The 72,089-nt window shown below is 40.3% G+C and overlaps 1 long non-coding RNA gene, 1 other non-coding gene and 1 pseudogene across 2 annotated transcripts; 2 read left to right on the top strand and 1 right to left on the bottom strand.

Annotated features, from left to right (window-relative positions):
- The first annotated feature begins 4,380 nt into the window (after window positions 1-4,380).
- On the top strand, window positions 4,381-4,486 carry LOC114307067 (small nucleolar RNA R71). Its single transcript, XR_003644925.2, has one exon. It is a non-coding gene; the product is annotated as a small nucleolar RNA R71 (small nucleolar RNA).
- A 13,687-nt stretch (window positions 4,487-18,173) lies between these two features.
- Window positions 18,174-18,859, bottom strand: LOC145813741 (uncharacterized). Its single transcript, XR_014356984.1, has 2 exons — window positions 18,552-18,859; window positions 18,174-18,460 (listed from the first exon to the last, which is right to left on the bottom strand). It is a non-coding gene; the product is annotated as an uncharacterized LOC145813741 (long non-coding RNA).
- Window positions 18,860-28,012: 9,153 nt separating this feature from the next.
- Window positions 28,013-70,070, top strand: LOC114307060 (nuclear poly(A) polymerase 3-like; annotated as a pseudogene).
- Window positions 70,071-72,089: the final 2,019 nt, after the last annotated feature.

Here is a 72,089-nt window from a genome sequence, read left to right as displayed (position 1 = left end):
TCCTTTGGTTTGTTTACTGGCTTAATTGCTCCATTATTTTAGCTTGCTTTTGTAAATGTTTTTACCTTAATTTCAGTGTTGTTTTAGCCTATTTTAGGACTGTTTTAAGTTGTTCATGTCATTTATGCTTTGTATTGCATGCCTGTAATGTAACGGTCCTCCATAGGTTTGGTGTTTTAGGCATTAGACACCAACCTATTTGAGTTGATAGCATTTATTTCAAGCTTTCCATACTTGTGTTCATCTCTAATCATCTCTATACTTCTCTCATTTCTTAGCTTCTTCTTTGCTTTGAGAGTCGTTTCAAACTGATTGTTTGTTTAAACTTGAGATAGAGATTGTTGTGCTTAATGGTTTAACCTCTTTGGAGGTTCATTACCAACGGCATGACATCTCCCTCATGCCCAAAACAACCCTTTGTTTGACACTTATTTCCATTAGTGGACTTAATCTTCATTATTGGACTAAAAGGCTTAAGGAATGGAAAGGTAATTAAAAGAGGTATTAAAATTGAAATAAAATGGAGCAAGATAATAAAATGTTTTGGGTTCAATCGGACGTTAATTGAACCCACTGAGTCTTGAGTCATTTCGTACTTGTTAGTGATGAAAATGGTTCAAGAGTCAATGTCAACCATTTCCCTTGATCAATATCATGATAGAGAGGAGGTTCGTGGGTCTTTCATTGTGCATTTATTGAGATTGTATCCCTTGGTTCATAAGTCATCACGTAACGAATTTTCGTCAATTGATGGCTTGCGAATCAAGCCTACCCCTTATTTGAGCTATTTGGTGATAAGAAGAGACAGGGTGGACAGACATTCCCTAAAAATGCTCTGTTTGTGCTCGGCTTGTTATCTGTTGCAGCAAGGCAATACCACAAATTAGTGGCCGGCCGGCCACTTTTTTTGTACAGCCGTCCACCACTTCTGGCCAACTAGCCACCTTTTTCAGCCAGGCAGTGTCCATTTTTCCTATAGAACAGAGCAGAGGATGGAGTGAAAACAGTGCAATTTTTTTACTACAAAACAAAAGCACTTTGGCAGCCAAACAGATGCCATTTTCGAGTGAAAAATCCACATTCATGCATGAACAATTCTTTATTCCTTGTGGCTCGTTAATTTATGTTTAATAGTAGTATGTTGTAATTCCTCTGAACTTGTAATACCTTAGTTAATTAATTTTGTGTTGTAATTAATTAGTTAGCTCAATTCTAATTTGTAATAATTAGTTAGTGTAGTTAATTTTTTTCACTTGGTTTGTAATAGTTAGTTAATTCATAGTAATTAGCTAAGACATTTATTCGGACCCTCTTATGTGAGAGCAAAATGTAATAATGTGTATGTCTTATCCCCATTTCTTTCTCCATTTTATTTACTTGCTTATGATGGATAATATAAAACATCATGTTTCTTTTAGCATTTTTCATAATTTGCATCCATTTGTCTCGCATACATAATGTTCGATTCATCATTCTTACACCATTGTCATTTATTACTTTCTTGAATACGTGCTTCACCGCATGCTATTAAAGTGATTCACATGACATATTAGGAAACCATACCTACTAGCTGCATTTTTGCATGTGTTACATTAGCCATCTTGTATCGTTAGGATCCTGCATTTTTTCTATCTCTTTTGTTTCCTTTGGCTTGCCTTGGAGTACGAGGTGTGCATTTATTGCTTTAGCATATCGCATACGTGTGATTGTTGCCACGTCAAGCATGAATACCATGAGGCTAAGTGCTTAATTGATATAACTATTTGAATGCCTGTGGATGAAGGCTAATTGCTTAAATTGGGATAATTTGCTTAATTTACATATGAGATCACTTTTTCAAGTAGTATGTATTCAAACAATTTTCAAACAAACATGAAATCAAAGTGTTCCAATTTTTGCAAATTACTCTATACATGTGTGCATCACATAGTAATGCTAGCCTAAATTATCGAAACAAGAGCATATAATGTAAATAAGAATCACATCATGATTAGTAGAGGCCGATCTTTGATTAGGTGAGTGGGGTGCTCAATTCATAACCTTCCCCACTTGTACCTAAGTTTCGAGCCGAGACACTTTGGTGATGATGAATAAGTGGCCTTTGTCACGAGTCTCGGGTTTCTTACATTTCCCAAAAATATTTAGGTGGCGACTCTATATCTAGCAAAATAGTCCATTTTTGGCATTTTGATTCAAAATTAATTTTTCAAAAGATTTGTCGGATTTGGACTTATTTGTGTTTATCTATTTCACATTGCACTTCTGAAATCAGATTCAAAACCATGGGAGTCTGAACTCTAGGTCTATCGCATCCAAAAGGAGCACGAAAAGCGAGCTACACTTGAGTATAGCCAGAAGCAGTTTTAACTCAAGTTTGGGTAGCTTTTCAATGGATGAACGGGCCAGTGTGCTAGAAAGGGTAGGAAAGGGTTCGAATCCCATTCAATGTGGTGGGTAATCGAAAGGTGGAGCGGAGTCAAATAAAGCATTGATCTCCTCAATTGAGTGATCAATGTCAAAGCCCTGAAAACCAAAGTGAGCAAGACATGTCTTTAGAGGATCTTCAACAAGGACGGAAAGTAAGGCACCCTTGACTAACTCATCGACAATGTCGACCATGAAACACTTATCTCCATGTAAAGGATGATAGGAAGCACTAAAGATATTAAGCTTGACTTGCATGTTCCCAAACAGCACCTGCTTAACCCCCGTCTGATAATTAATGGTTACATTGGTCGTGGCCAAGAAAGGTTGACTAAGGATGACAGGGATCTTCCTCTTTAGAGTAACTAGGAGTTTCATGTCAAGGACAAGGAAATCGATAGAAAAATAGAATTTGTCGACATTGACAAGGATATCCTCAATTATGCCTTGTGGCACCTTGAGGGAACGATCGGCTAACTGAAGAGTGACCGTCATCGATTTTAACTCCCCCAACCCAAACTCCTCATAAATAGAATATGGAAGAAGGCTCACACTAGAACCTAAGTTAATGAGGGCTTTATATATGAAATGATCACCAATAGTGCAAGAGATAGTGGAGGCACCAGGGTCCTTAAGCTTTAGGCAGTGTCTTGTGTAACAAGATGGAGCTGACTTGCTCAATAAGAAGGACCTTTTCAGATACATGGGTTTTGACTTTGCATTTTTTGGTGCAACGGTCCTTCAAAAACTTAGCATATGAGGGCACTTGTTTGATGGCCTCCAACAAATGGAGGTTAATTTTGACTTGCTTAAAGATTTCCATCATTGCCTCCGTAGATGCCCCATTTTTCCCGAAAGGTGAGGGCAACGCTAAGCATTGTAAGAAAAGAGACTTAGGCACAAATGGTGTTAGTGACTCACTCAAATATGGGAAGGGTGGATCATCCCTCTTTGTTGTGCGACTATCCTCACTCTTAACTCTCAACACAGGTTACCACGCTTTCCTTTACTTCATTGGTCACCTCAAGGCGAGTATCTATCTCTCGCTCATTTCTAAGAGTTATCACAGCCTGAACTTGCTTGTGGTATGGACCACTCACATTGGAACTCTCAACCCCGTACTGGCCCTTAGGATTAGTTATCGCTTGGCTAGGTAACTTACCATTCCCTCCCGTGTAAGTGTATTATCTAATTGGCCAAGTTGGGTCTCAAGCTTGAAGATGGACTGTAAGTGCGAGTGAACCAATTGAGGCACCCCCTAAAGTGATTGGAGAACTTGCAGGACCTTCTCCTCAAAAGCGGACTATCGGGAAGGTAAGGGAGGTGGTTGTTAGTAAGATGGTTGTTGTGGAAGTGGGTGTTAAGGAGGTGGGTTAGCAAAATTATTGAAATTCTGCCTAGGTAGTGGTGGTAGTGGGGCAAAAGAATTGCCCTGAGGTGGTGGTTGCCAAAAGAAATTAGGATGATTGCGCTACCCCAAGTTATAGGTATTGGAATATTGATCATTACCTGGTTTGGTAAATCCTTGAGTCGCAACAACATGTTCTTCAACTAACTCAAGGAACTGTGAAGCCATGGGACATTCAGTAACATAATGAGTGGTGTGAGAACAAATAAGGCACGCCTCCTGATATTGAGGTTGTGAGGGTTGCGCAAAAAATTGCCCTACTGAGAGAAGTTGGTGAAGTTTACAAGATAGGGTGGCTACTTGTTCAGAGACATCAACAGCATGCCCAACTTCATAGACACCCCCCTCGCTTTGGGGTACTAAAAGAGGGTTGTCTCTCGAATCTAAAGGTAGATGCATATTAGAGAATTCTCAAAAAGATTTGTAATTAAGGTCCATGCTTCACGTCATTCTTAGTCATGAATGTCCCACCACAAGAGGCATCTATTGTTTGGCAATTGCGATCAGTTAAAACGTCATAGAAAGTCTGGGCTAATTGTTACTTGGGTACTTAGTGATAGGGACATTGCCTAAGTAAATCTTTAAATCGTTCCCAAGTCTCATGAAATTGCTCACCATTAAGCTAGGAAAAATTAGTGATGGTTCACCTAATCTAATTAGTTTTATCTATGGGAAAGTACTTCTCCGAAAATTTATGTTGAAGTTGGGCCTAAGTCGTGATGGAATTTGGCTCTAAAGAATTCAACCAATGTTTGGTCATATCCTTGAGTGAAAAAGGGAATAATCTTAACCTTAGGGCCTTATCTGTGAATTATTGGAGTTTCACAGTGGAACAGATCTCCAAAAACTCATCTAAATGGCAGTATAGGTCATCATAACCAAGGCCGTGAAAAGATGGGAGCATTTGAATGGTGCTAGGCTTGATTTCATTATGGGCTGCTGTAATGATTGGTGGCCTAATACAACATGGTGAAGCATATGCTGTGGAAGTGAAGTGTTCACTTAATTGTACGGTCTGAGCATGATTCTCTATTGGATCCATGAGTAAAGCAAGGTCGATTATTCTATTAGACTCGGAAGTTTGTTAGAGAGTTTGAAGTGTGTGCTCAATCTCAAGGTCAAGTGGAGCTAATAAGGAAGACAAGACCAACGCCCAAACACAAACTGTCACTAGATAACTTACAGTGGTAGCCAATATATTACAAACAGTTATTAGAAAAACTCACATATCTATAACGACAATGCTTTACTTATCAGCTGGTTAACACAAGGGTGCGCAAGTAGTCGAGATTAGCTTGTTGATTTAGCAGAGCGGATTACTTTTTGTAATTTTTTTTTTTATTTTTAAGCACTTGTGGGTTGTACACTATCCGTGTAGACAAGCGAAACCCTACACAAGTAAACACCAGCAAGAGAGAATAGTAAACCAAGAATTAAATCCTAAATTATAAATAAAAATAAAAATCACTATTGAATTAAACAACCATGCCAAAGTCCCCAGCAACGACGCCAAAAATTGATCAGTCGTTTTTCAATCAAAAATAAAGAACGAAACAAAACACTAATTCAGCAGAACAGTGGATTGTCCAAAAATTCATCGATTGTTCTTCTATAAAAAAATAAAGAACTAAGCAAAACACTAATTTAGTAGAACAATGGGTTGTTTAGGTATCATACCATGAGGACCTTGAGATGATTGTATGAACTCAATTGGTAATTTTTAATTTAATTTGAAGAAGAGATGAGGATTGATTTTTACTAATGAGAATTTAATTAAAACTAAAGTAATTAACAAAGAGAGATGTCTGAATATGGAGAGAGACTTAGGGTTCATTTGGTTTAGTTTTAGAATTATGATTTGAGCGTGGAGTTGTGTTTTGAGTTTTGAGTTTTAAGTTTTTTAATCATGATCTGAAAAGATTTGCTTAGTTATGAGTTTTGAAAATAGTTTTGGGATTATTTGTAATTTTTTTCAATTTTTTTTTATTGATTGATGTATAGAATGTGAGAGAATGTGAAAGGAGAGAGGAGAGATAAGAGACAAAAAGTATTTGATTGATTAATTAATAATAATAAAATAAATTAAAAAAAGAAGAGAGGGGTTTTGAAATTAATTTTGAGTTGTATTTTAAAAATATGTTTGGTTAACATGTTGTATCCAAATCATGATTTAAAACTAGAGTTGAATTTTGAAAAGTAAACCAAACGCTACCTTAGGATTTCGAATCCACCACTAATCACATATCATGTAATTAAAATATTCAATTCTAGTAAATCAATGGCTCAGATAATAATGATGTATTGTGGCTACAAGCCATGATATCATTGTCGCAAAGATGAGTATATTCAACACGCAGGAACAAATTATCTTCGATCGGCATGAATCGTCCACATCCACACTAACTATGATTGCGGCACTACTTGTCCCCCCAAAACATGACTCATCTCACACTTTGTACATACAAAAAGTAAATCTGTTATATGATTATGCATTCTCAATCACATAAATTGAATGAAAAGATTGTTTGAATAAAAGATCTAAAAACGATCATACAATGATTATCCAATACCAAAGAAAAACTAGAATTAAAATACAAAATTACAGGATACTTTATTAGAGTTTCATCTTAATCCTAAGAAGACATCTTAGCCACTCATGGAGAGATTGAATACTTCGAATATTGAAGAGAACACCATGGATTGATGATTGTTCTCCTTCTCTAGCTTCTAGCCGTTGTCTCTAGGGTTTTGGATCCCAAAACAAGTGCGCAAAACCTCTTTTTATCACCTCCAGTCAATCCTGAGTCAAAAACACGTGCATACAAAACGAGGCAAATTCTCTAGTGTAGTTTAAATATGCCAATCGAGCGAATCAACTCATAGGCGAAACATGATTCAAGGAAATCTGCTCGTGCAGAATGTGAATTCCGCTTGAGTGGATCTACTCAGTCGTGGATTTTTACTCTTTTTTCCTCTTTTTGTGATCTTTTCATCTTTGAAGTGATATTAACCTGAAGAGGAAGAAAAACACTTTCTTGTATCAAATATCATAAGTTAAAAGACTAAAAATATAAGCTAGGAAGCCTCAAAATGTAACATTTTTGCTCAGATCAACCAACATGAACTTCATCCAAACCACATCTACCAAAGTAGGGCTAACTATCTCGGTACTTGGCATCACCAAGACGCAAGCAAGCAAGAAAATAGATAGAGAAATCCGCCTACATTGCTGGAACTTCCAATCTCACCTACAAGTGAACTTATCAATCAATGTGATGATTGACAACTCACCATTTTGGATGCAAGCCTTGGATTCACCCAAAAGCAACCTACAGATATCTCCAAGCAACTTGGGATAGCCTACCAAGGAAGTCGGCTGCACCAAATCAACCTGTAGAGAGCATTCTAGCATAGTTTTTGAAAATCCTAAGTGATTCATGATTAGATCAAGATTTAAATATTCCAACTTCCAATCATTCAAAACACACAATCTAAATCATCAAGCACTTACGAAAGTGATTTAGATTGTTGTTTTCAAAATAAACAATAAATTGACACAAACAATTTTTACGTGGAAAAACCACAATTGAAGCACCTTCAATTGTGATAAAAAAACCAGGGGTGAAATGCCACTAATCAATCCACTACTAAAGAAAGAAAGATTACAAAGATAACTAACAAATTACCAACTCCAATTTGTCTTCAAACCTTCTGTAAATCTTTCACTAAGCTTTCGTCTCGGAATTAATTAACCTGAAGTTGAATCCAAAACTTCACTTGTCGAATCAACGACTACGCATAGTGTCAAACTCGTTTGAAACTCCACGTTTGAATCTCCGAAATCCAACGAAGAAGAATACTCTTGAATAGAACCAATCAACCTCCTTGATATGAGCTTATCAATACATGAGTCTAATACTAACTCAAATTATCAAGGAAAACTCACAAACACATTACAAAAGAAAACCTCAGAAAACCTTAAAGTATATCTCAAAACGTAATCCTAGTTTTAGACTAAAACTAGTACTTATAGAAATCTGGAACAGCGAAGCTCGCTCGAGCGAAGACTCTCTCGCAAGAGCGAGAAACTTATCATGTGTGTTTTCCATAAGTGGCTTAGCTCGAGCCACGCTACCTGCGCTCAAGCATACATTCATCCTTCTAAAGTTTTTTACAGACGCACTCTTCGCTCGAGCGAGCAACTCAAAACAAAAAGGAAATTTACCACTCAATAACTAGAGTTTGTTCATGGGATTGACAAGACTAAGGGACCTAACAATCTCCCCCTTTGTCAATTCCCGAACAAAACTTTCTAACATAATTTCCTAACATTCTAACACAATTTCCTAGAGAACAAATGTACTAACTAAACACACCAACTCAAAGAAAAACAACTACCAAACCAATCTTGATGGAAAGCTGCAAAACTGAAAATGTAGAGAATTGATATTCAATATCAGAACCCATCAAGACATAATAAACTAATACTCCAAAAAGAAAATATCCCATACAAAACTAGTCCAATGCTGCCTGCAAAAGCCACCATAAGTATGCAAAAACAACATATATCCCATATATTCCCCATCAAAATATATACCCCCCAAAAAGTAACCAAAAGTAACCAATACTCCCCCTTTTTGTCCAGGAGTGACAAAAGACACAAGTAGATATAAACCAAAAAAAAAACTGTCCAAAAACCACATAGGCCAAATACTGTCAAGAACTAGGAGTCTGATGGAGGGGGCTGTTGCATCTGGAGTAATGAAAGAATCTGGGCGAGCATCGTGATCTGCTGATCGAGACGACCATCAAATGTATCCATCCGAGCATCCAACTGATCAAGCCAGTGCGTGACTGACTGCTCAAACTGTTACAGCTGGCCACGAAATAAACGCAGACGCATCTCAGGCATCTCAGGTGCATCAGCAGAGGCTGCATCAAACTCCGCCTCCTCAGCAAGGGGATCATCACCTGTATCAGACACTCCAGATACCCCGACTCCCGACACACACCCCGGACATGAGCCTGACTCTGTGAGACCGTCAACTTAGTAATGGGTTTAATAGGAGAAGCAAACTCATCGTCATCATAGGTAGGAACTCCAAGAGAAGTAAGAAAGCGAGTGAGAAAACACCCATAAAGAAGGCCTAAGGACTTACGTCCTTCAAAAATAGAGATCATTTTTGTGACAATCATTGCGGGTAAGTCAATGGGTAGACGATGATCAATGCAATATAACACATACCCTTGATCTTGGGTAATGTGGAAGGAATGAGTGGTCACATGAATATTAGCACAAACAATGAGGTTGGGAAAATGAAAACAAGGTAGAAGCTCATTTTGTTGAATGAGCGCCCCGGCAATCCAAGTCCAGGAAAAACCATAAAGTTCAGTGGCAACTCGGTCAAAATCGACACCAGTACGAGTAAGAAGAGAAAAATGAAAATTTGGGACTTCTAGAAGACTAAGAAACAATCGAAAAACATCGCCTGTGATGTCTAAAGATTGCTTCCTAACCCAAGTGCTAAATGATGAAGGAATTTCTTTGCGAATAGAGTGCATGTTACAATAGAACTCACGAATAAGACTAAGATTTTGAGGCCTTAAGAACTTCAACACCTGATCACCCCGTAAGGAATCAAACAATGGACGAATTGGTAGCAACTCAAATGCACTAGGGAGGACATTTCTTTCAAGATGGACTTTCCTAGTGGCATAAAATTCCCTAAACAGTTTGGATTTCTGTTTGGATTCAAACTTGTCAGTGTTGAAATTGGGATGGGTAACGATAGTCTTACGACGTTTGGAAGGCTCACCCATGACTGACCACTGAAGAAGTGATGACATCCACACGAAGCCACACAACCAACCACAACACAAGGTAGCCAATGACAATATTAGAAACCCCCCCCCCCTTAAAAAAAAAAAAAAAAAACAAAAACAAAACAAAACAAAACAAAACAAAACAAAAGTAACCATTAAAACACCATTAGTCCAATATTGTTAGAAAATGAAACACAAAACTGTAGCAGAATATCAATGTTATGAAAAACAGAACCAGGGTAAAGGTCAATAGAAACAGATGTACCAATAAGAGAATAAACATTAATTCAATGTACTAAGACCACATTAACATATGAAGCATAGGACAATATATATAAACAAATAAAATAAATCCCCAATTTAAACCCTAGCAAAAATGTTCCAAACCACTAAACCAAGATGCAAGAGAGGGACACAAAAACATCATGAGACAACCAAAATCAACAATGAAGAACCCTAGACATTATGGATAAACCATAGCAAACACTAAGACACACTAAGGACGAGAAGAAAAAACAAGAGAAAAAAAAAAGAAATCTTACCTGATAAATGATAATGCAAGATGGATGAAGATATATGCCCCAAAAAACGAGTGAAACCCAAGGGATGAACAACAATGGAAGTGAAATTGCCCAACAATCAAAACAAAAGGGGCAAATCTGAAGTGAAGAGACGCAATAGCAGTATTTAAACCACGACAGGTCGCTCGAGCGAATACTCTCTCGCTCGAGCGAAGACACTTATGCGCACGAGGTCGCTCGAGCTAAGATTTTGTCACTCGAGCCAAAAAAATACGCTCTCAGGTCAAAGCCAATAGCAAACGCACGCTCGAGTGAACACTCCCTCACTCGACCGAAGAAGAAACAAAAGAAAAAAGAAGAAAAAAACTTTTTGAGCAAAAATCAAATACTCACCCTATGAAGTGAAACTTGAAAACAAAGGAAGTGAGTATAATAGCATGAAGGTGACACTAAGATGAAATAATCTACAAACCATGAAAACCACAAACTTGTAATTTTGTCAATATGAAGCAAATAATCATGAGCAAATCAGATAAAATATAATCAATGATCATAAGCTACATGAGAATGTACAACTCAGAAACCAACATGAGAGCTCACAAAATGAAAGTGTGTGTGTGCAATCCATGAGACGCCACAGAGCTAGAGTTAATCCTTGTAGTGATCGGATGGCTGGACCTCCGGCAAGAGTAACTAAACAGCACAGAGAAAAGTCAAACCATTAGGAATCACGGGATATTTGTTGAGTATTTGCGAAGGCTCCCCTCAATCAATGATTCCTTTTATTTTTTTTCTTTTTTTCTTTTTTTAAACTTTTCTTTCTTGTGGGCACTCACTGGTGGAATGCACGCTCAAGAGTATGGAGACCAAACCAGAGAAGAATGAAATCAAAAAGGATGGCCTGGTTGGTGCCTCTGAGGTAGCCTTTTCCTAATGCTCGGACTTCAATGAACTGAGAGAGAAACCGTAGAAGTAAAAAAAGATGGTAGATGGTTAAGAGACTCAACAACACCTATGATATACTAGTATAGGTCAATTTCTCTGATAAAGTACAAGAAACACTGTTAGTGGTCCATAGAGAACTTTGATCACTTGTGCGGAAACCCCTACAACAGTTTATGTCAAGGATGTGTACAGAATGAGATCATGAAGTTAATGAGTATGGGCATTCAGAATGAGCTGTGAATAAAGAAGAATGAGATCTTGTAAGCAGCATGAGCAGTGTTCATATAAATTTTGATACAAAGATAACAGGAATCAATGACTATGAGATTATAGCATCCAAGCACACATAAAGTAATCACTCACTCCCCCTCAAGTAACAGGTAACACCCTAGTGACTGAGCACGACACCCAAGGTCTTTCTAAGGAACTCAAACTGGAGAAGATCAAGGGGTTTTGTAAAAATATCAACTTTTTGATGCTCAGTCGGTACATGTTCAAGAACAACAAGACCTTCTTCCACTAAGTCTTGAATAAAATGGTGACGAATGTCAATGTGTTTGGTGCGAGAGTGTTGGACAGGATTTTTTGAAATGTTTATGGCACTTGTGTTATCATAGAAAAGAGTGAGAGTGTTCTGATCTATCCCATAATCATGAAGTATTTGCTTCATCCACAACATTTGTGCACAACAACTCCCTGCAGCAATGTACTCAGCATCAGCAGTCAAAAGAGAGATGGCATTTTGTTTTTTACTATGCCATGAAACCAAATTATTCCTAAGGTAAAAACACCCCCCATATGTACTCTTCCTATCATCAGCACACCTTGCCCAATCGGTATCAGAAAAACCAGTAATTTCAACTGTAGTATCAGTAGTAAACCAAACCCCATACCCAATATCCCATTAACATATTTAATGATGCGTTTGACCACAAGAATATGAGACTCTTTAGGACTGGCTTGGTAACGGGCACAAACACCTACACTGAATATCAGGATGACTGGCTATGAGGTAAAGAAGACTCCCTATCATACTCCTATAAAGGGTAGGATCAACATCCATACCACAGGAATCTTTGGACAGGTGAAGACTGGTGCTCATGGGAGTGCGTGCATGTTTGGCAAACTCAAGACCAAACTTCGACACAAGATTTTTGGCATACTTAGTCTGAGAAACAAACATACCCAAAGGAGACTATTTAATTTGAAGACCTAAGAAATAAGACAACTCTCCCATCATGCTCATCTCAAACTCATGTGTCATGCAATCCAAAAAATATTTCACAAGATGATCAACAGTGGATCCAAACACAATGTCATCAACATAAATTTGAGCAACAAGAAAATGAGACTTAGTATGTTTCACAAATAAAGTCTTATCAACACTACCCCTCTGAAATTCATTATCAAGAAGAAAGGTAGTAAGTCTATCATACCAAGCCCAAGGGGCTTGTTTCAACCCATACAAAGCCTTGTCTAACTTGTAGACATGGTTTGGACATTTAGGGTCTTCAAACCCTTTTGGTTTCTCCACATAAGCCTCTTCTTTCAAGTACCCATTCAGAAAGGCACTTTTTACATCCATTTGATACAATTTGAAACCAAGAAAACATGCAACACCAAGTAAAATACGAATAGATTCGAGACGTGAAATTGGGGCAAACGTCTCATCATAGGCAACACCCTCTACTTGTGTGCAGCCTTGAGCAACCAACCTGGCTTTATTTCTAACCACAACACCATTCTCATCAGATTTATTTTTAAAGATCCACTTGGTACCTATCACATTCATGTCTCTAGGTCTGGGAACTAAAGTCCAAACATTGTTACGTTCAAATTGACCTAATTCTTCACGCATAGCATTGACCCAACTATCACCTAGTAAGACCTCTTTAATATTCTTAGGTTGAATTAATGAAACATAACACATATGAGATACCTCATCCTGAATCTGTCTTCGGGTTTTCATTCGATCCGATACATTTCCAATCACCTGTTGAGCTGGATGATTCAGTTTCACCCTTGCTGATGGTTTGAACTCAGGACTTGCGGTGACAGAAGCATCAGGAGTGGTGTCTCTCTGTGCACTCTTTGGACTCTGACTTACTTATGAGGATGGTGCTGTCTGAACTTCTTGTGCTTGGACCTCAGCTTCTCTTTGACTTTGTGGTTCAGTATCCAGGATTAGAGACTCACTATTGTCATCCTCATTTGTCAATGGAGTAGGGGAATCTGTGTCATCTATAACCACATTGATTGATTCCAATAAAGAAGAAGTTCGTAGGTTATAGACTCGAAAAGCCCTACTAGTGGTTGAATACCCTAGAAAAATACCTTCATCACTTCGGGAGTCAAATTTGCCCAAAGGCTCTCTATCTTTGAAAATGTAACACTTACTCCCAAAAGTTTTGAGGTATTTTACATTAGGTTTCAGTCCCTTCCACAATTCATATGGTGTTTGTAAAGTGTCGGGCCTTAAATACACGCGATTCATGACATAAACAGTAGTATTTAGGGCTTCAGCCCAAAACTTTGAAGGAAGTTTCTTATTAAGGAACATGACCCTAGCCAGTTCTTGAAAAACTCTGTTCTTCCTCTCAACCACTCCATTTTGTTGTGGAGTAATAGGTGTAGAAAATTCATGCTTAATTCCATGCATATCACAAAAATCCGAAAACAAACTATTTTCAAACTCACGACCATGATTAGTTCGGATTCTTATGATACGCCCAATGGAAACACCCTGTTCATTTTGGATTTTAAGGACTAAGGCATGGAAAGCATCAAACGTATCATATTTTTCCCTTAAATAATTTACCCATGAAAATCGAGTAAAATCATCAACAGTTAAAAAAATATATCTTTTACCTCTAATGCTTTTAGTGCGAGTAGGTCCCATTAAGTCCATGTGAACCAATTTAAAAGGACATTTGGTTGGAAAGCTGTTCACCTTTTTATGAGGGGCACGGGTTTGCTTCCCAAGTTGACATGGTCCACACACATGATTCAGATTCTTACACAGTTTAGGTACTCCTCTCACAAGCTCTTTGTTGGCTATCTTAGTTAGGTCTTTCAAATTCATGTGACCTAATCTTTGATGCCACAAATCAATGTTACTTATGATGGCTGAGTGACATGTGAGATCATTAGTAGTAACAATCCCATAGCAGTTATCAGATGTGCAAACCCTATGCAAGACAGTATTTCCCTTTTTATCCAAAATTTCACATTTACTTTTTGAAAACAATACTTCATGGTGGGAATCACACATTTGACTGATGCTCAAAAGATTTGCTTTAAGACCATCAACAAGTAACGCATTTTCAAGCTTGGGAAGACCAGCAACACTTATAGAGCCCTTACCAATGACTCTAGAAGTGCCACCATCTCCAAAGGTAACAATTCCACCTTCATATTTTTTAAGAGAGGTGAAGTAGGATTTGTCACCTGACATGTGACAAGAGCACCCACTATCAACATACCACATGTGTGAGTCACTTGCTTTTAGAGCAGTGTGAACAACTAAACAAGTCAAATTATCTTTTCTCACCCAAATCTTTTTGGTCTTAACAAAATCAGGTCTGGCGATCATGGTAAATATCTTGGCGTTGTGAACACCCTCATGAATCTTGGTATTCTGCCTAGACATGTAAGGTTGTCTCCTAACCCAAAAAATAATCGAATTTCTACCCTTTTGAGACACCTTACCAAACAATTCAAAGCAATAAGGACGAATGTGGCTATACCTACCACAATGATGACAAATAAAAACAGGTTTTACCTCCCTTTTGTTGATCTTACCCCCTATAGGTAGATGAAGAGAGGGATCACCCTGGTCTACCTTCAGCTTTCCTTTTGCATGAGTCTTCAGGTCATGTGATGTAGAGGCTTGTCCCTTGTGAGCTGTCACACCATAGCCTAGCCCACTTTGTCACCACCCATTTGTTGAGACCCGAGGATGTCTTCTAATGATTTGGAACCTTTGTTCCACATGGCAATTGTGGCTCTAGCAATTTGGAGTTCTTCATCTTTATGACAAACCATCTGTTCCAATGTAGCTTGTGACATCTCAAGGCTTTCAAGCTTCTCTTCATATGTGGAGTACACTTTCAGGAATTCATTCCTTTCAGTTTCACATGATAGAAGTTTCCCACATAGGTCTTGCCTGTCACTAGAGATCTTGATGACATTCTGCTTTGCTATTACAAGTTCTCCTTTTAGCTTGACATTCTCGCTTTCACATGCTTTGAGCTTGAGAGTAAGTTTGTCATTGATCTTGGACAAATTCAGAGATTCATCGTAAAGCTTTTCGTAAGCTTATTGTAGATCATCACCATTAATCTCATCATTGTCTTCGGATGTTTCATCATCTTCTTTTTGCTCCTCATTCTCCTTGGCCTCATCTAGTCGAGCAACTAAGGCAGGAAAGGTGATTGATGGTGGTGAAGATGAATCTCCTCTTTCATGGTATTGGCTCAGAATGTCCCATGCATCTTTAGCTTTTGTGCAGTGAGCAACCCATTGTTGTTCTTCATCAGAAATTGCTCCACGAATAGTAATCAGAACTCTCGGATTGCTCAGATTGTCAGCACTTTCAACATCCTATTCAATGGCTTGCCAGCCTTCTGGGTCAAAAGCTCTTAGAAACGCCCTCATTCTGATCTTCCAATACAAGTAATTACTCCCATCGAAGGTGGAAGCATGATGCAGATTCTGACCATGAGCAAATTCTACTGGCTTCGGAAGAGGTTGTGTGAAAGTGGACCAAAATGCCATAAAAGCACTATCCCCGTCTTTACCAAATTCAATTTCTTCGGGTTGTTACTCCGGCCCGCTTTCATCATCCCAAGTCACTGTGTAGACTTTCTTCTGATTCTTTTTCGAAGGACATTCAAGGGCAATATCTCCAAACCCTTGACATTCATAACACTTGACCCCTTGCCCCTTTACAATCTTCTTTTCAGTTTTTGGAGCAAGTTTTGGTGGAAAAGTTTTGGGTTTATCATTATTCTTGCCTTTTGAAATAGGGTCTCTGAAATTAGGCTTCTTTTTCTTTAAATTTTTTTTGAACTGTTTAGTAAACATAGCTGTCATCTCAAACTCTAAGTCAAACTCAGTCTCAGGAGTTTTTGCAGTCTCATGGGCACTAGTGAAAGCCACACTATCTTTTATTTTTTCTTAGAAATCTGGTGGGCTTCATAAGTCTACAAGTTTCCAACCAACTGATCAAGCTTAAGGGTATCAACATTCTGAGCCTCCTCAATGGCTATCACTTTTGATTGCAACCTCTCAGGTAATGACCTCTAAATTTTTCCGACAACTTTAGCTTCAGGGATTTTTTCACCGAGTGTGAAACAGGAATTCGCGATGTCACTAAGCTTAGCATAGAAATCATCAAACGTCTCATCATCACGTATAAAAAGGGTTTCAAAGGCAGAGGTGAGACGTTGAAGTTTTGACATTTTGACAGAAGTAGTACCTTCATGAATTGTTTCAAGAATGTCTCAAGCCTCTTTTGCTACCTCACACGTGGAGATATGACGAAACTCTTCAGGTGTGACAAAGCAAAAAAAGGAATTGAGAGCCTTACTGTTCCAACTCGAGTTTTGATAATCGGTTGTGTCCCATTTGTGTAGGGGTTTGGGAATATCAATACCATCAATGGTGACAATAGGTTCACTCCACCCATAGATCACGCAGTGCCAAACTTTCTCATCGATGGATTTTAAAAACACTCTCATACGAGCTTTCCAATAAGAATAGTTTGTACAATCAAGTAATGGAGGTCTATGGGTCGAGTTACCTTCACGAATTCAATCTATATCACCAATCACACAAAATCACACTCCTATAGTTTTGATAAAAACAAAGAGTGACCTGCTCTGATACCAATTGAAAATCCTAAGTGATTCGTGATTAGATCAAGATTTAAATATTCCAACTTCCAATCATTCAAAACACACAATCTAAATCATCAACACTTACGAAAGTGATTTAGATTGTTGTTTTCGAAATAAACAATAAATCGATACAAACGATTTTTACGTAGAAAAGCCACAATTGAAGAACCTTCAATTGTGATAAAAAAAACCACGGGCGAAACACCACTAATCAACCCACTATTGAAGAAAGAAAGATTACAAAGATGACAAACAAATTACCAACCACATCCAATTTGTCTTCAAACCTTTTGTAAATCTTTCACCAAGCCTTCATCTCAGAATTGATTAACCTGAAGTTGAATCCATAACTTCACTTGTCGAATCAACGACTACACACAGTGTCAAACTCCTTTGAAACTCCACGTTTGAATCTCCGGAATCCACCGAAGAAGAATACTCTTGAATATAACCAATCAACCTCCTTAATACGTGCTTATCAATACATTAGTTTAATACTAACTCAAATTATCAAGGAAAACTTACGAAAACACTACAAAAGAAAATCTTAGAAAACCTTAAAGTAGATCTCAAAACGTAATCCTAGTTTTGGACTAAAACTAGTACTTATAGAAATCTAGAACAACAAAGCTCGCTCGAGCAAAGACTCTCTCGCTCGAGCGAGAAACTTAACACGTGTTTTTTCCATAAGTGGCTTTGCTCGAGCCACGCTACCTGCGCTCTAGCGCACATTCATCCTTCTCAGGTTTTTTACAGACGCACTCTTCACTCGAGCGAGGACTCCTTCGCTCGAGCGAGCAACTCAAAACAGAAAGGAAATTTACAACTCAATAACTCAAGTTTGTTCGTGGGATTGACAAGACTAAGGGACCTAACAGTTTTGAATTCCTCAAAAGTAAGGCAAAGTTCTTATCGGAATGCATGAATGCTTGGCCTGGCAATTTGGCAGTTTAAGCCTAGTAACAACACAGTGTTTTGAGAGCAATGGGGCATTCCAATATCAATTTTAGAGCCTTGCTTTTCAATTTAGTTGGTTATGATGTTTGTATAGCTTTTTCAAGTTGTAAGTTTCACTTCTCTTTTTTGAATTTATAAAGAGTCATTGTCAGATTCAATAGTAAAGTGCATGTTTAATGAAAAGGAATTGGAAAATTGGACAAAAAGATAGATTTTTTTCCATACATTATGAATTCTGAACTGTACAAAAGTTTTACAAAAATATGAGGACATCCCCCAAAGCATATATAACGGTTTATCAAAATGGAAGAAAAATACAAAAGTGAAAAGAAAAAATCCTAAGGCAATAGGAAGTGGAACCCTAACAAAACCCGGGGGATCATCATCGTCGTCATCCTAGCTACTACTGGCAGACTCATAGTCATCATCTAAACTGCCTCTCCTAGTCGCATGGGATGTAGATGCACAGACAGGCTGGCACCCTGCAAAAAAAAAAAAAAAAAAAAAAGAACTCGGAATTTGCCAGGATTACAGAATGGTTGGAATCATCAAATAGAATGAAGAGTAAGTTACTTGAATCAGGCCATGGACATCTGTAACATACTCTCGGATCAGCACCATCATGCCTGATAGTGTCCTATAGCTGCTTTCGAAATGCTCACAAGAGACCTGTATTAGAAATGGGGATCAGGATCAATACAGTTACCAGGCAAAGACAAGATACAAAGATAGAAAAGATAAAATGGAGAAAGTACCTGCTTTACTCCAATAGATATATGGAAAAGTACTATGGTCGGCATAGGAGTGGCCATTGCCACTATGTTACCAGCTGGCACCATCATTGAAAAAAGATGGTTATCACTGGCAAGCACTTCTTAAGTTAGCACACGTATGGCCCTCATTCCTTGCACGTGTGGCAAACCATTTTACCCGCGAGTGACCTCCCAAGGCATTGACACATCCAAAACTCAAGCTCAAGCATCAGTACACCTTTTAAGGCACATCATTATATAAGAAATTCAATTCCATGTCACTGCATCACACTAGCCCATGAATCACATGGCATTAATAAATTTTGGCAAACACTTGACACCACCCTGGTAAATTTTGGCATACACTTGGCACCACTTGGTAAATCTTGTCATGTGGTAAATCTTGGTAAATACTTGGCGCCACACGATACATTTTGGCAAACACTTTGCAAACTTGGCACCACACGACAAACTTTGGCATACACTTGGCACCATTTAATACGTTTTGGCAAAATATTTCGCATCACTTAGTACATCTTGGAAATTTTGGAACCACTTGGCACCTGATAAACCCCACACCTTGCCGATGCGAGTGTGGAATTGCGACACCCCAAATTTTGATAATATAATACAACGATACACCGGGGTTTAACTAGTGGATACATATCATTTTTAAGCACAAAATATAAATAATTACACTAAAAAAATATTAATAATAGTTACAGATAAAATTCCTTAAGTCTTTAAATACAGTTCAGTTCCATGATATAAAAAGATTATCCAAAATACAAGAAATATAAAATCTAATCTCTAAGGCAACCATGGTTCCGCAAAGCGTTTAGGGGTTTCATTCTCGGTGTAAAACTTGCCTTCACCTGGCATAAAACACCATGAGTTTGGAATACCCAGTAAACACACACACCCCGACCCTTTTCCCATTCCAAATACACAAGTAACGTAACGGCACGATCATAACATACAGCGAAAGCAATAATTAAGCAGAGCTTATAATTAAATTTCAGTTCTCATGAATATTAGTCAATTTTAGTTAGTTCTAGGCAACTCCCCAGGGAATGTCATTCCTACCCTACCACTGACACTGGCCATGGGCAATTTTGACTCCCCCTTGCTTAATATAATACCAATGTGTCGCTTACTGCATAACCACCAGTGCATCGCTTATCACACAATTACCAGTGATGCCCACGCACCTAGGTTATATACCCCAGTGGTGACATCACAGTTTACCCAAAGGGAACGGGCTTCCAAGGATAGTCTCTCTGTGTGAGACCCTCACTGCCACCCTTATGCCTCCCATTTAAGCAGCTAGAATACCTCCCATGCCATGTTAGGGTTCGAAAACACACTTGTACAAGACTTCACAGAAATGGAACACATTTCACTATATCATACTCTTAAATCCATCGTTCATTATCTCATAAAATTTAATACAATGGTCGCAACCCATTACCATCCCATTTGATTTCCCCTTTATTAAGTGCATTATGTTCTCAGTTATAGCAAAACAAGGTTAGTATAATTATGAATCCAAACTAAACAACAAGTAATTTATTCATGGTAAGGCAAATTCAAAATTTATCATAGATTACATATCGAGACTAAAACATTCAAGAAACATAGAATATAAGAGTTGCAAATCAAATAAGAGCATATTAACACAAATTTCCAGATTTCCAAATTTGAACCAGTTTGAAAATAATTATGAAAAAAATACTTCTATTAGTCATAAGTACCTGGCCTCATGTGAGTTTGTAGATAAATAAGTCTAGTTTCAAACTCAATTTACGAAAGTAGGATAGGTATTTTAGATTTTAAGATAATTTAGAATTACCAAGATCTATCCAGATTCGTTGACCGTTACGTAAATCGGTTTTTCTCTCAAACCCCTCACTCTCTTGAGTTAAAACAAATTTTAGTTAAAATATAACACCAAGATTAAGATTTTGACATAAAACTGGACTCAAGATTATTTTTTTGGAATTTTATAAAAATAGAGAAAGTTGACTATTTTTCTAGTTCAGTGAGTAACAAATTAGAAAAATTGTTTAGGTTATAAAATATATCCTTAGGTTCTACCAAAATTATCACATACTGTAAACATACCAAATATTACACCATAAAATAGATTTTGAGTTTATAGAGTTTTGATAGGAAAATAAATTCAAGAGAGTGAAAGGATTTGCTGTTGGAAATTTAAGAAAGAAAAAGAAGCATATCATTTTTTGATTAATACACATTTACACAAGAGCGTAGGCCTAGACTACAACATATATATATATATATATAAAGACCATGTATTAGGAAGGGAAAAACAAGTGGTAAAAGAACTTGAGAGAATAGATGATGTAGGTTTACCTTTGTTGTACAAGACTCAACACAATTCTTCTTCTTTTTTCTTCTCTTCTCTCTCTCTCTCTCTCCCTCTCTCTTTTTTTTTTCCAAGATCACTCTCTCTCACTCCTCTAGTGCATGGGTAAAAAATGTGTAAAATAAGGGGGGAGAAGTGTGCATATATATATAGAAGGATTGGGAGGTTTCTTAGGGACCAAGTTATGTAAGTGTAATTTGTCAAAGTTGCCATCAAGGCCCTTTCATCCATCACATGGCCAACAATTTGGGCTCCAAGAAATATATATATATATATATATATAAGATATTTTTATTTATAAACATAAAATAATAGGCATAAGTAAATTAATTAAGAAAGTACTACAATTAAGGTTTGGAATGAAATAAAATAGAAGTATATAGGGACCAAGTCTAAATTTATGAAACATTGATATTTATTATACAATATACTAACATTAGAAAATAGTTAAAATAATAAATTTGGGTCCCACTAAATTAAAGCGGAAACAAAGGCGAGAAACCGAGCAAAAGTGGCATTACCGAGAATTAAGATTTTAAAGTGATTAATCTATAATTATAGGGTCTAATAATTAATAATAGGATTTAAAAGATGATTATTAATCTACAGGATCGATTAGGGTTTACTCGAATTAATCCGCAATGTTTCCCAATTCTAGGGTTTAAAACGCTATTAAGCGAAAATTCAAGGGCTTTATTGAAACAAACTCAAGGTTAGGGATTTAATGGTAATTACAAAAATTAGGGTCTCTTCAACCTATCCCCCTTAAAGAAATTTCGTCCTCGAAATTTTAAGCCATCGAAAAGTTATGGATAATTTACCCGCATTGCCTCATTGTGCTTCCAGGTAGATTCAATCAACGTATTTTAATCATTTTTTTTCCGCAAAAATTATAAACTACTCATTGTATTGGTAATGATCTCGTTGCTTCATTGTGAAAACCCTTGTTGCCAATTTCTAATGTGGTAGTCCACGTACTCACTATGAATGTATCATGATGATCATTCTCTAGGTTTTTGGTGTCATTACACTCATTGATTTGTGGTAACTAGGGAAGTTGGTCTATCCCCCTTAAACAATAAAAGCGTCCTAATGAATGTGTAACTCATCTCATTCTTTTGGTTGGCACCGATCACGATTGGTGTACAAATGATCAATCTGTGTCCAAGATTATTTTAGAGTTGGACCTATTCATGCCTTGGAGATTGAAAATCAAAAGCACAAACAATTCTTAAAGGTTTGCATCCACATAGCAGATACGAAAGAATACGATGAATAAAGCATGTACTCAAGAGTTCTAAAACTATATTAACAAAACGAAATTTACATCGTCTATACTCATTTTACAAAAGGTCATCCAAAAGAGTTATAACTAATATCCTAGTTACGTTTTTCCTGAGTTAGCCATGGCTCGTATTGCGGTTCCTTGGGTTCATATGTGGTGTACTGCTCTTCTTCAAGATACTGCTTAGTGAGATGTTCCTTTTCCTCTCTTTGAAGGCAAATATTCTGCCTATTGCCCTTTGATTGGTAAATGGTCCAGATTTCTGATTGCTCTCTGCCTTGTAATTTTGTTGCCTAGTAGCTCCCGACTTAGTTACCCATGGTTACTGTCTGCCAATAACATGCGAATTTGTTCCCGAGTGCTCTTCTCGATTTTTGGCCAGTTGGGTGCATTCAAACCACCTGTGTCCCATCTGTTGACAATGCTAGCACTGGATCAACCCAGCTGGTCCTGTCTGAAAACACTCCTTCAGATTTTGCAACTGCGATTGTTGGGGTTGTTAGGGTTCCCTCGAATACGGCTTTTGTGCTGCATGCCTTCGAATATTTCTTTCCAGTCCCACAATGGATTGATTGTTTTCTTTCCTTAAACTCTAAATCCTCTTGGAATTTGCCACCTCCCGTTCTGAATCAGGTGCTGTGTCAACCACATCTGCAAAAGTGGGAAGTCGCATGGGAAAAACTCTTCCTCGAATTGTAGGGTCTAAACCGCATTCAAATTTCTGTGTTTTGTCTTCATCGTTTGCTACGTATCGAGTCGCATAACGCGCCAACTCCTCAAACTTTGCCACGTATTGGGTCACCGTCATTGTGCCTTGTTCTAGGTTCTGAAATTCACGAATTCTTTCTTGTTTGACTGTGTTAAGAAAGTACTTCCTCAAAAATAACTCCTTAAACTACGCCCATGTCATTGCGTTGATGTCCTTGGATTCCCGAATCAGGGCCCACCAATGATCTGCTTCCCTTTCTAGTTGGTAAACTGCTAGAGTAATCCTATCAATGTGTTCAGTTATTTCCATCGTGTTGAACATCTTTTTAATTTGTCGGATCCAGTTTTCAGTAATTTTAGGATCAGGTTCGCCAGTGAAGATCGGCGGTCTCTGTTTGCGAAACTCGGAGAATAGATATGTCCTCTCATTCTGACGTGTTCTCCTCAGCCTTCCAAATTCTTCCAAAATTTGATTTCTGACATTCCTGGGTAAGTAGGCAGCAGATGTAGGCGCGTGATTGTGATTGTTGATCCCGGGTGCCCTATTCCTATTTATATTGGCATCATCGTCATGATTGGTGACGTTGTTGTTGCCTATGTATTTGTTTACTCTTGTATGGTTCACCATCTGCCAAATGCGCAGTTAAGTGCAGGTTAGGGTTTTGTTAATGTGGTTAGTCAAGGAAATTACTAAAGTGAAATGCTCTACTCGAAACACAATACAAGTAACACTTAATAAGCACCTAAGGTAGTCTTACTCAACCATCGACACCATCACCACTCTTGGTCGCTCTGGGGCAACTACATGTTTCGGTTCGCTGATTAAACCTAACCTTTCCTTTCTTTATTATGAAATTCTAGTTCCACTGCCCTTATCTAAAAGGCTTTGTTCAGCACCTGGTACCAATACTAGAATCGTCGGCTCACGACTATATACTTTCACGAATCAACATTGCCATGCCCAAAATTCGAATAAACGTCCTAGGGTTGGTCGGGAAAATTTTAATTTTTGACATCTTCTAGTTTCTAGACTAAGTAGTGTTATCATAATGTAATATAGTTGATGGCAATGTTGTTTCTAATTGCAAGTCGAAATGCGTGGATAAGGGCTGAACCTAAGCTCTGATACCAAGTTGTGACACCCCAAATTTTGATAATATAATAAAACGATACACCGAGGTTTAACTAGCGGATACACATCATTTTTAAGCACAAAATACAAATAATTACACTAAAAAAATATTAATAATAGTTACAGATAAAATTCTTGAAGTCTTTAAATACAGATCAGTTCCTTGCTACAAAAAGATTATCCAAAATATAAGAAATATAAAATCTACTCTCTAAGGAAACCATGGTTCCGCAAAGCATTTAGGGGTTCCGTTCTCGGTGTAAAACTTGCCTTCACCTGGCATAAAACGCCATGAGCTTGGAATGCCTAGTAAACACACACACACCGACCCTTTTCCCGTTCCAAATACACAAGCAACGTAACGACACAATCATAACATATAGCGAAAGCAATAATTAAGCAGAGCTTATAATTAAATTTCAGTTCTCATCAAATATTATTTAATTTTAGTTAGTTCTGGACAGCTCCCCACGGAATGTCGTTCCTACCCAACCACTAACACAAGCCACCGACAATTCTGACTCCCCCTTGGTTAATACAATACCAATGCGTCGCTTACCGCATAACCACCAGTGATGCCCACGCACCTAGGTTGCATACCCGAGTGGTGACATCACGGTTTGCCCCAAGGGAACGGGCTTCCAGGGATACTCTCCCTGCGTGAAACCCTCACTGCCACCCTTATGCCTCTCATTTCCGTTAAGTAGCCAGAATACCTCCCGTGCCATGTTAGGGTTCGAAAACACACTTGCGCAAGACTTCACAAAAATGGAACACATTCCACTATATCATACTCTTGAATCCGTCGTTCATTATCTCATAAAATTTAATACAATGGTCGCAACTCATTACCATCCCATTTGATTTCCGCTTTATTAAGTGCATTATGTTCTTAATTATCGCAAAGCATGGTCAGTATAATCACGTATCCAAAATAAACAACAAGTAATTTATTCATGGTAAAGCAAATTCACAATTTATTATAGATTACATATAGAGACTAAAACATTCAAGAAACATAGAATATAAGAGTGGCAAACCAAATAAGAGCATAATAACACAAATTTCCAAATTTCTTGATTTGAACCAGTTTGAAAATAATTATGAAAAAAATACTTTTACTGGTCGTAAGTACCTGGCCTCATGTGAGTTTTTAGATAAATAAGTCTAGTTTCAAACTCAATTTACGAAAGTAGATAGGTATTTTAGATTTTAAGATAATTCAGAATTACCAAGATCTATCCAGATTCGTTGATTGTTACACAAATCGATTTTTCTCTCAAACCCCTCACTCTCTTGAGTTCAAACAAATTTTAGTTAAAGTATAACACCAAGATTAAGATTTTGACATAAAACTAGACTGAAGATTATTTTTCAGAAATTTTATAAAAATAGAGAAAGTTGACTGTTTTTCTAGTTCTGTGAGTAACAAACTTAGAAAAATTGTTTAGGTTATAAAAATATATCCTTAGGTCCTACCAAAATTATCACATACTCTAGACATACCAAATATTCACCATAAAAATTGATTTTGAGTTTATAGAGTTTTGATAGGAAAATAAATTCAAGAGAGTGAAAGGATTTGCTGCTGAAAATTTAAGAAAGAAAGAGAAGCATACCATTTCTTGATTAATACACATTTATACAAGAGTGTAGGCCTAGACTACAACATATATATATATATATATATATATAAAGAGCATGTATTAGGAGGGGCAAAACAAGTGGTAAAAGAACTTGAGAGAAGAGGTGATGTAGGTTTACCTTTGTTGTACAAGACTCAACACAATTCTTCTTTTTTTTCTTCTCTTCTCTCTGTCTCTCTCCCTCTCTCTTTTTTTTCCAAGATCACTCTCTCTCACTCCTCTAGTGCATGGCTGAAAAACGTGTAAAATGAGGGGGGAGAAGTGTGCATATATATATAAAAGGGTTGAGAGGTTTCCAAGGGACCAAGTTATGTAAGTGTAATTTGTCAAAATTGCCATCAAGGCCCTTTCATCCATCGCATGGCCAACAACTTGGGCTCCAAGAAATATATATATGTACACTACAGGAAATTAGGGATTTAACGGTGTTTAATTAATGACGTTTTGTTAAACGTCACTTTTTCTAATAATTAATGGCGTTTTTTAAACGTCGCATTTGATATGAATTAAAACGGCCCCGTTTTATGAATAGAAGACGCTTTGAAACGCCTCCAAATCCTGTCTCCCCACAAACCCTATTTTGTCTCTCCAAACCTTTATTTTCAAAACCCACCACCATCTAGTTCAAATCTATCACTCACTTAAATCTCTCACTCTCTTGCTCTCTCTTGATTATTTCTTTAGAGCGATTGCGATTTCAAAATTTCTCAGAGCCAACCTATCTGCATCAGTATGGCTTCAATCTCGTAGTTTCTCAAAGCAATTGCGATTTCGAAGTTCAATTTTCAGCACTGTCGTCTACAATCTGAGAAGAACCAATCGCATCCTTCAAAATCTGCTTCAGCTCCGTGATTTATCTCAGAATGACATCTCGGCGATTTCGATTTTGATTTTGAAGAGCTCTCTGTCTCTTGATTTTGAAGGTCTCTCTCTTTCTCTTTCTCTCTCTCCCTCGATTTCGATAGTCTCTCTTTTGATTTGGATGCCGATTTTTGTTTGTGCAGATCAAGGCATTGCATATGCAGAGAGGCATTAAGAGAAGGCAGAAAGGTTCGGATCTACCCCTTTCTCTCTCTCTCTCTCTCTATATATATATATATATATATAACTATCGTAAATCTGATTTAGTGATTCTGTTTTGTTTGTGTTGGTTGTTGATTTCTTTTTTTTTTGTGGTGGTTCAGTGATTATATATATATATACATATATACTATAACCCTCTTTTGTTTTGTTGATTTGGTTGTTGCCAAGTTTTGATTCTATAATGCAATAGTATTGCTCTATTTCAGTGATTGAGGTTTTGTTTGTGTGAAATGTTTTGATGTTCTTGGTGCTGCTAGTTGACTTGGTTTATCACGAATTTTCTATGTTCAATGATCCACTAATCTAGTTATAGTTGGCGGTCAATAGTGTTCAATCAGTTTTGTAATTTGAGTTATTCAAACTTGAAATCCTGATTTCCAGCTTAATCCTGAGTTACCTGTGAACATATTGGTGATTTTGAAATACATTTGAATTAACAGCGTATATATATTTCCCATTGTGATGTCTTTAGCTTCCATTGTTGTTGGTGAGTTGGACTCTTGAAGAAGCTCAGTACAAGGAAGAGAGTAAGAAAGAGAGAAGAAAATTCTTCTCTGTTTTCTTGGGAAAATAATGTGAAGGAAACCTTTTTCAAGACTACTCTCTCCCTGTTGTTCACACACACACACACACACACACACACATATATTGGGGGCTTGAAGGGGAAGAATAAGATTCTATCAAAAGGATTTACACACGAAGTGTGAACATAGATTGGTTAGAGGTAAATGTCAACGTGAATTGGTGTGAAAGTGTTATGAACTCTTATGTATAGCTATCTTTCTTTCATTTAATTTGTAAAAAAAAAAAAAAAGTTTTTTTTCTCTTTCTTTTGTTTCCTTATTTTTCTGTTGTCAGGAATAGATGGGAAGGGGGAATTCATGATACTATGTTTCACTTATTAACAGCTTGCAAGTAGCTAAATGACTAGAATTGACATGTAAATGAAGAGAAACATTTTCATTTTGTAAATTTTATTTATTTTTTTTTTATTTTTTTACTACGACTCAATCTAGCTACAATCATTGGAAGATAAAAGATGACTGATCTGGTATGTACTTTTCTTATCTAATATTTTCTTGGTGTTTAATAGGTTTGCAATGAGTAGTTGTAAGTTTCCTCATACATAGGGGTTCTGTTCCAGGGAGAAATCTAAATGGCATTAGCAGGAAAATCTACATCCAAATGTTCACTAAACTCTTATCACTTACTAGGCTGGCAATTGAAAATGGTTTTATTTTTTTTTTAACATATAAAGGGTTCCTCTTAGAGGAAAAGCCTAAATACAGCTGGTGGAAACAATGCAACTGGAAATTTTGGAAAAATAAATTTACACATCCTTCTTCTCACCTAATTTTTAAATTTTTTTTGGGTTCTTTTCAGGTTCATAATTCAGAGTCAGATATTGATCCTTTATGTGTTGGCCCTTGCTTCACGACTTTGGCAGTAACCTTTTTACTTCATATATGATATTGTGTAGGTAGTATCTCTTGACTTGTTATCTTGTGAACCATGCAGGAGGATTTTTTTGTTATTCTACACAACAAGCTTACAAGCAGATCAAAAGTATCTGAGGTCCACTGCGTCAAGGATGCAAAAGTTCCTCTAATGTAGTTTAAACGTAATGGGATTTCAATTGATCTTTCATATTGTAGACCACCCGAACTTCCTCTGCACGCCCCCCTTTCGGAGAGGGCGCGAATTTGGGTTCATAGCTACTACAGTTCAGACTCTTGATAAATCACCAAAGAGTCCAAATCTGGTAAATCATTTTGGAAAATCAATTTTAATCAAGAAGTGCCAAACATGGACTACTTTGCCAGATTACAGAGTTGCCACCTCAATGTTTTGTTTTTTGAGAAATTTAAGAAACCCTGACTCGTGCCTAGGCCATGTGTCCGTCATCACCAAAGTTGCCTCGGCTCAAGAACTTGGGTACGAGGGGGGAAGTCATGAAATGAGCACCCACGCTCGCCCGATCAAAGGATCGGCCTCTACTAATCATGATATGTCGTTTTGAAAACACATGTGTTCTTATTCCGGTTATTTAGCTAACTTACTACGTGATGCGCATAGCATACAAGTATAGACTAGATCGCCTAAATTGGAACAAAACAATTCCATGTTTGTTTTCAAAAATGGTTTGAATTTGCCACCCTCAAATGGGCTTAGAAATGCGGATTCGCCACCAAACAAGGTGGGCTTAAAACATGATGATTTACCACTCCAAGTGGGCTCAAAACTCACATTTTGATGAATTATTCCAATTCAAGTAATGAAGCCTTCATCCACAGGCATTCATACAGTTATAGCAATTAAGCAAATAGCCTCATGCCAAACATGCTATCATAGCAACACTCACACACATGCAAGTATGTTAAAGCGTAAACACTTACAGTGTACTCCAAGCCAAAACAGAGAACTAGTTAGAAATCATGCATGATCCTAGCTATGTTAAAATGCCTAATGCAACACATGCAAAAATGAAACTAAATAGGCTCGGCCATCTAAGATGGCATATGAATGTAATGATTTGATGCATGTATTCGAATAGGTAATGAAAGTCAATGCAGTTTGAATGATGCGCCGAGCCCGGTGCATGCAAGACAAATGAATGATACAAATATGCAAGCATAAGGTATGCTAATTGAAAATGACCCTAAACTAACCATCGAAAGTGGTTAAGTAAAAGGTAGAAAGACGTGGGGTTGGAAGGCATTCACACACACGTGCACACTTATTACAACATTTTCCCTCTCGACGGAGGGTTCGAATGAATTAGCTAAGCTAACTAACCAATCTAATTAAGCCAATTAGATTAATTATTACACAACAAAACGAATAACTAGTAAACTACTCATTAATTATTACAACTAGTAAACAATTTTGACCAACATGAAAGTCAGGTTGTGAGCACTGAAAATTTTTCCTTTTTTGGGTCCAAGAAATGGTCCAGTTTTTGGAAAAATGGAATAATTTTCGAGAGAATTAGTCAACCTCATTAAAAATCCTCAAAAACTGTTTTTGCGAATGGCCACTACTCGACCAAAATGGAATCTACTCTCAAGATGCACAACCTCAGATCTGAATTTGATTTGTCTTGCAGCTGAATCTTCTAACGGAATAGGACAATCCGATTTTGAACGAAGACAAGCCAATCATGGATAAGATGGCCGAGTTGAACAATGATAAACCAATCAACACAGATGAGCCAAGCAGGCTGAAAAAAAAATTGGGCCCGAACTTCAGGATGAAGTTGCCTACGTATCCCAAACACAGGAATCAGGCTTGATGTAGTTCCGGGTTAAGGTGCACTCGAGTAATGACGCTCTCCTTTGCGCTCTAACTTTTGCCAAGGTTTCCCTTCCAGGTTTTCAACCTTGCGAGCTCTATTTTTCTTTTCTTTTCATTTCTTCACTTCTTTTCTTTTCTTTTCTTCTTTTCATTAATTTCTTCTTTTTCTTTTTTCATTTTCTTCATTTTTTCATTTTTTTCTTTTTCTTCTTTTTTCTCTGCTCTAACTTTTGCCTGGGTCGCCCTTCTGGGTTTTCAGCCCAACGAGCCTCTCAACGGTAAAAGTTTAACTTGTCCATGTTGATCAGTTTGAGATCTCGAAGCCATCTGAATCCAGTAGAATGGCTGTTGTTTGTTGATGATGTAGGAGTCCATCCAATGGGGGCAGAAGTTGACCCTAGTGTTGCGAATAGGAACTCGATTCTCCTTCAACAATAAATTTTCTTCTTCCAGCTGCTGGAATTTGGCTTTCTTGCCAGTCTTCACTAGTTTGAGAAATGACTCATCTTTGACTCTTTGAGCACATCTGACATTTTTGCCCCTAGTTCGAGGGCTACTTCTGATCTAGTTTTGCTAGCTTCCTTTGATGACATCTGATCTTCTTGATCTGACTTTCTTGCCCCTAGTTCACGCGCTACTTCAAATATGGCCTGGCGGGCCTCCTTTGATGTCATACGACCTTATTGCCCCTAGTTCATAGGCTGCTTCTAATCTGGCCACACGAGCCTCACATTGTGGTTGATCGTTGAACATTCTGAATCCAAGTTCAACGTTTGAAAGCAAAAGGGGACGAGTCTCGAGGTCGAGAGTGATCCTATGCTGCACAATCTCAAGAGCGATTCTACGCATGTCTTCGCAGGACCACGCAAAACATTTTTTGAAATCTTTTAAGAAATCGACTAGTCGCTCGTGCTGAAGACAATGTAAAACCAATCTAGATCAAGCTAGGATCATGCTCAGTACTCACATTGACAAACATGATGTCATTCATTAAGGGCTTAGCACGCCTCTCCTTCTCTCAGTTGATTAAATTTTAGCAAATCCCGAGGAATTCCTCCCTCTTTGTTTTCATCACAATGTTAAAAAAGTTCTGAAAAACTTAGGTCAATGCAATGATTTAAAGGCACAGGGAAGTAGGCAAAAAGCACTGTCATTTCATTTAAAACTTCTGGCACAACTGGCTCCATGGCACACACAGACTCAAAAGAAAGAGTGTAAAAGAGAAACACAAAACAAGCAAGCGATGCCCGAGATAACACACCTGAAATCACCAGACTCCAACACAACAGGACTGACTCGATACAACAAGACAGACTCAAAACAACACGACAAGACAGACTCAATACCCAAGTCAGAATGCCAAGTAAACAACAATTGCACATTGCTCAAAACAGTGCGTGACATCCACCACATCCGGAATAAACTGAGCACTATTAGCAGGTGGTTCATCTCCCGATCACATGGTCCCCCAAGTTCACTGTTCCAGTACCAATAGACTTTGCAGGACTTGGCACGACGATGACCTCTTTATCAATCAGATCTTGTATTTCGTGGCGAAGACGAAAACACATGTTAGTGTCATGGCCGACTTGTTGATGGAAGGCACAGTACTTGGCAGCATCATGCTTGGCCCGAAGGGGATTCGGGAGAGGCTGAGGCTCAAGGGGTTTGAGATGACCCTTTCCTATAAGGATTTGGAGAGCTTTGGACAAAGTCATGTAGAGGGGATGGAAGACCCTCTGGCCTCGAGGTTGGTACTTCGAGGTTTGTGAGGTGTTGGATGTACCGGCGAAAGGGTCGGCAGGTGCTGACTTTTGATGATCTCTTTCAAGTGTAGGATTGGAGCTGAAAGGGGTGTTTCTGGTACGACGTCCCTTTTCCCATCTTGCCCCTTGATTTGAAATGCCCTCATCTTGAGTAGCAAAAGTGTCATCCACAGTTTTTGCAACAACTGCGAGCACTTGCTGTTTGTTCAGTCCTTTGGCTTTCAAAGCCTCAATAGCCCACTGAAGGTGTTCATGGGGACTAATGCCTGCCCCTACCTTGTTCTTACCACTTGCCTCTGCTTTGCCAAGTGATTGGGTCGCTATATCAGAGCAGAGCCTAGTTGTTGTCGACATGCCATCACCCAGATCTGAGATTGCTTTTGGTTGGCCCTTTTCACTTGTCGCTTGCCCCAAGATCAAGGAGCCTTTTGGATTGAAACTTCTGGCCTGTGATGTGGTCAATGATGGAGCCAAAATTCCAAAGGCTAAATCTGCCATAGTTCTTTGCAAATCTTCAATCATGCTCACTAGCTCAGAAGTAGTGGGTTCATGGGTTTGAGATGATTATGGTTTAGGTGCATTCATCATGCTTAAGCCCATGCTTTCTGGGATAAACACCTCAGGCTTGGGTAGATGGGTCAGGGTGTATATACTGGGTTTGTAGGTGGGTGGCTGTGTATGGCCAAGGTTGAGATGTGGATGAGGTATTGGGTCATTGGGATCTTAAGGTGGAGCTATTGTCCGGTTGTTGATGAGATTCTAGACCTCATGACGAAGGCAGTAGCAACAATCGGTGCCATGGCCGCGATGTTGATGATACACATAGTATTTGGTGGGGTTATGTCTGGCAGGGAGTGGGTCAGACAAAGGTTAAGGATCAAGGGGCTTGAGATACCCTCTCTCCATCAGGACTTTTAGTGCGCTGGTTAGGCTCATATAGAGGGGGTGAAAGTTCTGCCCTGAGCTCGAGCTGGGCTGGCTGTTTGTAGGCTAGCCTTGGCAAAAGGGTTGGCTATGGCTACTGTATTGATTTTAGGGGGTTTGGGAACAGTGCTGCCGCTAGCATGGGTACTCCCGAAAAAAACCCTCCTTCCTAGTTCACTTGTTTGGGAATAATCCCTCTGTTGAATGCATTCTCGATCTGAACCCCCAAGTCATGCAAACTTTTGAAAGTGAACAATCGCACCACTATTAACTTTTGCAACATATTAGGCTCCAGGTTCTGCATCACTATCCGTACTTGATCCCTCTTAGAAGGGTGATCTGTCATCTATGCTGCCTTTGCTCTCCACCGTGCAACAAATTCCACAAAAGGCTCTGTTGGGTTCTGGCGGGTTGCTTCAAGCTCTTGCATGGTCATTTCAACTCGAGTATTGCAAGAATACTGATCGACAAAGGCCTCTGCCAACTTTTCCTACTTTTCCTTCACTGTATCCTCTAACTCGGCGTACCAAGTGGCTATTGTACCCGACAGGGTTCTGCCATACAGAGAGAGTTTCTGTAGCTTAGTCAGACCCGTCGGTTTCAGGACGTCCAAGAAAAGTCGGATATGTACCATAGGATCTCCAGACCCGTTAAAACGGTGAATATGTGGCATTTTGAATCTGTCTGGGAATTGTATGGCAGCCTCGGTGTACCCATCCTCAATGTTGGCTTGCTTTTCAAGTTTTGCAATTTTCACCGCGGTCGGTTTGAGATCATTAGTACCAAAGGGATAAAGCCTCTCATTAGGCCATGCCTGGGGTCCAAAAACTCGAGCTTGAGCTAACCCTTCTCGGGAATCCGGACCATAGAAATCTTCAACTGGCAGAAGTGGGTCAAAGTTTGGCTGAGGTCCCGAGACTGGATGTATGGTAGGTGCCCAGATGGGCGTTGCATTTCGGCATTGGTCTCATCCTGCATGGCGAGTCCCTGGTTTAATGCCGCTATTATGGCCACAACTTCTTCCGATCTCTGTGCCATCATGGCTTACTGAGTTTGAACAAAGGTGATGTGACTAGTGACTGTCGGATCAGTTGAACCAGTGAGCCCTGACTTTGCCTTGCCTCAGCGAAGGAAACATTGGTTGCCCTTGAACTAAATCTCTAACCTAACAAAGTCTATCAACACAAGTCCAATGCACAAGGGGGATATTGGAGCCTTCTGAAGCTATGGTTCCAACATTACCTTGCAAAAGAGAAAACAGACAGTATCTCAGCCTGGATTCACTAGAACAGATATGATTACAGCTGAATGGTTGTGCTCTCTACTGAATTCTGTCCCAAAATTTTTTGCCTCAAAACTGATATCCCCAAACTGATGCTTAGACTTGCAACTGATACATACATTCCTATAGAGACACACCCTAGCAGCATATATCAAGCAAGAGAGAGCCAAAACACCCCTATGGCGGGATAGGGTTTCCCAGTCCTAGTTTTTTCAGGAGCTAGGGTTTCACTACGAATGCATGCGGTTTCATACAATCCTGCATTCGGGTGAGCAACCTGTCCTAGTTTGGAACAGTCTCTAAGGCTTTGGATATGCAACTAGGCCGATTGGTCAAAAAGGGGGCCTTAGCAAGACCACCTAATATACCTTTCGCTCCCAACACCAAAAAAGTGAGAGGAGGATGATATAGCGGTAGTCCAGATCCAAGGTTTGTGTTCCCATCGTGGCAGAGCCGTAACCGGTCAGCCTTATGGCACGCTTTTCCAAGCAAGCCTCTAGCAAACCGTTCAAGAATAGCATATGGCAATCAATGTGTCCTAGGCGCACCAATGCAAATGCAATGCAAAGAAACACATAAGTGTAGATAAAACAACATATCATGAATTTTGAGTCAAGTTCTCTAAATCCCCAGTAGAGTCGCCAGAAACTGTAGACCGCCCGAACTTCCTCCGTGCGCCCCCCTTTCGGAGAGGGCGCAGATTTGGGTTCATAGCTACTACAATTCGGACTCCTGCCATGGTTCTGTATCTAGTCTCACAAAGTGCAATGTAAGACTGATAAATCACCAAAGAGTCCAAATCCGACAAATCGTTTTGGAAAATCAATTTTAATCAAGAAGTGCCAAACATGGACTACTTTGCCAGATTACAGAGTAGCCACCTAAATGTTTTGTTTTTTGGAAAATTTAGGAAATCCTGACTCGTGCCTAGCCCACGTGTCTGTCATCACCAAAGTTGCCTCGGCTCGGGAACTTCGGTACGAGTGGGGAAGGTCATGAAATGAGCACCCTCGCTTGCCCGATCAAAGGATCGACCTCTAGTAATCATGATATGTTGTTTTGAAAACACATGTGTTCTTATTTTGGTTATTTAGCTAACTTACTACGTGATGCGCACAGCATACAAGTATAGACTAGATCGCCTAAATTGGAACAAAACAATTCAATGTTTGTTTTTGAAAGTGGTTTGAATTTGTCACCCTCAAGTGGGCTTAGAAATGCGGATTCACCACCAAACCAGGTGGGCTTAAAACATGATGATTTGCCACTCCAAGTGGGCTTAAAACTCACATTTAGATGAATTGTTCCAATTCAAGTAATGAAGCCTTCATCCACAAGCATTCATGCAGTTATAGAAATTAAGCAAAGAGCATCCTGCCAAACATGCTATCATAGCAACACTCACACACATGCAAGTATGCTAAAGCGTAAACAGTTACAGTGTACTCCAAGCCAAAACAGAGAACTAGTTAGAAATCATGCATGATCCTAGCTATGTTAAAATGCCTAATGCAACACATGCAAAAATGAAACTAAATAGGCTCGGCCATCTAAGATGGCATATGAATGTAATGATTTGATGCATGTATTCAAATAGGTAATGAAAGTCAATGCAGTTTGAATGATGCGCCGAGCCCGCTCCATGCAAGACAAATGAATGATGCAAACAAGCAAGCATAAGGTATGCTAATTGAAAATAACCCTATACTAACCATCAAAAGTGGTTAAGTAAAAGGTAGAAAGACGTGGGGTTGGAAGACATTCACACATGCGCGCGCACTTATTACAACATTTGCCCTCTCGACGGAGGGTCCGAATGAATTAGCTAAGCTAATCTAAGCTAAGCTAACTAACCAATCTAATTAAGCCAATTAGATTAATTATTACACAACAAAACGAATAACTAGTAAACTACTTATTAATTATTACAACACTTAATTAATTAAATTTCCAATGTAAGCTAACTAACAAGTAAAGCTAATTACAAATCATACTGCCTTAGCTCTATTCTAAGAGGTTGAAGATGCATGCCTGGTTGGCGTTCGCTCGGAAATCCATTACCATGCTATCAATTGCCTCTGTTTGCACTTGCCTTGATCTCTGAAAGTTGTGCCAACCTCCAGACTGCCTTTACTTTAAAACAAGAATCTGCCGATGGGCTGCCAGCCACTAAAACTGGCCGGTCGGCTAGTGCTACTGGTCAGTCAGCTAGTTGCTTCTCCAGGCTTCTAGTTTTGCTACAACAGAGAACAATAGAGGCACAACAATGTATTTTCAAGACAATGTAGGCACTGCCACTCTCCCAATCATGTCTCAAGCTCAAATGAGCGTGGCACTCGGCTCTCAAGCCACCAACCAAGCATTTTCAATGCATGGTGGCCAAGAACCAAGCTTATACCATATTTATGAATGCACAAACAACACACAAAGAGCCTTCACCCTATCATGCTTGATCAAGGGTGTTAGCGACAAAGAAACGTGACACATTTCATCACTTCAAGTATGAAACGTCCCATATTTCTTGTGTTTGGATTATCATCCGATTCAAACACATGCAATGCAACACACATATGTTATCGTGGCATGTTTTAGTCGACTCAATTCTTCTTTATACATTTTACATTACCAATTCATTCTTTAATTGGTTAAGTCCAATGTGCAAGTCCTCTAAGGAGAGGAGGTCAACCAAAAGAATGGTTTATGGCATAGGGGAGACCTTGCCTTTGACTAGGAGGAACCCTCAAAAGAGGGTTAAAGCCATTTAAGCACGAGCCTCAATCCCAAGCTCAAACACAAACTCAAGGGTCAACCAACTCTCAAATCAAATGGAAAAAAAAAAGAAGAAGAAAAGAGGAAGGTGGCAGATATTTAGTGCTGAAGTGGTATGCTAAAGACCTTAAAGCATGCAAGCAATGCAAGCATAGCATGTTGAGGACCAAAAACATCGAAGCTAGTAAAGAGCAAAACACAAGAGGCATGCAATACATAGCACAAATGACCAAACCAACTCTAGACTGAGCTCAATCATGCCAAAATAATGGTCTAAACATGCTGAAATAGGAGCTCAAAATGCTAGAAGAACATGCACACATGTTGGCCTATCAGCGAGGCATAATACACAACCCTCAAAAGCTATGAAGAAGTGAAGTATATGAGAGTATGACTACACAATATGCACTGAAATTACATGCCAAATGGTGCCATACCATGCAAACATCACATGCATAACATGTTAAAGGCCTCAAAACTCAAAGCTAGTCAAGGCCCTTTACACTACAACCATACTAGGCAATGCTCAAATGATCTTGACCATTCAAAACAAACCTAAGCCAGGTCGAAATAGTAGCAAAAACTTTCTGCTCTTGCAACATAGATGGCAAGAAAGATATGCTCATGTATTAGCTCACAAACAAGGCATATGGCTCAACTTCTCAAAAGCATTGAAAGAGTGATACTTATGAGAGTATGACAGCGATATATGCTCTGAAATCACATATTAAATGATGCCAAATCATGCAAACAACCCAAGCAAAGCATGCTAGAGGACTCAAAACACAAAGCTATCAAAGCCTATCATGCTACAGCCATACAAAGCAAGCCTCAAAGGCCCAAGACCACTCAAAATAGAGTTCAAGCATGCTAAAATATAAGCGAAAATATGCTAGAGTGGAGCCAAAATAAGCTAGAATAATCGGCTAAAGTAGCAAGCATGCAAAGCTAATGAGCAAGGTTACACTACAAGTGTAAAGAGCAAGCACCCAATGATCAAACAAACCAAAAACAGAATTATGGAAGGTCTAAAAAGTCACAAAAATATGCTTGAACAAAGCCAGAAAAAAGTAAAAACACATGCTCATTTGGTGGGCCATCAACACATGCAAACAAGACAAGAGGAGAGGGGACCACCCCCTCCTATTTGGGACCTCAAAACCACCTTTCCACCACTAAAATTCCTTTGGAATTTAGTGGTTATAAGGCTAAAAAGAGATAGTTTGAATAGCCTTAAAAGGTGGTACAAAAACTTAGCAAATAAGCAACCAAAGAGGGTAGACCACCCCTAACCCCAACAAGGACTCAAACCAACATTCTTAATACTTAAAAATAGAGCTTTTTGTAGTTAACAACCAAGCCTAAAACAGCATGCAAAGGTGGCTAATATGGTATACAAAAATAAGCTTAAAAAAAGGGAATATGCTCACCCTTGAAGCACAGCAGTAAGAGAGCAACTTCTAAGTCAAAAACCATCTTTAGGAAGCCCAAACAAGTCTTTAGGAATCTCAGCTCCAAGGTCAAGATGTTTGGCTAAGAGGGTCGTGTACAAATATGTCAAGAACACTAACTTTCAAGCACTATAGAGTATAATATATATATATATATATAGAGAGAGAGAGAGAGAATTATAAAGAGGGAGTCAAAATTTGCTTCCAAAATTTCTGAACCTCAAACAAGGGGGAGGGACCCACCCTTATACAGGCAATGCAAGCAAAAGCTTGCTTAAGAAGCTTAAAGCTTGTCTCCATCCCTCCATACACGTGTATGGAGGATAGCTTCAATGCCCAAAAGTTGGCTCAAAAGATCTGAAAATATCAGAAAAATGAGAAAATTGGCTACTGTAGACACCCCATTTTTGACCGTCCTCAAGACTTGGATGTCATCATTTGAACACTCGATGATCATCCGTGTTCGTGTTCGTTTTTAGTTCCCGAAGGTCTCGGCCGGGGTCCTCACCTCAGGATCTCTTAACTTGCCTATTTTGTGCTTGGTTTTGGACCAAGAACTTGTTTGTTTTTGCTTCTGAGGGCAGAGAATGGCTTGTTGGTCATCCCCACACCTCACCGGCCTTAGCTTGAGGCCACCGGCCCTGTTTTGTTGCTACCGGCCATTGGTGAGGCCGGTCGGCATTATTTTTGGTCAGCCGGCCGTTTGTTTGGTCAATCAGCCATATTTTCTGGCCGGGGCTTCTTTTTTTCCTTTTTCAGGCATTTTTCATGCCAGTTGTGCCAGCTGGAGCACACATACCCATCCTCCATACACGTGTATGGAGGATTTGCACCCTTTGCACCCTTTTGCTCTAGCTTCTTGAGGAAGCTTGAACCCTTTGCCTTAGCTTCCCTAAGAAGCTTGAACTTTTGTTCTAGCTTCTTGAGGAAGCTTGACCCCTTTGTCTTGGCTTCTACACGAAGCTTAGGCCCTTTTTGTTCTATAAAAGAGGGCCTCCCTCCTCCTTTAGAGGGGTTGAGCAAAAATCAGAGATATATATCACACATACCACTCTCTCTCTATATCTCCCCCTCTCTCTAGATTATGTGTGTATTAGTGTTCAAAAGTGTGTTTTGTTCTTATTTTTGCACTAAAGCATCTAGTGTTACACTATACCTTGGTTATTGAGGTGTTAGGAGGTTGTTCTTGGAGTTTTGAGTTGGTTTTGATCAGAAGGAGGGGGCTGGAGTTGCTGGTCTTGAAGTGTTGTTCAAGGGTGAGCACTATTGCTTTATATTCCCCATTTTTGCACTAGCTTTTAGACCATCTTGCATGCTGTTTTGAGCTTAGTATATAACTGATAAAATTTTTGTATTTTCATGCTTAAGATGTTTGTTTAAGGTCATTTTGGTGTTGGGGGTCATCCTCTCCCTCTTAGGCCTTGTTTTCGCCTCTTTTTATGCCTTCTTTGTTGAGCTTTGGAACTTTTGTGTATTGGCCTTCTTACCACTGAAATCCAGAGGATTTTCAGTGGTGGTGATGTGGTTTTGAGGTCTTGTATAGGGGAGGGACACCTCTCTCCCTTTGTGTCTCATATGCTTGTGTTTTTGGCTCATAAGGGTAGCATGCATGCTTAGTCGATTTTGGCTCCATCTCAGTGGGTGTTTAGTGATATTTGGTCATGGTTTACCTTTATTTTAGGTTGGTTTGTTTCCCCTTGGATGCACCATACACTTGCCTTGCATTCCTCTATTTTGCTTAGAAATGCATCATGCATTTAGACCACCATGCTTGCATGTTTTGACTTAGCTTTGTGAAGTTTTTAGTAATGTTTTAATGTGTTTAAGTTTTGTTTGGTGTCAATTTGGTCATGCTTGCCATGCTTTATATAGCCTCTTTGCATTCTAGCTTGTTGGCTTCGGGTGTGTGAGTCATTAGCATGCTTCATTTGAGCTATTTCAGTGATTTGGCATCACTTGTCATCATATTTCAGTCCATGTTTCGTGGCCACACACTTGCATTTATCACCTATTCTATGCTTTGGAGAGTTGTTGTTTCATGCTCCTTATTTGGACCGTTGCATGTGCCTCCATGATTTGGTCTTTGGAAGACCTTCTCATTGGGTTTTTGGGTTTGTTTTGGTGTATTATAACTCTGATTTTTTTTGCCTAAGTCATGTCATGTTCGGTTGTAAGATGTGTAGTGCACTTGCCCTTTTGGGCCTTGTATGCGTCTTGTTTTGTGCCCTTCTTTACAGTTGTAGACCCGCCCGCGTGGGGCCCTCGCTACAGTTCAGACTCGATTTGTGTCACAGTTCTTAATCTGAACCAAAGAGTCCAAATTCGGCAAATCGTTGTGAGAAACATATTTTTTTTTTGAAAAAGAAGTGCCAAACATGGACTGCTTTGCCAGATACAGAGTCGCCACCTAAATTTTTTAAAATGGGGAAATTTAGGAAACCCTGACTCGGTGCCGAAGGCCACGTGTCCGTCATCACCAAAGTTGCCTTGGCTCAGGAACTTGGGTACGATCGGGGAAGGTCAGCTATGAGTACCCCCTCTCGCCCGGTCCGAAGACCGGCCTTTACTAGCCATGATATCCAGTTTTGAAAACGTTATGTGTTCTTATTCCATTTATTAGCCTAGGATTACTATGTTATGCGCACAACACACAAGTATAGACTAGATTGCCTAATTTGGAAATAAGCATTGCGTATCCGTTTGTCTTGAAAAACACTTTGGAATTTGCTACTCGCAAGTAGGCTAAAATACGGATTTCGACGAGTTTTTCCAACTCAAACAATCCAACCTTCGCCCACAGGCATTCAAGCAGTTTATCACATAAGCATCTAGCCACATGGTAAGCATGCTGTCAGCATTCACACGCATGCGGTATGCTAAAGCATGAAAATACTTACATCGTACTCCGTGCCAAAACAATAAACTAGTTAGCCAACATGCATTGTCATAGTTCATGTCAATTTGACTAATGCAACACATACAAGATGCAATTAGAGTAGGCTCGACTAACCTAAACATGGCATGTGAAATGCAGTCAATTGATGCACATATTCAATTTGGAATTGAAGTACAAATGTAATTAGCATGATGTACCGAGCCCGATGCATGCAAGACAAATGTATGGATGCACGCATGCATAGCATAAGGTATGCTAATTTAAACATGACCTATTACTAACCATCAAAGCAGGTAAGTAAAAGGGAGAAAGAAGTGGGGGTTGGAAGACATGTACACACTCACCCACACTTATTACAAATTCGCCCTCACTCGGAGGGACCAAATAAATATTACAGATAATTAACCTACAAGCTAATTAAATATTACAAATTACCTAATTAGTTAACAAACTAACTAAGCTAGGAAAAACAGTAAACTGCCTCGGGAAGAGAGCTCAATGCAATGCGTGCTCGGGTCTTGCTCGGAAATGCACCGCCATGCATAGGCTGCCTCTGTTTTCCTTGCTATACTCCTCTGGAGACTTTCACAGTCTTAGGATTGCTTCCCTGGACATTGGGAGACATCACCGGCTGAGTAGGATTGCCACTGGCAGTGGTATGTGGTCACCGGCCATTGATGAAGCTATCGGCAGAGGGAGGATTACCGGTCGGCACTTAGCACTGCCGGTCGGCAGAGAGCTCCGGCAGAACCTGCAATTGGTAGCAGCAGAGGGCAAGGCAGAGCATGGCAATGCAATTCAAGCAATGTATGCACCAATCCTATCCCTTATCATGTGTATGACTCAAAGGGGCATGGTTCTTGGTTCTCGGACCACCAATCGCGCATTTCAATGCGTGATGGCCCAAAGAATCAAGTATGCATTTTGATATGGAATGCAATGCACATAAACAAACCAATGGGACTCAACCTCCATCACAAGCATTTCAAGAGGCCAAGCATGCATGCAAATGGAATGCAATCCTAAGTATGTGAACTAAGGATGCGACATGGCAATGCAATGCATTCATGCAAGTATGCAAGCAAATATACGAGGCAAACATGCAAACAAGCAAAGGGTGGACTTGTGCATGGTTTGGGCAGCCCTCACTAAGCCCAAAAACAGTGGCCAAAGTGCCATGAAATGAGGGCTAAATGACATGCAAACATGCATGCACAAAAGGGCCAACACTTAAGCCTTAAAGAGCAATTCTCGAGCACACTCAAGAGGGTGTAAACATGGACATATGGCATGCAGATTAAGCCTTGAAAACATGTAGGAAATGATGCCGAATCAACCTACCAATGCAAGCTATGCATGCAACCAAGCCCAAGGACCTAAAACATGATCACATGACCCACGAAGCAAATGACCAAATTGAATCAAAACAGCCCCAAACCATGCAAAAGTAAGCCTCAAAAATCACCTAGATGGCATCTAAATGACCTAAATTCAAAGGCATGCACAAATGCCAAAACATGGAGCATACTACACAAGCTTCCAAAGCTTCAAAGAGGCACCCAAGGCAAGCATACAAGCATGTTAAAGGGACTGAAATAACATGGCAAATGGTCCCAAATCACTAAATTAAGGCAAGGATGCACGCTACACATTCACACACTTAAGGCCAACAAGCCAAAAATGTAAAGGGGCTATACAATGCATGCCATGGCCGACCGAAATAACTATGGACAGACCTCAAACACGGCAAAATAAGCACAAAAGCTTCACAAAGCTAGGCCTAAAACATGCTAGAACAATGGTTTACAACCTAAGGCATGTTAAGGCCTAAACATGGCATTACAAGGTAGGTATGCTAAGCATGCATGGTGTACCAAAACCAACAAAACAAAGAGGCATATTATGACATAATAAGCACAAAAAATAACTAAGGCATGGTCAACATGAAGCTTAGCTAGGTGCCCCCTCAAGAGGCCAAAAATGGTCCTTTTCCAGGACAACAAGGAGAGGGGGTGGCCCTCTCCTCCCTAGGAACTCAAGGCACCATCCTCACCTCTGAAATCCCTCAATATTTCAGTGGTGAGGAGGCCCAAACACCAAGGTCCCGGAGCTCACTCAAAATAGCACAAAATGGGGCCTCTCAAGGCCTAAGAGGAGCCAAACACCTCCAAACCACAAAACACTCCAAATAAACTATTTAGAGGGCCTAAAAATAGAACTTTTTTGTATTATACACTAAGCTCAAAAACAGTTCTATGATAGGCAAAAATAGTATGCAAAAATGGGGAATAAAGGGACTAGTTTCTTACCCTTGAAGACTTTCTTCAAAAATGGTGGACCAGCTGGTTCTTCAAGCTCAAAACCACCCAAGAACCTCAGGAATAACCTCTTAGAACCTCAGTAGCCAAGGGAAGGTGCAACACTATGTGTTTGTGTGCAATAGTAAGACACAAATGCACCTAGACACACACAAAGGCCAAATGAGAGAGAGGTATAGAGATAGAATGTGTATCAATCCGAACCCTAGAACTCAAAACCCTAATATGGCTGTCTAAAATCTCTAACCCTAAAGCCAAGAGAGGAGGGCTTCTCTTATAGAGTTTTTTGTCTTGTAAAGCTTACAAGACAAGCTTCTAAAGAGAGAGATCCCTCCATACACGTGTATGAAGGGGAGCCAAATGCAAGACAGCTGTATTAAAATATCTGCAAAAGTAGATGAACAGTAGTCGGCTGCTCAAAAATGTCATTTTGACAAATTTGACTGCCGACCGACAATAAAGAGTGCTGACCGGCAGTACACATTGCCGATGGCAACAAAAAACCAGCCGGTGACCTCTGGCCATGGCCGGTGATGTGTGGGGATGCCTCACAAGGCATTCCCTGCCCCTCCAAGGCAAAACACAAGTGTTTGGTGCAAAACCAGAAACTAAACAGTCGAGTTCGAAGATCCTGAGGCAAGGCGCGTAGCCGAGACCACCGGGAACTCCAAACGAACACAAACATGGATGATCACCGGGTGTTCAAACGGTGACGTCCAAGTCTTGAGGATGGTCAAAAATGGGGTGTCTACAACAGCGTGTTTTGGCTTTGTTCCATATGAGTTTTAGCTTCATTTTGGTCTGTCTCGGGACTGTGTTGAGTCGCTTTGACCATTTGGGGCTTGGTTGACATAGTCATGGTTCAAGTCTCGTAGTTAGCTTTGAGCTTTAACTCCATTAACATGCCATGTTTGCATTGTGTAGTCGATTTGGCATCATTCTTCATGTGATTTCAGAGTTTATTATAATGTCATATCCTCATTTTTATCACATCTCGCTTATGTTTGAAGGTTGTGCATTGTGGCCTAATTGATGGACCAACATGTGTGCATGTTTATCTCGCATTTTTGGTGCCTTATTTTTGGTATTTTGGCCACTGTTTTGGGATTGGCTGAGGTCCTACCATTTCGGTTTAAGTCCATCCTTGTACATAGTTGCATGTTTGGTATGTTGCATCATGTTGCATCTCTTTATATGCTCGCATTATATCATGTTTGCATGTTCTTGTTACATTTGCTTAACTTACATGTTAGATCGCATTGCATTGCATCTTGCATGCATAGCACATTGTACATTTGCATGTTTATGTTGCATCGCATTTGGCATGCTTTGCTGACTTAGCCCCATATTGCATACACGAACCATTTTCCATATTTGAGCCATATTGCATACATGCATTGCATTGTGTTTGGTTTGGGGTGTCAAACCAAACATGAGGTATGAGGTGTGTTCGTACTTAAAGTGACGAAATACGTTTCAATCCTCGATCGCCGACACTCTTGATCCCAACATGATAGAGTGTGTAGCATTCATTTGTTTTCGTTGCATTCATTTTACATTGATTTGCAAACTTGGCACCTTTGGCCATCATGCATCGAAATGCGTGATTGGTGGCCCGAGGACCGAGAGCCAAGCTCCCTTGAGTTCATTGCATAATAGGGAGAGTGGCTATGCACACATTGCCTTGGAAATACCTTGCCATGCACTGTCTGTCCTCTGTTGCAGCAAAACCAGTATTCTACAGGAAGAAATGGCCGGTTGGCAATCTTCAGTGTCGGCCGACCACAAAAGTTCAGCCGGTGGACCAACTTCTGGTCGGTTACCGTATTTCCATAGCCGGTGGTCAGATATCCCGGCCGGGGATATCCCATAATGATCAGGGAGCAATTCAGAAGCATCCCAAGAATTTTCACAATTATTAGAGGTGCAGAACAGTGCAAACAGAGGCAACCGAGGCATTGCGACGGGTTTCCGAGTTAGGCGAATCGAGCATGCATCATCCAATCATTTCGAGGTAGAGCTGCGGCGGTCTCTTTAATTTCATACTTAGTTTATTTTGTAATTGATTTGTTAATTAATTAAGGGTCTGTAATAATTAATTAGCTAGTGTAGTTAATTATTCATTTCGTTTGTATTATTCTTTCGGACCCTCCGTCGAGAGGGCGAATTTCTAATAAGTGTGCGTGCGTGTGTGAATGTCTTCCAACCCCACGTCTTTCTCTCTTTTATTTACTAGCTTTTGATGGTTAGTTTAGGACATGTTTCAATTATCATACTTATGCTCTCATGTTTGCATCATTCATCTGTTTTGCATGCACCGGGCTCGGCGCATCATGCTAACTGCATTGTGTTTCAATTCCAACTTGAATACGTGTATCGAGTTGTAACATTTCACATGCCATTCTTAGGGTAGCCGAGCCTAGCTTATTTTCATTTTTGCATGTATTGCATTAGGCATTCCAGCATAGTTAGGATTCATGCATGATTTCTAATTAGCTTCTTTCTTTGGCTTGGAGTACTCGATAAGTATTTATGCTTTAGCATCCTTGCATGCGTGTGAGTGACTGCCATGATAGCATGCTTACCATAAGGCTATTTGCTTATGTGAAATAACTGCCCGAATGCCTATGGGTGAAGGTTGGGTTATTTGAATTGGAACAATTCACCAATTAAGAGTTTTAAGCCCACTTGAGAGTGGCAAAATCATGTTTTCTTAAGCCCATTTGAGGGTGGCAAATCCACGTCTTAGCCTGCTTGCGAGTAGCACCATTAAACCATCTTTCAAATAAACAAACATGAAATGTTTTGTTCCAACTCAAATAAACCAGTCTATACTTGTATGTTGTGTGCATCACATAGTAATTCTAGGCTAATGACCGAAATAAGAGCACATAACGTTTTCAAAACTCGATATCATGGTTAGTAGAGGCCGATCTTTGATCGGGCGAGCAGGGGTGCTCATGAAATGACTGTCCCCAATCATACCCAAGTTCCCGAGCCGAGGCAACTTTGGTGATGACGAACATGTGGCCATAAGCAACAAGTCAGGGTTTCCTAAATTTCCAAAAAATAAAACATTTAGGTGGCGACTCTGTATCTGGCAAGACAGTCCATGTTTGGCACTTCTTTCTAAAAATCTATTTTTCAAAACGATTTGCCGGATTTGGACTCTTTGGTGATTTATCAATCTCACATCGCACATTGTGAGATCAAATTAAGAACCGTGACTATTTGAGTCCGAACTGTAGTGAGGCCCACGGGCGCATCTACAGTTTCTGGCGACTCTGCTGGGGATTTAGAGAACTTGACTCGAACTCATGATATCTTGTTTTGACTATACTCATGTGTTTCTTTGCATTGCATGTGCATTGGTGCGCCTAGGACATCGTGTTTGCCATCTGCTATTCCTGAACAGTTTGCCGGAGGCTCGCTTTGAGAAGCGTGCCATAAGGCTGACCGGTTACGGGCTCTGCCACGATGGGAACACAAATCCCGGTTTTTACCGAGGCACCCTTTTTGACCATTCGACCTAGTGCATATTCAGAATCCATAGTGGCCATTCCAAGCTAGGACAGGTTGCTTAGCCGATTATAGGTTATTTGAAACCGCTGCGTGCATAGTGAAACCCTAGCTCCTGACAACATAGGACAGGGAAACCCTACCCTAACATAGGGGTGTTTTGGCTCTCACTTGTTTACTATGTGCTTTTAGAGTGCGTCTCTACAGGAATGCATGTATCAGTTCACAAGTTTGGGTGTCAGGCCTGCAGGCATCAGTTCAGTATCTTGAGAATCAGTTATCTGCAGGTTTCAGATTCAGTTTTAGGGGCTGTGATTTGGGGAACAATGATCAGTACTTGAGGACAGTCTACTCAGCTTATCAACTGTGTGTTGTGATACCCAACTATGTGTTGTGTTTATTTAAGCCGTTATACTGTCCGTTTTCTGGTTGTTTATTTCCTTATTATTACTTTATTTATCTTTTTGCTAGGTAGTTTAGCACAATTGCTTCCGACCAAGCAGATATTCCCCAAGCACTCTGGACTAGAGGTCATCGACTCCATCGATCTGAGGATCTGGTAGACGGACAACCAATGTTCTACTCTTTACTCCCGGTTGCTTGGTAGAGATCGAGAAAACGCAGTGTTTCGGTACCGAGATTGCCAGATCAGTGGTCTTTGAATAGTCGGGTTGAGATTTTCGAGTCTACTATAGAGGCAGATACACCGGCAGTTCGGATAAATCAGGGCGGTATGTCAGGGATAGAAGACATAGTGCACCAGCTCCAAGAGAGCATGAAAGCCATGCAGGAGGACGCTGTTTGTCAAGCAGAATTTGCCAAACAACAGGCCGTTGTTATGGCCTAACTGGCAGAGCTAATTACCTGACTATAGCAGCAAACTGGAGCATCCGCTTCACACCAGGCTCCTCCCCCAGCAAGAGTCCCAATACCTGAGGAGACGGCGAATGTCCAGAATGCCCAAGAGGATACAGACATCCCAACGGGCCGGCTCCGCCCCCGATTCTACCTCAACTACCCAAGGCACCCACGCCTATCAATCAACCGGACTCTCCCTTTGAGTTCGAGGTGGACCCTACGACATTGAAGTTGAGCAAGCTTGAAAAGTTGTTCAAGAAGTCCCAAGGGGTAAAGTCCATCCCAGATATTGAGGACGGGTATACCGACGCGCCTGTGACGCTGCCAGATCGATTCAAGATGCCACAAATCGACCGCTTTGACGGGTCCGGGGATCCCATGGTGCATCTATATTTGTTTTCGGATATATTAAGGCCGATGGTCCTCACTAGACTACAGAAGCTTTCATTGTTTGGCCGGACCCTGTCGGGTGTGGCGGCCATCTGGTACGCAAAATTAGAAGATGATGTAAAGCGGAACTGGGATGAGATGGCCGAGGCTTTCGTCGCCCAGTACTCCTATAATACACAAATTGAGATTACAACCCGTGATCTTGAGACAACTAGGCAGGAGCCTAAGGAGAGCTTTTCAGAGTTCGTAACCCGGGGGAGGGCCAAGGCCTCAATGATGACCCTAAGGCCCACTGATAAAGATCAAATTCGGATGATTGTGCGCAATCTCCAGCCTAAGCTTATGTAGAAAATGATTGTCCTCCCCTTCCCCACCTTTTCAGATCTGCACGAGATGGGGGTACAAATCGAGGATGCTTTGAAGTAGGGCTTGATTGACAATGACAGAGAGCAGCCTAGGAGAACCTTTAACAACCGTAGTACGAATGTAGGCACAAGCAGTGCTGCAGCTGCCAGATCTCAGGAAGTAAGCATGGTCACCACCAACACCCCAAGAACCCTTGCAGCTACGCCATTCACCGGTGCGTCCGGTAGTAGTTCGCAAACAGCCAGATACCCACCCAAAAGCCGAAGAACCTTTGCTCCACTATATATGCCCCTGTCCAAAGCTCTAGGGGTTTTAATCAAAAAAGGGCACTTAAAGCCCCTAGAGCCGTGGCCATTGCTGGAAAAACTCCCCCCTTCCCATAATCCAGCCAAATATTGCTCGTTTCACCAACAACACGGTCATGACACCGACTAGTGCTTTCGATTACGCCATGAGATTTAGGATCTCATTGATAATGGGGTGATCGTGCCTCCAGAGAAACCCAATGTCACAACCAACCCTCTCCCACCACACAACCAAGCTCCACCTCCCAAATGCATCAACTTTATCCAGACCGGAGGCATGTCATACGACCCCAGTATATATATCACCCCATCCCACCTACCCAAGTCGAAGGTGTTCCTTCCCGACAGCATAGACTTGTGCATGTTGGACATCTCCCGAGCCCGACCCAAGCCAATGGTGGTGATCGTCGAAGATGGAACAGTGATGATTTCAGAAGAAAGTAGGGCTGTTGGCTCAAAATCTGAGGAATCTGGCAGTTTTGCTGAGGAGGTATATAATCTGAGTGATTACATTGTGTCAGCAGCTCAAGCTGGGCCGAATCTGGAATTGCCGACAGGGGCAGAAACTTGTGTACTACAGGGGGATGGATTTGGTCAGAAGATAGATAACTTAGCAGCTTTGGAAGGGGATATGGCCAACCTGCAGTTTTTCAAAGAACAAGACTCGGCAGTCAGCTGGTTTGATTTTGAGGAGTTAACAGAGGCTACAGGGTGGCTTGAGGACCAACCAGATGTTGTTGAAGAATCTCAGCCGGGACAGGGTCTGCCAGGAACAGGGACATCAGTTCTGGCTGGAAGGGCCAAAAATCAGGGTGCATCGCCGGAGAGCGCCGGTGTCAAGAATTTCGCTCGGGATTTGGGCATTTTGAATGCAAGGATTGTTGAACAGCAAACTGTACTGATGCAATTGGAACAAGAAGGAATCGAAGAGTCTGAGAGAATTAGAAAAGCCAAAGCCCCCATAGGGACCGAAAGTGTTGTGTGCACAAGAACAGAGGATGCTGCGAGCATATGGGCAGAAGGTGCTGTGGGCACACAAACAGTTGTATCGCAGCCGGACAGGTGTCTGTTGGCTGCCGATGGAATGTGGTGGGAGGATGATGATCTATGTCTTGCCCACACGGATGAAGACTGGGGGAACAATTAACCTAATGATACCTGGTATATTGGTAAAGTTGACCATATGACTAGGAGTGGGCGGTATTTCAAGCCCCCACATCTAGATCAGCCAGAGGCGTCCGGGAAGGACAAGGAGGCGAAAAAATAGAATGAGAAGCTACTTGAAGACGAGGCCGTGCTCAAACAGTTAAAAAAGATACAAGCAAACATCTCCATCTGGGGACTACTTATGGCATCGCTTGTTATCGACAAGTCATCCTATTGGTAATGGATAAGGTCAAGCTCTCAATAGAAATCACGCCAGATCAGCTGGTGGGATTGGTCTTTTCGGGAGGAGCTTCCCTGATGTTGACCTTCTCCGACAAAGAATTGCCACCCGAGGGTGCGAATCACAACAAGCCACTCTACATCTCCGTCGAGTGTAAGAGCAAATGGATACCGGTGGTTCTTGTTGATACGGGAGCCGCCATCAATGTGTGCCCGGTGAGGACAGCCTATGCAATCAGGTTGAAACCCGCAGACTTTGCGCCAACCACCCAGGTGATAAGGGCGTATGATAACACAAGTAGAGAGGTGATGGGGACCGTGCAAATTCAAACTAAGGTTGGTCCGGGACAACATGAGACAGACTTTCACGTCCTGGAAGTTCCTGCAACCTTCAAGCTACTCTTGGGGCGACCGTGGTTGCACTAGGTAAAGGCAGTTTCGTCCACCTTGCACCAGATGTTGAAGTATCCCCATGGGAAGGGGGTGGCCATTATTTTCGAAAATTCGTCGATCCATCCACCGCTAGAAGTATCTACGCCGGTTTTGGAAATCGAACATGGTATGGAGGATGTGTTCTTGTCGGGTTTTACCTTAGCCGAGGCTCGGGTTGTGCAGAACATCATGGCTATTAATGAGGGGGTCTATATTAGTGCTCAATCAGTATACCTCATGAATAAGCTCCAACACATCCCCGGGATGGTATTGGGGAAGAGTGGCCGGAAGGGCGTTGCAACATTGGCCGAAGTGCCATACAACCCAAATACCTTTGGCTTGGGTTATCTGCCCACCAAAGAGGATTGGGTGAGAAAAGGTAAGGAAATGGCTGGGAGAGCTACAGCGAAGCAGGTAGGGAAGCCTTTTGAGTTGATGCACCGGCCCATTCAGGGTACCCTAAACGGACACTTCATCCGGGAAGGGGAGGATTTTCCGTTCTGCAGCTTCCCAGAGCCATGGTTGAATGCGGAGAGGAAGCGCGTGCCACGTTTTGAGTTTTCTTCGACCTGCAGTTATCCGAGGATGATGTTGCCGAGGAGCAGACAAACCCATCAGCTGAGGTTGAGCAATGTAAAAATGTGAATTCCGAGAGTGCTGAAATTGAAATAGGGGTAGCACTGGCTTGTCTAATTTCAGATCCTCCGATCGAACAGAAGTGCATGGGGGATAACTTCTCGGTGTCCGTGATTGGGAATGAAATGGCTGCGGGCCTACCGTCAAACATTTTGGATGCATCCATCTCACCCTCTCTCATCTGGCAGTACGAGGAGAGATTTTTGTCAAGTAGCACCGGGTCAGGTAGTGAGCCAGAATCTGATTCCACAGAATCTGTTGAGTCGGAATTAGGTTTCAGCTCGTCAGAGTCTTAGTCCGATATTCATGGGGGTGATAACCCGGATGCCACAGTCCTCTCTAGGTTGTCTTTTTCTTTCTCTTTTGAGTCTGTTGTAACAAAAGAATCGGACGATTTGGAACTGCTTAATGAGAATGGAATAGCTGTGATTTCTGAGTACTTTTCTGTGCCTTTGATTTATTGTATTAATCAGGACTTCCAAAATTTTGATGAAAACAACGAGGAAGAAATTCCTCCGATTTTGCAATGCTTAATTGATCAAGAGCAGGAGAGATTTGTTAAATCCCTGGTTGATGAAATCACTACAGTTAACATGGGTACTGAGGAGGACCCGCGGCTGGTCCAGATCGGGTCCACGTTGTCTTCGGAGGAGAGCGTGCGTTTAGTCACTTTATTAAAAGATTTCAAAGATGTTTTTGCGTGGTCCTACGAAGACATGCTTGGGATCGATCCTGAGATTGTACAGCATCGAATCCCTCTTGACCCCGAGGCCCGACCCATTAAACAGAAACTCAGAAGAATCCGCCCGGATTGGGCACTCAAGATCAAGAAAGAGGTCACCAAGCAAATTGACGCAGGCTTCCTGCTGGTGTCTGAATACCCAACTTGGTTGGCCAACATTGTTCCGGTGCCGAAGAAGGATGGCAGGATCCGGGTATGCGTGGATTTCAGGGATTTGAACAGAGCCAGTCCGAAGGACGACTTTCCCTTACTGCATATTGATAGGCTAGTGGACTTCACAGCGGGGCATGCTTTGCTTTCGTTCATGGATGGATTCTCGGGCTATAATCAGATAGTGATGGCATCTGAAGACCGGGAGAATATTGCTTTCACCACCCCGTAGGGGACTTACTGCTACAGGGTGATGCCATTTGGGTTGAAGAACGCTGGAGCTACATATCAAAGGGCCGCGACCACAATATTCCACGACATGATCCACAAAGAAGTTGAGGTGTATGTGGACGACATGATTGTGAAGTCCAAAGAAAGAGAGGGCCACTACGCCGCCTTGCAAAAGTTCTTCCAAAGGATCAGAGAATTTTGGTTGCGGCTGAATCCTCAGAAGTGCACGATCGGTGTTACAGCAGGGAAAATGCTGGGGTTTCTGATTACACAGAGAGGTATCGAAGTCGACCCTTCCAAATTTAAGGCCATCTTAGAAATGCCACCACCAAGGCCTGAAAATGAGGTGCGAGGCTTTCTGGGTAAAGTGCAATTCATAAGACGGTTTATCTCAAAATTAACCTTGACTTGTGAACCACTTTTTGGTCTCCTGAAGAAAGGAAAGAAGTTCCAATGGGACGATAGATGCCAAGCTGCTTTTGAACAGATTAAAGAATACTTACAGAAACCACCCGTGTTGTCACCGCCCAAGCCGGGGAAACTGTTGATTTTGTATCTTTCAGTAACTGAGACTACAATGGGCTGCATGCTCGCACAAGAGTCTGAGGACAAGGTGGAGAGGGCTATCTACTATCTGGGCAAGAAGATGGTGGAGTATGAAACCCACTACACACCATAGGAAAAGGCTTGCTTAGCCTTGGTATAGGCCACCAGGAAGCTGCGGCACTACCTGTTAGCTCACTCTGTAATGTTGGTTTCAAGATTAGATCCCATCAAATATCTCTTCGAGAAACCGACACTTACGAGTAGGCTAGCTCGTTGGTTGCTTTTACTTTCCAAATTCGATCTGAAATATGTGACACGCAAGTTAGTCAAGGGAAGAGCGGTAGCGGAGTTCTTAGCCGATCATCCAGTGGAAGGAGGTGAAGCGGTTGAGTATTTATTTCCAGATGAAGCCATTTTGCATATCAAAGACGAAACTTGGACGATGTACTTTGACGGAGCATCAAATCAATACGGGTATGGGATAAGAGTGTTGCTATTAGCACCCGACAATTCTCGCATCCCTCTAGCCTTGAAACTCCAGTTCAAAGTCTCAAACAATGAAGCAGAATACGAAGCATGCATTGCTGGTTTAGAAGCAGCCCTGGAACTAGGGGCAAGACGGTTGGATGTCATCGAGGACTCGAACCTTGTTGTATCTCAAGCAAAAGGAGATTGGAAAGTCAAAGAAGAAAAGATGATAATGTATCACCAGGCCTTAGACTTGTTAATTTCTCGGTTCGAGAAACTAAACTTTGCTCATCTGTTAAGGGAAAACAACAGGTTCGCAGATTCACTAGCAACTCTATCTTCCATGGTAGACATCCCTTTTGGAGTCCGGATGCGTCCGATCATCATTGACCAGAAATTTACGCCAACCTACGAGTCGGTTGCTGCCATAGATGAGGTTCAAGATGAGAACCCCTGGTACTACGATGTCTGGAACTTCTTGGAGAAAAAAGCGTATCCGCCAGAGGCAAATGCCAAAGATAAGAGGGCAATCCGAAGGATGGCTGCCCAATTCATCATTTGTGGAGGAAAACTATATAAAAGAGGTCATCTGGGAATGCATAAGTTGTGCATTGAGGCTGAAGAGTCAAAGCGCCTAATGGAGGCCATCCATGGAGGAGAATGCGGGGCGCACGTGAACGGGGTAATGCTGGCCCGAAAAATCCTCAGACAGGGTTACTACTGGTGCACCATGGAGGAGGATTGTATCGGCTTTGTTCGGCGATGCCACAAATGCCAGATCCATGCAAATCGCATGAACATCCCGCCGTCAAAGCTGTACAATATGACTTTGCCATGGCCATTTTCAGTTTGGGGAATCGATGTGATCGGGACTGTCACTCCAAAAGGGTCCAATGGGCATGAGTTCATTCTGGTCGCGATAGACTATTTCACAAAGTGGGTTGAGGCCCAATCTTATGCGGTGTTGAAAGCGTCGCACGTTGCAAAGTTTATCAGGAACAACATCATCTGTCGCTATGGCGTCCCGAACGAGATTGTCTCAGATAATGGTTCCCACTTCAAGAAAGAAGTGATTGACTTGTTGGAGAAATTCAACGTGGCTTTTCATAAGTCGTCCACATATCGGCCACAGACCAATGGAGCAGTTGAGGCCGCCAACAAGAACGTCAAGCGCATTTTACAAAAGATGGTGGAAACCTACCGGGACTAGCCTGATAAGCTGCCATTTGCTCTGTGGGACTACTGGATTTCAATTAGAACGTCTACTGGGGCTTCTCCGTATTCATTAGTTTATGGGATGGAGGTTGTTCTAGCTATTGAAATTGAGGTTCCGTCATTAAGAGTGCTGGCTGAGTGTCAGATAGCCGAGGCAGACTGGCAGCAGAGCAGATTTGAGGAACTCGTGCTCTTTGATGAAAGAAGACTGAAAGCACTGTACCACGTTCAAGGTTATCAACGAAGAATTTCCAAGGCTTTCGACAAGAAGGTTAAGTCCAGAAATTTGAAGGAAGGAGATTTGGTACTCAAAGACAACCGAGCTCCCATCCATGACCCTAGGGGCAAGTTCAGACCCAATTGGACTGGTACCTACATCATGAAGTCTATTTGGTCAGGTAGAGCTATCGTTCTAATAGACCTAGATGGCCTAGAGTTCTCACAACCGATCAACATGGACAAGTTGAAGAAATATTACCCCTGAGAGGCTCGCTAGGCCGAAAACCCGAAAGGGTGACCTCGGCAAAAGTTAGAGCATGAAAATTTTGAAATTACAAAAACTAAGCTCGCAAGGTCGAAAACCCGCAAAGGGCGGCCTTGGCAAAAGTTAGAGCGTAAAAGGAGAGTGAAAATACCCGAGTGAACCCGAGCCTGAACTACGTAAGGCTTGATTCCCATTTTTGGGATACGTAGGCAACTTCGTCCTGAAGTTTAGCCATAAACCTTTCCCCGATCAACTTTGTCCATTTGATAATCTCGGTCATCTTTGTCTATTCAGCATTCAAAAGCTTAGTTGTGATCTCCGGTGCAGTGCTATTTAGACTAGGGGCAACTTTCCAGTTGCTCGGATCTGGAGTTGTGCATCTCAGTGACAAATCTCAGGCGTGTCCAGTTCTGATCCATATTGAAAATGGTTTTGAAAAGTTTTAACAAAAGTTGATTTTGCTCAAATTAATCTTTTACAACTTAGACCATTTTTGGACCAAACGAAAAATTTTCAGTACCCACAGCCTTCAATTTTATTGATTTCAATACAGAGTTCTCCTGCTCTTGCATACAAATTGAAGTTGCTTTTCATTACATTCATAAAGAAAACTTGAAAGTTCTGATTAAAGCAAGTAAATCTGGGGCACAGATGAGTCAGGTGTTCCTGCGCCTCCTCCCAGAGCTGGTCGAAGCCTCTGATGCCAAACTGGGCCCAATCTACGCCTCTTCATTAAGACAATCTATGCACTCATCAGATAAAGTGCAACTGAAAATGGGAGTGGGGGCCAGGAGTTCTCTAGTCCTCCATGCTGCGGCATGCTGAGCAAGCTGCGTACCTCAGACTGGGAATGCGGCTGGATACTCCATCCCCTCTGTCGGGCAAGTCTGATCATGGCCGAACTGGCGCTGGAACTGAAACGGGAAGTAGAATACACAGTGAGTCAAGCCAATCAACTGAATCCCGGTCTGCCGGGACATGCTGTAGCTCATTGCTGGTAGGTTGAGCCAGGGACACCGCCAAGCAATGCGGTCTGCGAACAAATTGCACATCCAGTCGAACCACCATCCCTCATCTAGGGCGTCAACTAGCCGACGTCGGAAGAAGTAGCCACGAGCTGAGTATGCTGGGCAAGAGTCCACAACCTGCAACTTATCCATCAACCACACCTGGGGAGGGATGAAAAACGAGAGATTAAAGAATAGAGAGATGTACGATGAGAGAAAAGTGAGAAAAAGGCTTTGTGAGAAAAAAAAAGAGCTTGAGGGCCGAGTGATGTGAGCAATATATATGTGAGATAGGGCGGAAAACATTACCTGTAGCAGTAGTGGACTCCCCGCAAATCTGGTCGTCTCTCGGCGATGAAAAACATCCAAGCCCATCAATGTCTCGGCCAAAGACATGACAATGCAGCTTTTGCCCTCCTTTAAGCTTTGAACAACCTCGATCAACCGGACACTAGATCCTCTGGAGCCTGACGCAAGCGAGAAATGAGATAGCATGCACAAACAAAGGGCATGTCGCCGAAAGCCTTGCCAATGATGGTCACCACGGTCACCGGCATCGGAAAACCGACAAATTAAACTCGGAATATCTAGCATTCCGTCACAAATCAAAGATCGAGCGTCGTGCATAGTGAGTCCACACATTCGCCCTAAGGTTTGGGCGTGGTCGAAGCGGAGTTGGGGCAAGATTTCCTCGTTGCACACGAATTCCATCAAAGCTTGGAAATCTTCGAAGGTAGGACACACCTCTTGCCCGCCAAAGCTAAAGACATGTGTTACCAGATTCCAAAACCTCACCGCGGCATGGAGAAATGGAAAGTGCAGCGGAGTGCGACTCAGCGTGAATAGTGCATTTACGCTAAAGCCCCGGAAATTCAGCTTTTCCGAGCCATCCAAGTTGGCAATCCAAGTTGTGAGATTTTGGGTAAGAAACTCCTCCATTGGGTGTAAACTAGTGTTGAAATGAGGAAAACTATGAGGCTAAGGCTTTTGTAGAGGATAAGGTGTTGAGTGGAGGATAGGTGTCAACATTCTGGAGGTCCTTACCATTTTGGGCCGGTCGACCAAAAGTAGTGCCGACCGACCATCTATTTCTGCTGATCAGCTAAAATATTGGCCGATTCCCATTAATTTCGGCCGGTGATACCTCCCTTTGGCCGATGGCCTCTAATTGTGCTGTAAGCCAAATAAGTGTTAAGCATGATGAAAAACTGGTGATTGACACCACTTTCAATGCCTTCTGATGATATTTTGCGAAATAACACCTATTACTTCGGCTTGTTTATCGAGTTGTTGTACATCTGCTTATCGAGTTGTATTTTACATCCTTTAAGTCTTTTCTTTGCTTATCGAGTTATATTTACAGTTGGTTGGCTTATCGAGCTCTTTGTTTTGATTATCGAGTTGTTTTTGTCTTTACTCGGTTCACTACCTGATTATTACGTTGCAAGTGCTTGCTTTTCAAACAAGGGTTCAAATTTCATTTACATTGTAATGTAATGTGGTGCGATGCGATGCATGTGATGCAAAACTTTTTGAACAAAATAGTCGTTTCATTTCCATGATGTCTTTTACAAAAAATACATAGTTTTGAGAAAGTAAAACCTGCCTGAGGCAGTGCAATGTGCTTAAACTACCAGTAAGAAGAAAAGTAAAGCAAAATGGGAGAAGGGCAGCAGAATGTCTGGATTAATACAGGTGGCCTCCCCTTTGTGGTCGATACACCTCCCACGTCCTTGTTCAGGCTAATTATGTGGTTTGGCACCTTCATTACTCAGGACAGTGCAAGGAATTGCGCTCTTGAAACCTTAATAGATCTTCGTGTTGATCTCGGACCGTGTCTTCTATGAGCAACACTCGGTACCTGCGAGGAGTATCCTTTCTCGTGTCCTTTTTGTATCCTGCGAGTTCCACAAATCACTTCAATTATGTTGTATTATGTTGCTTCATTTTGGCTTTAATAGAACATGCTCGTTACGCGTCTTGCGCTGAGTGCTGCCTCGTCTTGTTTTGAATTTGTGTCTCAACATCATGAGTAGCATGTCTTTACCATGCTTCAGTTGAATATCCACCCTTTTCGCATTGCTTTACACATTGCGTACGTTTCCACGTATGCTTTACTTACATGTGTTTATACACCTCTTTAAGTTTCTTTTACACACATTGCATGCGTTGTCGCGTATTGCTTTACTTATATGTGTTCAAATTCCTATACACATTGTTCACGTTGTCGCGTGTGCTTTACTTATATGTGTTCAAATTCCTTTATTTTCACACATTGTACATGTTATCGCATGTGCTTTACTTACATGTGTACGTTTCATTCCTGCCATACACATTGCATACGTTGTCACGTATTGCTTTACTTATATGTGTTCAAGTTCCTCATCATAAACATTGTATGCGTTGTCACGTGTACTTTACTTATATGTGCTCGAGTTTCTTTTATACACATTGTACATGTTATCACATGTGCTTTACTTACATGTGTACATTTCAAGTCCCTCATTATACACATTGCATGCGTTGTCGCGCATTGCTTTACTTATATGTGTTCAAGTTTCTTTTATACACATTGCATGCGTTGTCGCATATTGCTTTACTTATATGTGTTCAAGTTTCTTTTATACACATTGCATGCGTTGTCGCGTGTGCTTTACTTATATGTGTTCAAATTCCTATACATATTGCTCACGTTGTCGCGTGTGCTTTACTTATATGTGTTCAAGTTCCTTTATTTTCACACATTGTACATGTTGTCGCATGTGCTTTACTTACATGTGTACATTTTATTCTTCGCTTTTACACATTGTATATGTTGTCGCATGTGCTTTACTTACATGTGTATACTCTTCCTCACCTCCACACATTGTACACGTTGTCACGTGTACTTTACTTATATGTGTTTGTGCCTTCATAGCATTGTTATGCTTGTTTCAAATCGCATTGTTATGCACCTCTCTCACCCGCATTGTCATGCGCCCCTTCGGTTGCGTTGTCACGTACTTTTCACTTGCATTACTATGCATGTATCTAACAATATTGTACCTGTTAAGTTCTCTTTCTTTTTCAGGCACGATATTGTATGTACGGTTCATTTGAGGCTGGCACGACCAGACGAACCGGACAGGAACGATATTGTATGTACAGTTCATTTGAAGCTGGCACGACCAGACGAACCGCACAGGTATTGTATTCTCCGCGTCAAACGTAGCGAGAATTACATAATTCTCTTACATCCTTTCTGCATTGTAATGTAGTTTGGTTTTTGGCTTGCTTAAAACGGTTGCATTTATTGTATGTATTTGCTTCGTTACGGCTTTCTTTGCATGATCATAAGTTATGTTCGGCTTTGTGCATTGTTCTTGCATTTTGCCCCTACCTTCGGGTGCATATCTTTATCTGTAGCTTGTATGCTTTGTCTAAGTCTTCGGCCTTGTCAAAAATGGGTCGTCTCCGGGCTTTGACACTCACTCCCGTCATTGTTATGACTTTCGAGTTCTGTCAAAGAGGGGCAACTGTAGACACCCCATTTTTGACCATCCTCAAGACTTGGACGTCACCGTTTGAACACTCGACGATCATCCATGTTCATGTTCGTTTTGAGTTCCCGAAGGTCTCAGCCGCGCGCCTTGCCTCAGGATCTCTTAACTTGCCTGTTTTGTGCTTGGTCGTGGACCAAGAACTTGTTTGCTTTTTCTTCTGAGGGCAAAGAATGGCTTGTTGGTCATCTCCACACCTCACCGGCCTTGGCTTGAGACCACCGGCCCTGTTTTGTTGCTACCAGCCATTGGTGAGGCCGGTCGGCATTGTTTTTCGTCGGCCGGCCATTTGTTTGGTCAATCGGCCATATTTTCTGGCCGGGGCTTCTTTTTTTCCTTTTTCAGGCATTTTTCATGCCAGCTGTGCCAGCTGGAGCACACATACCCATCCTCCATACACGTGTATGGAGGATTTGCACCCTTTGCACCCTTTTGCTCTAGCTTCTTGAGGAAGCTTGAACCCTTTGCCTTAGCTTCCCCAAGAAGCTTGGAGCTTTGCCTTAGCTTTCCCAAGAAGCTTGAACTTTTGTTCTAGCTTCTTGAGGAAGCTTGACCCCTTTGTCTTGGCTTCTCCAAGAAGCTTAGGCCCTTTTTGTTCTATAAAAGAGGGCCTGCCTCCTCCTTTAGAGGGGTTGAGAAAAAATTAGAGATATATATCACACATACCACTTTCTCTCTATATCTCCCCCTCTCTCTAGATTGTGTGTGTATTAGGGTTCAAATGTGTGTTTTGTTCTTATTTTTGCACTAAAGCACCTAGTGTTACACTATACCTTGGTTATTGAGGTGTTGAGAGGTTGTTCTTGGAGTTTTGAGTTGGTTTTGATCAGAAGGAGGGGGTTGGAGTTGCTGTTCTTGAAGTGTTCTTCAAGGGTGAGCACTATTGCTTTATATTCTCCATTTTTGCACTAGCTTTTAGTCCATCTTGCATGCTGTTTTGAGCTTAGTGTATAACTGATAAAAGTTTTGTATTTTCATGCTTAAGATGTTTGTTTAAGGTCATTTTGGTGTTGGGGGTCGTCCTCCCCTTCTTAGGCCTTGTTTTCGCCTCTTTTTATGCCTTCTTTGTTGAGCTTTGGAACTTTTGTGTATTGGCCTTCTTACCACTGAAATCCAGAGGATTTTCAGTGGTGGTGAAGTGGTTTGAGGTCTTGTATAGGGGAGGGACACCCCTCTCCCTTTGTGTGTCATATGCTTGTGTTTTTGGCTCATAAAGGTAGCATGCATGCTTAGTCGATTTTGGCTCCATCTCAGTGGGTATTTAGTGATATTTGGGCATGGTTTACCTCTATTTTAGGTTGGTTTTTTGACCCCTTGCATGCACCATACACTTGCCTTGCATTCCTCTATTTTGCTTAGAAATGCATCATGCATTTAGACCACCATGCTTGCATGTTTTGACTTAGCTTTGTGAAGTTTTTAGTCATGTTTTAATGTGTTTAAGTTTTGTTTGGTGTCAATTTGGTCATGCTTACCACGCTTTCTATAGCCTCTTTGCATTCTAGCTTGTTGGCTTCGGGTGTGTGAGTCATTAGCATGCTTCATTTGAGCTATTTCAGTGATTTGGCATAACTTGTCATCATATTTCAGTCCATGTTTCGTGGCCACACACTTGCATTTATCACCTATTCTATGCTTTGGAGAGTTGTTGTTTCATGCTCCTTATTTGGACCATTGCATGTGCCTCCAAGATTTGGTCTTTGGAAGTCCTTCTCATTGGGTTTTGGGGTTTGTTTTGGTGTATTATAACTCTGATTTTATTTGCCTAAGTCATGTCATGTTCGGTTGTAAGAGGTGTAGTGCACTTGCCCTTTTGGGCCTTGCATGCGTCTTGTTTTGTGCCCTTCTTTACAACGTGTTTTGGCTTTGTTCCATATGAGTTTTAGCTTCATTTCGGTCTGTCTCGGGACTGTTTTGAGTCGCTTTGACCATTTGGGGCTTGGTTGACATAGTCATGGTTCAAGTTTCGTAGCTACCTTTGAGCTTTAACTCCATTAACATGCCATGTTTGCATTGTGTAGTCGATTTGGCATCATTCTTCATGTGATTTCAGAGTTTATTGTAATGCCATATCCTCATTTTTATCACATCTCGCTCATGTTTGAAGGTTGTGCATTGTGGCCTAATTGATGGACCAACATGTGTGCATGTTTATCTCACATTTTTGGTGCCTTATTTTTGGTATTTTGGCCACTGTTTTGGGATTGGCTGAGGTCCTCCCACTTCGGTTTAAGTCCATCCTTGTACATAGTTGCATGTTTGGTATGTTGCATCATGTTGCATCTCGTTATATGCTCGCATTATATCATGTTTGCATGTTCTTGTTACATTATCTTAACTTACATGTTAGATCGCATTGCATTGCATCTTGCATGCTTAGCACATTGTACATTTGCATGTTTAGGTTGCATCGCATTTGGCATGCTTTGCTAACTTAGCCCCATATTGCATACTCGAACCATTTTGCATATTTGAGCCATATTGCATGCATGCATTGCATTGTGTTTGGTTTGGGGTGTCAAACCAAACATGAGGTATGAGGTGTGTTCGTACTTAAAGTGACGAAATACGTCTCAATCCTTGGTCGCCGACACTCTTGATCCCAACATGATAGAGTGTGTAGCATTCATTTGTTTTCATTGCATTCATTTTACATTGATTTGCAAACTTGGCACCTTTGGCCATCATGCATCAAAATGCGTGATTGGTGGCCCAAGGACTGAAAGCCATGTTCCCTTGAGTTCATTGCATGATAGGGAGAGTGGCTATGCACACATTGCCTTGGAAATACCTTGCCATGCACTGTCTGTCCTCTGTTGCAGCAAAACCAGTATTCTGTAGGAAGAAATGGCCGATCGGCAATCTTCAGTGTCGGCCGACCACAAAAGTTCAGCTGGTGGACCAATTTCTGGTCGGTTACTGTATTTCCACAGCCGATGGTCAGATATCTCGGCCGGTGATATCCCATAATGATCAGGGAGTAATTCAGAAGCATCCCAAGAATTTCACAATTATCAAAGGTGCAGAACAGTGCAAACAGAGGCAACCGAGGGATGGCGACGGGTTTCCGAGCAAGGCGAATCGAGCATGCATCATCCGATCATTTCGAGGCAGAGCTGCGGCGGCCTCTTTAATTTCATACTTAGTTTATTTTGTAATTGATTTGTTAATTAATTAAGGGTCTGTAATAATTAATTAGCTAGAGTAGTTAATTATTCATTTCGTTTGTATTATTCATTCGGACCCCCCGTCGAGAAGGCGAATTTGTAATAAGTGTGCGTGCGTGTGTGAATGTATTCCAACCATACGTCTTTCTCCCTTTTATTTACTAGCTTTTGATGGTTAGTTTAGGAAATGTTTCAATTAGCATACTTATGCTCGCATGTTTGCATCATTCATATGTTTTGCATGCACCGGGCTCGGCGCATCATGCTAACTACATTGTGTTTCAATTCCAACTTGAATACGTGTATCGAGTTGTCGCATTTCACATGCCATTCTTAGGGTAGCCGAGCCTATCTTAGTTGCATTTTTGCATGTGTTGCATTAGGCATTCTAGCATAGTTAGGATTCATGCATGATTTCTAATTAGCTTCGTTCTTCGGCTTGGAGTACTCGGTAAGTATTTATGCTTTAGCAACCTTGCATGCGTGTGAGTGACTGCCATGATAGCATGCTTACCATGAGGCTATTTGCTTATGTGATATAACTGCCTGAATGTCTGTGGGTGAAGGTTGGGTTATTTGAATTGGAACAATTCACCAATTGAGAGTTTTAAGCCCACTTGAGGGTGGCAAATCCACGCCTTAGCCTACTTGCGAGTAGCACCATCAAACCATCTTTCAAATAAACAAACATGAAATGTTTTGTTCCAACTCAAATGATCCAGTCTATACTTGTATGTTGTGTGCATCACATAGTAATTTTAGGCTAATGACCGGAATAAGAGCACATAATGTTTTCAAAACTCGATATCATGGTTAGTAGAGGCCGATCTTTGATCGGGCAAGCAGGGGTGCTCATGAAATGACCTTCCCCAATCGTACCCAAGTTCCCGAGCTGAGGCAACTTTGGTGATGACGGACATGTGGCCTTAGGCAACGAGTTAGGGTTTCCTAAATTTTTCAAAAATAAAATATTTAGGTGGCAACTCTGTATCTGACAAAGCAGTCCATGTTTGGCACTTCTTTCTAAAAATCTGTTTTTCAAAACGATTTGCCGGATTTGGACTCTTTGGTGATTTATCAATCTCACATCGCACATTGTGAGATCAGATTAAGAACCGTGACTATTTGAGTCAGAACTGTAGTGAAGCCCACGGGCGCATCTACAGTTGCCGACCAATTCAAGTGGCTGACCGGCAACTTCAACTAGCTGACCGACCACTCCAACTAGCTGGCCAGAAGAAAAAGTGGCTGACAAATGCGAAAAGTGGCCGGCAAGGCCCCACTCTCCTTCAGCCAAGAGGCACCAAGGTTTTTCCTAAAAACAAGGCCAAAACTCAGAGGGTTTAGAGGCTCAAAGATAAGGCTCTCGGCCGAGACCTTTGAGTACTCAAAACTAGCACAAACATGCGCAATCATCAAGTGCACAGACGATGACGTCTAACTCTTAAGGTCGGTCAAAAATGGGGTGTCTACACATATGCTCAACTTAAAGTAATGTTTGGTCCTGAGCTGAGTGTGATGCATGTAAAACCAAATCTTTCAAAACAGTCAGTTCCTACAGTTGTTTCTGCATATACACAAGGATCTCATGTATGTAGATTTCTCTATCTAAAACTATACCTGTCAAGAGATCTTTTTATCAACATATTTTTTGGGTGCTGATTTTAATAAATTCCCCCATTCTTTTCATCAGCATGTTGGAAATTAGTATTTCAACAATCTCGTTATATAAACTTTGTGCATTATTTGTTCTTCTTCTGTGTTTTTTTTTCCTATTGGAGATTTGACTTGCCATATTATGATCTGCAGAATGTGGACATACGCAACCCTTTCTTTCTAAGCAACATTGACGAAACTAGCTGGAGAAGTTTGTCTGGAGTTCATGCTAACAAATGCATTCTTCGGCCTCTCCCGAACATGGAGGTATCAAGCATGCTATATATGGGTTCCTAGGGTAATTATTTTTGTTCTAGGTGCAAAGCAGTTTTGCTGGTTTTCAGGGTTGAATGCCAGAGCAGAATTTGTCTCTATTTTTTGAAATTTGCACCTGCATTAGGAAATAATTTAGCTAATTCTTATTAGCATGCTCTCTATGGCATCAAACCATGAATACCTGTGGGGTTTTGTTTTCAAAACTGCTGCCACCTTTATATGAATATATACATGATAATCATTCTCTTTCAGCTCTCATTTTTTGTGTGCTAGGTGGTGCTTTCCGAGTTCTTGTAGATCTCATATATTCTCGGATTGTTCTATTCCAGGTATTCAAATCACTGCTGCGATGTGTTAAATTATGGGTGAAAAGGCGAGGAGTGTATGGTAATGTAAGGGCATATAAGCTTGGTATAGGGTCACATTTGAGATTTGCCTTTATATGTTCTCCCCTAGCCTCTGTCAGAGGTAAAGGAATCCTATTAATTATACTCGTATGTGTAGTTACTTGTGTTTTTTGGAGAAGTCCATTTAGCTATTCTTGCGCCATTTATTTGTCAAAGGCACCCAAATGTGAGCTTGAATGGTTTGATTTCGAATTTCTTTAAGATGTTTGCCTTTTGGGATTGGCGAACTCCATTAATTCTGCAAGATGCGATGGTGCCCATGACTATAAGTGCCCGTGAAATATGGTCCTTGATGCCCATTAGACTTCCATGCAGACCCCATGAATATTGTCATTCTAATATCACCAAGGGCACCTTCTACCGAATCAGGACAGAGTTTCACCGAGGGCATGCTTTGACAATGGTACCTTTCATTTTTTAAATGGATATCATCATTATAATATCTCTTGTACCTTTTACTAATAACTACTTTCAATGGTTGTTTGTGATGTATTTTTGGAATCTGAGAGTGTAGTTTTATTATTTTTATTATTAGTCATATATGGATTTGCTTAAGCTATCTTTTTTCTTGGCATTGAAGGATATCCTGAGACCAAATTTTGGTTAGGAATGCCTATTTGAGCCTTTTTCGTATACAAAAAAGTACACACGATTTGTCAAAATATGTCTTGCAACTTCTGATCAAGATTAGTTAGGAAAATGGGTGGGTTGCATTAAGTCACGGTTCCGTCGCCTTCTTGTTAAGGTTAGTGTCTTGATCTCATTTTAGATTATTAACTTCTTGTTGATAACTACTGTGATTGTTTAGGCAACTACATGTGTATTCTTTGTACTCACTGGTTGTGTGGTAAATTTGGTACTTTTTTCAAACTATGAATATTTCTTATTTATATTATTATTTAATTTGAAACCAATAACCGGGAAATCAATTGAAATTTGTCTTCTATAAGCAAGTTTGAATTCTCAGTTTTTCACTATGAGAAAGGAATTTGAAGTTCTACAGTGTCGCATTGAATTTCCTGCCGTTTTGTTATAGTTGATGCTTAAAGCTATGTACCATCTTCTGTTCATCCGGGTGATTAGGTCAAGGTGCTTTTTTTCATTTTATCTTCGTAGATGATAAGGATTTTAGATTTCACTTTAGCTGTTGTCTAACATTCACTAGTTGTCGATTTTTATTTCATTGTAACAACACATGCGTAAATGTGATTTTTCTACAACTGGAGTGGATACGTTTTCTTTCATTGTACTTTAATAGTACATCAGGTATCCAGGTCCATGGCCAATGCATTGTGTGCTTCTGCCTTTGTAGGGTACTGATATGCCCACCACAGAGGAGGTAAAGTACACCTAATGTGTTTTTTAACCCCAAACTCTTAGTTTACTTTTCCATTTATGAATGTAGATGTAACGCTCTGAAATTTTCCACAAGAATATGCCCAAACAAATACAACAATATACCCAAAAAGTCCACCTTCTCATTGAACTAAGAGATAAGAGGTTACAATTCACCATATACATTCCCATAGTGCTCTGAATTCGTATTACAATTCAATGAACTAGGTGACCTTACAAAATATAAGACTCTAGGGCATACAATTACAACAAAATAAATTAATAGTTTTGTTACAAAAATTTCAATTCAAAATAACAAAATACACATGGATAAACTTTTCCAAAAAGGAACTATTGCTTGACCACTCCTTCAGGGAGGTCGAACTCCATCATTTCCTAAAAAAAATAAGATAGGGTTGAGCTATATGCCCAGTAGGAACACATTTACCCAAGTATTTAATCCTTTGAATAATATTATAGTATCTTTGTGACCAAACATTACATGGAAATTTATCTTTACATGTAATCCTTAACAAACATAGAGATCTATGACAACCAAATAATAACAGTGGCTATTCATGTCATCAAGCACAACAATCAAACATTCACAACCATAGAACGCAAACCATGAGTCCACCATAAGAGTCCAATTTAAAACACCCTTTACTTTTGTTTTTAAAACCAACCCCCACATTTGCCGGCTATTATACGGCAGGGAGTGGGCACCCCAAAGAAAACCATCTGTTTTTCCACTTTTGTCGGCTATCAAACGGCAGGAGTGTGTGGACACCCAAAAATATTTTTCCCACATTCGTCCAACGATAAGCCTAGACAGGGCATTTGGGCACCTTTTTAAACTCCCCGCGCGGGTACCAACACAACACCACACTTGGAAAACAAACTCTTACCTGAACTCATGCACAATTAACAATTCATTCATATTTTATTCCATCAACAACCATCCAACATTACCCATGAGTTAAATACAACACAACATTTAAAGAAAACGAATAACATTCAAGCCACAATTCATTTACTATATCAACACCCACATCATTCATCTATTTTATTTCACAATATTTCATGAATCAAGGAAATTCCCCCTTCAATGTGGTGTTTTTAACTCAAGTGGAGAATCTAGGGTTTTTACCAAATTTGGGGGGTTTTCTCCTCTATTATAGATATGGCTTGTAATAACATTTATATATATGTTTTGAAAAGAGGGAGTAAAGAAATCTCAAGCAAGAGTCAAGTAAAATGGTTTATTTATGTAAAACATGAGATTGATCCAATAATGCTCTCCAATTAATTTAAAAATCACAACCATACCATGAAATCCCTTCAAAATAAAGAAATACTAAGGTAAAAGTGTCCCTACCTCAAGTTGTGAGGAAGAAAACCCGAAACACTCAAGGTTGACGAAGCCACAAACTTCTTGGACCAATAGAGAGCCCTTGACAAGATCTTCAAGTTATCTCAAAGGATCAAGGTGAGAAGACACCTCTAAGAGTGTAGATCTAAGGATTGAAGTGGAAAAAGTGAGTTTTTGAGAGAAAGAGAGAACGACTCTCGATTTTGAGAAGAAAAAGAGGAGAAAATTATGAGAGAGGTGGGGTTTGGGTCTATTTATAGTATTAGATGATAGTCCTAAGGTCAATGAAAAAGATAAGTCCAAAACCCCCCAAAAATAGGGCCCATTCGAAGCCCAAAATTCTAAAAAAACACCCAGTGGTCGACCCTTCGGGCAAGGGGGTCGACCCTTTAGGTAGAAAGACAATCTAGCAACAAGCAAGGGGGTCGACCCTTCGACAGGAGAGGGTCGACCCTATTTTCCATCAACTAACACAGATATTCTACAACATAAGCGGGTTGACTCTCCCCAGACTGGTGTCTACCCTATTTTCCAGCAACACCTCTAGGAACTTCACCAATAGGTAAGGGTCGACCCTTAAGGAGGCTGGTGTCAATCCCAAGGCAAAATTTCTAAGTTTCCAAGGAACTTTTGACAAGAACAAACGCAAACGAACAAACTCAACGAGTTTAAATCGGATTGTACTCCTTCAAAACCAATATACAACAACTCCAAAGACTCCCAAAACAAAAATAAAGATATTAAACACACCTTACAATAGATTAAAACACCCAAGTGTTACAGTAGAAAACTCCATGATTTACGAAAGGACTAACAATATTCATTCCTAAAAAGCCCTCTTTGTTGCTGGTGCCTGTAAGAGAGTGTTCATCACACTTGTCCAACATCAATAATCTATTTTTATATGCTGAGAATGTCAATTTAACTTTGAACAACTGTCACTTTGGAAAATTATCTTCATTAGTTCCGATGCGGTCAAGGTAGTCGTTTACTATCTTCATTACTTTGGAAAATTATTAGTCAACAAATTCATGTTGAAAATGTCATTGTTAATGCCCCCCAGTCTGGATTCATTTTGGTCTATGTTGCTGCTCTTATTATATCAAAATAATGTTATCATGTCACCTGTTCCTTATGGAATCAATATGTTAAATATATAAATGAAGTTGGAGCTGGTAAGATTTCAGATTGCACCTCTGTGACAGACATTTGTAACAGAAAACTAATAGGTGGAGAAAATGCTTGATATGCATATTGCATGAAAATCTCCCAAAGAAGATAACACTTGGATTTAGAAGTTTGCAGCCGTTTTCTATTTTTCCATTTTCCTTTTCTTTCTCTTGTTTCTATAGTTGTTCAGGTACCTTCATGGGATTCTTGTTTGAATTTGACTTATTATCTTTTATTCTTCCTGCTTATTAGGTATTCACTTGTCTGGAAGGAGTATGCTTTTATCAAAGAAAGATACTAAAACCTATCTTTATCAATCAATCTCGCTTATCTCAAAGATGCGGTATCACATCCAATTTGGGCTTTTATACATGTTGCCTTTAGCAAGAATTCTATGTAAGTTTGTTTCCAGCATTATGTTAAGAGTTCCATCCTTCCTTGCTTTAGTTTTATTTCTTATCAATTATTCTCATGCTTTTTTGTCTTTAACATGTAATTGCTCTATCATTTATAACCAAACTGTAAACTATATTCATATATCATCCTCATTGTAATGTGCTCATTTTAATTTCTTTTTTGATTTTTTGTCTTCAGCATTATCTTTGACTGTTATTCTAGCCATCTCTATTGATGTCCACCAATTTGGTCGCTTTCTTCGTGAACTATCTCACAGTACTCAATTTGCTGCTGTCGTCGCTACCTCAATTGCTGAGGTTTGTTCGCACATAGCGAAGGAATAGGTATAGTGGTTGCAAATTAAAACCACACCCCAAAATAACATTCAAATTAACTGTCTAGGTTTGTTAATCACTTTGTTTTTAGTTTTTCTAAAGGGAATCTCTTCATCTATTTATTATTAGGATATAAAAGCATACCTCATCAAGATAACTAAATGTCATTTGTTATCATCACTATCATAGTTTGCTTCACTTAGCTCAACACAACAATGCACCAATTTTACTTGTTAGTTTGACTTAAAATCAATTCTTTTGCAAGTCTGCTGTTCTTTTATCCTCAGGTTTACATTTCTTGTCCATTAATTAAGACTCTATTGTGATTGTCCTGATTGATTATGTGTTTTTGTAATTTGTTTTATCTTCTCATTCCATTCTAGTGTTTAACATTAGCACAATAATTTGGATGCTGAAGGTTCTTTGTGTTACATTAGATGGAATGTCACGAACTTAATAGATTCTGTGTGGTAGTGATATGTTTCGCAACTTGCTTTAAAGCTAGTCCTATTTTTTGCAGAATTTGTTTCTTCATGTAAAATTTAGCCAACTTGAGATAAGGTATTTCTTCATAAAAGGTATACGTTATTTTACATAGATTAATGTTACACTTCTCTCTCAGCTAGGCTTACGTGATGCATGTCTTTTATGGGTGGAATTGGGATGCATATAGAGAATGCACACAATGTACTCCTCTCATATTCTGACATGTTTTTCTCCCTGTCCCCTTGTCTGTCCGTCTCTATATATAGGTGTACCTATTGAACATTGGATTTGTTGAACAAGATGGTGGAGGTTGTAACAACTAAACTGATAAAGTGTTTTCACCCTTCTAGTGCATCATATGACTTCATACATGAGTACTGGTAGCACAATACAAATGTTAAAATATCACCTTTTTTCTCAGCCTGCTATTTATGCTTACTCTTTATTCTCTTGCTTTTTATTTACGTACATGCATGCCTAATTATATGTGTAGGGTCAGTCATTTGGTGGAATAAATGATTCCTAGAAATCTGTATTTGATTTGGTAGACTTTGCAGGGGATTTAACTGTTGAGGAGGACACAAATAGGTATGATTCTTTCCTATGGCAATGCAAGTACAAAATTATGGATTTTTGTCCTTCGGTCACTAAATAAATCATCTGGCGCCAAAACTATTTGCTTATATATACATATATAATTTATGTAATGGGAATGAAGTATGCAGGTTCTTCACATCCTGAGGATAAATGCTATGTGGATTGTGGACGTAATGTATTGTAGTTATTTGTTTGTTTGTCGTTAACCGAATAGTATATTAATGTTTGTTTGTTTGTTGTTATCCAAAGTGTATATTAATTCAAGGTTGAACCATGTGGTGTTGTGATACAATGAAGAATAATCTAGAACTTCACCAATTCGGTACCTTATTAGTTTGTAAAAGTCTGGAATCTGATAGAGTGTTATGTATGCTGATTATATGGTCTTGAGTTTGGAAAGAGTATCATGTATCTTGTATGTTGAATCAGAAATAGTAAACTACTGGTGATGTAGATGTGGTGTTTATGTTTTACCCATCTTTTGTGGATTGTGTTCTCTTTGTTGTTTCTACCTCTAATTTATTGAAGTTGAGCATTAGCATAAAGGTCTTGTGTTCAATCAATCAGTATCCTTATGGTGTATTTTGAAAAACATAAAAATAAAAAGAAAAAATGCATATTATTGCTATTTTTCAGCTTTATTACAGTTACTTTTTTTAGTTAAAACTCACAGAATTAGTACAATTTCAAAAAAGAAAGAAAAAATGAAGCTATAATGGCGTTTTTCAAAACGCCACTATAGTATAGTGCCAGCGGTTATATTTTTAAAATAGAAAAAAGCTGTCACGGCGTTTTTAAAACATCGCAAAATACTGGCGTGACATCATTTTATGATTATGTAACACATTTAGCGGCGTTTTTAGAAACGCTGCCTATACTAATATAACGACACTTTTAAAGCGCCATAAAGATACAGCAATGGCTGTGTCTTCGATGTTTAGTACT

Source organism: Camellia sinensis, chromosome 15, assembly GCF_055761805.1.
Source record: "Camellia sinensis isolate YWXY chromosome 15, ASM5576180v1, whole genome shotgun sequence".
NCBI classification, from domain to species: domain Eukaryota; kingdom Viridiplantae; phylum Streptophyta; class Magnoliopsida; order Ericales; family Theaceae; genus Camellia; species Camellia sinensis.
Note: the sequence above shows the minus strand (reverse complement) of the source record. Positions and strands in the feature narration are given on the sequence as shown.